Source organism: Lactuca sativa, chromosome 3 (assembly GCF_002870075.4).
Source record: "Lactuca sativa cultivar Salinas chromosome 3, Lsat_Salinas_v11, whole genome shotgun sequence".
NCBI classification, from domain to species: Eukaryota; Viridiplantae; Streptophyta; class Magnoliopsida; order Asterales; family Asteraceae; genus Lactuca; species Lactuca sativa.
This window is the reverse complement of record NC_056625.2, coordinates 73,526,766-73,597,820: the sequence shown is the minus strand read 5'-3', so window position 1 is coordinate 73,597,820 and position 71,055 is coordinate 73,526,766. Positions and strand designations below refer to the sequence as shown.

Genomic DNA, 71,055 nt, shown 5'->3' with positions numbered 1-71,055 from the left:
CACATGTGGCGAGGCTCATATAATCCTTCGAGTAATAGACTCGTCCCTACAACAGTTAGACTCAAACGAGAGCTGCGCAGTAGGGCCAAATCTAGTACTCTGAGATTATTCAACCCTGATCATATGTGATGTGACGTATTCACCTAATGGCTAACTCCCATTACTCGGAGTCCCACAAAGCACATAGCAAGTAGCATTCGGACACAGGAAACTACTCAAGCAATTCTACCCTCATAACGAGAAACTGCACTAGCATATAATGCTAAGCTCATACTACCAGGCATAACCTAAACAGGCTATCCTATTGTTGTCTACTCAATACTAGCATGCAGTTTTTATACACTGAAGCACATAAAGCAGGCACATAAGGCATCACTCCTGGATCCTTAGTCTTATTCTAGCATGTTGTTCTACTGAAACTGATAAACATAACATAAGCTTATATGGGTATTTTGGGGAATACTTACTTGAGCTCGGCCGGTCGCGCACATCACACACTTCGTTCCTTCTTAAAACTCTTACTTAGCTTTTTAGAAAATATTTTCTTCTTTAAAATCTTTTAATCCCTCGATTTGAGTTCAGACACCCCGAGGGTGTGTCCAAATCCCTCAAACCAGGGCTCTGATACCAACTTGTAACGTCCTAAAAATACGAGCCAAAAATTTCATTTTTAAAGCATATACTTAGCAAATATTAGAAATAAAACGTTCACCAATCATATCATTTCGTAAAAAGTTATCGCATGTCTTGAAAAACATTTTATAAAAACATAATAATGTCAGAGTACAAATTCCTAGGAGGATCTCGTAGTGCGGAATACAAGGCATGTGTGTGATGGGCCGCTACCGAGCCAGCTCCTTCCCCTTCAAAGAAGAGGTACCTGAAACCAAAACTGAAAACTGTAAGCACGAAGCTTAGTGAGTTCCCCCATCATACCACATACCAAACAATCACATATCATACACACTGCGGGGCAATTCTGGGGTGTCCGACCTACCCGGTACGACCATTCTGGGGTGCCAACCTACCCGTGTCAAGCCGTTCTGGGGTGCTGACTACCCATGTCAAGCCATTCTGGGTGCTGACTACCCACCGGTCCTAACGACCGATCCTTGGGGACTATTTCACCCCTATTGCTACTATCACATATATCATAACATAACATATTATCAGACATATCTGGGGTGTCCGATCTACCCTTCGGTCCTAACGACCGAACTTGGGGACTATTCCCCTCCTACTACCACTATCGCATATAGCACATCATGCCAGCATATAAACATATCAAGTAGTAGCCAACCTAGATGATATCACAAAGACAATCATCTAACATACAACTCCTACTGGTGGGTCGACATTGTGGTCGTAGACCCACCGCTACTGGAAGGTAACTCACCTCAAAGTAGCTGCTGATCGGTGTGGGAACTGACTGTCTTCTGTTGCTGCTGCTCCGGAAATCCTCCGGCTATAATTCCCACAAAACACTCAGTCAAATACTGCTAACCAACCTCAGGGTAAAATGACCATTTACCCCTAACCAAACCAAGAGTCAAAGTCAAAGTCAACTGCCAGTTTACCCGACTCGCCGAGTCCCTATCCCTTTGTCTGACCATAATCCCGTCTCTACTCGTCGAGTTAGGCATTGAATCGACGAGTTTTCATTCTAAACCAAAGTCCAATAGTCCTTCATCCTACTCGCCGAGTTGTATGAACAACTTGTCGAGTTCATCTTCATCCGAAGAACACTCTACGCTGAGACTCGCCGAGTTGTATGAACAACTCGCCGAGTCTGTTCTTGAGGCAAGAAGATTGCCTTGAACTCGTCGAGTCATGGTATTGACTCGTCGAGTTACTTCATGAGTGAGTCTGGCTTCCCACCCACCGAGTCACACCCCATGACTCATTACTCCAACCCGCAAACACGAAAATAGGGAAAACTCAGGGACTCACGACTCGACTCGCCGAGTCTGTCGCATGCAAATACTATATACTCGATTTTGCTTGAATCCAGCTCATGCTATTCATAGATCTGGGTTCCTAGGGCTTGATTAACACGTAAAGTTTCCAACTTTACGTGTAAATAAACACCAATGAAGGTTTTAGGGCTCAAAATGCACTAAAAGGGGTAGATCTAGGGCTTTCATGCAATATGGCTCCATAAAGGCAGTAGATCCGAGCTCCTGGAGCTCAATCATGCCTAGATCTAAAGGTTAATCGACTTATTACAGATCCTAAATCATACCCAAGCTTGGAAATGGCTCAAAGAGGACTTTAATGGAGCTATAAGGGACTACAAGCATGAAAACAGAGGGAAACTGAGTTATACCTCAAGGGAATCACTTGAAATAACACCAAGATGTCTGGCCTCCTTCTTCTCTTCTTGATCTACTCTTCTCTTCTCTCAAAATCTTCAAGAAACACACCAAAACACTTCAATATCACAAGGAACAAGGGTTGGACGATATAGGGAGCTCTAAGGGTGAAGGGGGCGAGGTTGGGGCGCATAAGATGGCTTAAATAGGGTGCAAACCCTTGAAATTTAGGGTTTCATCAGACAACGGGGACTCGCCGAGTTTCCAACTTAAACATGTTCCAAATCCCGTCTCTACTCGGCGAGTCGGGCCTACAACTCGCCGAGTCCAAGGCTGAAAATGCAAAACACTTAGATAAATTTTACATACCAGGAACCAGGTGCAATAACAGGTAAAGATATTGTGTATAATACAAGTGTATATACTATCCTTATGTAGTGATTGTGTGGATCCGGTGATATATGTGTCCCTTATACATCCCCGCAAGATGGTGGATCTATCGGATACACCAATCTTGGATCGATTTCGAAAATATGGAGATTTCGACGATGGTTTAGTGAGCATATCAACAAGCTGGTCATGAGAGTTGATATGACGAACACGACGAACCCAAATGAGACCTGAGACTTGTTCTCGTACAAAATGATAGTCCATAACAACGTGGTGAAGTGGATTAGCACACACATATGTAGCGCCAGTAAAGGTTAATCGACTTATTACAGATCCTAAATCATGCAATATGGCTCCATAAAGGCAGTAGATCCGAGCTCCTGGAGCTCAATCATGCCTAGATCTAAAGGTTAATCGACTTATTACAGATCCTAAATCATACCCAAGCTTGGAAATGGCTCAAAGAGGACTTTAATGGAGTTATAAGGGACTACAAGCATGAAAACAGAGGGAAACTGAGTTATACCTCAAGGGAATCACTTGAAATAACACCAAGATGTCTGGCCTCCTTCTTCTCTTCTTGATCTACTCTTCTCTTCTCTCAAAATCTTCAAGATACACACCAAAACACTTCAATCTCACAAGGAACAAGGGTTGGACAATATAGGGAGCTCTGAGGGTGAAGGGCACTAGGTTGGGGCGCATAAGATGGCTTAAATAGGGTGCAAACCCTTGAAATTTAGGGTTTCATCAGACAGCAGGGACTCGCCGAGTCCAGATTATGGACTCACTGAGTCGCCAACTTAAACGTGTTCCAAATCCCGTCTCTACTCGGCGAGTCGGGCCTACAACTCGCCGAGTCCAAGGCTGAAAATGCAAAACACTTAGATAAATTTTACCTACTAGGAACCAGGTGCTACAAATCTCCCCCACTTATTTTAGACTTCGTCCTTGAAGTCTGCTGCTCACACATTCTCACGACACATGACATGTTTTTGCAGTGGATCAACGTGGACCCCTTCTAGAAGCATGCGTCTCGCATATGCGTGCGTGACACAAAACATGAATTTTGTAAATTCCGTAACTTCTTCATACTACATCCTTTTTTAATGTTCTTTATATTCGTGTGTACCTATTGACGAGATCTACAAATTTCATTTAGTGTTGGCTAATTCTCACTTTATTTTTAAAGTTATATTTTTTAAGGACTTAGACTGTTAAAACTTATATAAAAATCATAACTTTTCCATACATCATCCGTTGTAGGCTGTCTTTCTATCAACGAGATTGTATCTATGAGATCTTCAACTCTCGTTTAGATTGTTTCGGCTAAAAATCAACTGATTTCTATTTTGATTTTTGTGTCACACACTGCTGCACTGAAACTTCTAAAAATCATAACTTCCTCATACGAAGTTAGATTTAGACGTTCTTTATATGCACACTCTCGCTTTTACGACTACTACAATTTTCGTTTAGATTACTTAGGCTAATAAGCAATTTATCTCTAATTCATATTTTGCTACGCACTTTTACATATAAGGATGAATGCAAAACTTTGAATAATCATAAATTCTTTATACGAAGTCAAATTCAAGTGTTATATATATATATATATATATATATATATATATATATATATATATATATATACACACACACACACACACACATAAATCATATTGATGTCTTCTATATGTTTTTGATGATTATTTCAGCTCAAAAGTAATATATTTCTACTTCGTATTTCATAATAATTGCTTAATATTATAATCTATGGAAGTAGTAAAAATGGGGTGTTACAAAGAGCTTGAGAACTTTGATTGAAGGATGTCCAAACTTGTGATGCCAGAGGAGAAGAGGCTCAGTGGAATGTTTAGTGGGGTTTATTTGTGAAAAATAATGAAAGGAGTTGATAGCGACATAATAGACGTCATTGACATTTATTCCCCGCATTAGATGCGTCGTTGTGCGAACATCCTTAACCACAAAATGATAGGAAAAAAATTCAACTGAAACATTGTTATATCGAGAAAGTTTTGCTACGGAGATGAGATTATTTCGTAATTGAAGAACATCACGAATATTATCTAGACTTAGGGATCGATAATGAGTTGAGAGGGAAGTGTGACCAGTGTGAGAGATAGGTAAATGTTTAGCATTTCCTAACATGATTTTATATGGACCTATAAACTCTGATAGGGTGTGGAATTAAGACCGGGCGAATGTTATATGGTGAGAGGCTCCACTATCAAACATCCATGGTGGGTTTGGCAAATATCAAGCAGCCATTGAGTAGTTGACCACTAAATTGGATTGTGAAGTGGATGAAATTGTGATGTTGTTTTGACGAAGGAATCAGACCAATTTTCTACAGTCTTTAGTCTCGTGTCCTAGAATATTACAAAACTGAAAAAATAAAGAGTTACGGGTATCACAGGAATTTGAATTGGAGTTAAACCCATTGAATTGGGTTTTGTTATTGCTTCGCCCAAAGGAAGTGGGCCGATTGTTGTTTCGTACGTCATGACCCAAGCATCCGGTGAAGCGAGACGACTATTTCTGTGTGAAATTGACAGTAATGATGGTGGGTGCTGAAGGAATTTCATTCAAGGACAGTTTATAGTCAACAAGCTTAATGAAGAGATTTGAAAATGTGAGCGTTGTGTCTCTGACTTTGAGAGCAGCAGTGATGTGTTTGTAATAATCCCCTAATTAGGTTAGGATGTAGACGATTAGGCCTTGTTCGTCAATTGGAGCTTGTGCAAAGGCTAATTCATCAACAAGACCTTTCATCTCATGGAGAAATCCGACCATCGATTTTGAGCCTTTAGGGTTCTTTCCAAGTTTTAACTTTAGAGAGATGACGCGAGATCAAGAAACCCTAGCATAAATTGCGGTTAAACATTTAGAAGTCTGATACGCAGTCTCTGCGGAGGAGACAATCAGTTGAATTGTGTCAGAGCAGCTTCCTAGGAGAGCACTAAGAAGAATTTGATCCTAGCGTGATACCATGTTTGATAGAGTGGATCGGGTTTTCCATTAATGGGTTTTGGTGGTGGTTCAACTAAATCCTTGATGTATTTGTCAAGGTCAAGACATATGAGTATGGATATGACCTGTTTTCTCCAGACATGGAATTTTGATGATGTGTGCTTGATGGGGAAATAGGCATGTGTGGTAATTTCGACTATAAACATGTTTGAGAGATGGTTGCAAAATTTTGGATTGTGAAGGCTTAGAGGAGTAAGAAGGATCTGATACCATATAAAGGTTAGAGAGATTGTTGATTTTGAGTACACATTATTACATTCTCTGTGAAGCTATTTATAGGCAAAGTACATCAAGGTAATAGAGATATTACATGAATTAACATAGTGATTATAGGAACTATAACAGGTAAAGATAGTGTGTACACTATAAGTCTATATATTTTCCTTATGTAGTGATTGTGCGGACCCGATGATATATGTGTCCCTTATACAAGCCTATAGTTACTTCAGTGCATACGTTGTTGTCAAATATTACTGATTTTCAACAACTTGTTGGTAAGTTGATTTACTTGACAAGAAAAAAGACCTAATGTATCTTTTTCTATACAAAAAATAAGCTAATCCATGCATAGTCCTAGGAGTTCTTATTTAAATTTGGCTCTTCGTATGCTGAGATATCTTAAAGGAAATCCAGAAAAAGGGATTTGTATTTCAAAAGTGGGTGATTTGCGTCTTAAAGCATTTGTTGATGTGACTCGTGTAAATATCTTAGCTCTTGAATATTGTGGTTTTCTTTGAATTAAATAGTTTCTTTGAAAAGTAAAAAACAAAGTATTGATTTAGGGTTTATGAGTTGTTGTGAGATACATTGGATCATCAAAAATTATTTGGTGATTTAAAGTTTAAAAATGTTAAACATGCTGAAATATTTTGTGATAATAGCTAGCGTTGCTATTAAATTGACATTAAATCTTCTTTATTTTGTGATAATAGCTAGCGTTGCTATTAAATTGACATTAAATCTTCTTTTTTATGAACGAACAAAACATTTAAAAATTGATCTTCATTTTGTTACATGTGAAGATACTTTGTGTCATCAAGTTACTTGGTGATATAAAGTTTAAAAATGTTAAACACCTATTGAAATGTTTTGAGACAATAACTCATGGTAGTAAATGGGTATTAAATCCTCTTTTTAATGAGCAAACAAAAATATTTGGAAATTGATCTTCATTTGTTCAAGAAAAAGTTGTAAAATGATCGGTTAAACTTCTTAAAATTGAAGTTTGGAGCAACGAGTTGTATATTTTTACTAAACCTTTGTTACAAAAGCAACGCAATTAATTGATCCGTTCCAAAGTTAGGATTACGGAACATGTTAAAATTGTTAAATATATCTTAATAGTTCCATATCCTAACTTTAAAAAGTATGAATTTAATTACATCGGTATTTAACTTGGCTTGTTTGCATGAAGGGGTAATCTGCGACTTTGGATATCTTTAGATCAAAGAGGTTACACTGGTCTAAAGTGGAAAGATGTAGGTCGTAGGAGGGTAGAAACTCACATGTTGGTGAAGTTGAAGGTTCAATGTGGAAATGTCCCAGGTATAAAAAACAATGTATTAAATAGTATGCTTATTGTTCAAAAGAGTTTTACAAGCTTAAATAACACATCTCAAACGCATATCATTTACTTGATTTATAGCAGAAACAATGTTTGGTATGGATCGGTATTTGGAGATCTAGTGATCATCATTTCAAGCGCTCAACGACTAATATTGTTTCGTGTTGCTAGTTGTATTAAAAAATATCATGACAATGTCAAAACTGTAATAATCTGGATTCTGTCAAACGTGAGTTATATGTGGAAAAAGTGAAAAATAAATTTGAATTATTTAGTATACAAAAGAATAAAAGTTAAAGCTATCACCAATCACTTTTGTAAATGGGAAAATAAATAGAACTGGAGAAGCTCATAATAGCAATTAGCAGCCAAGCAAAAGCCTGCTTTTATAAGCACGAAAATATACAAAATAAAAAATTAACGGTTTAAACGTAATGCTAATTAAAAAAACGCCGTTGCCGGGGATCGAACCCGGGTCACCCGCGTGACAGGCGGGAATACTTACCACTATACTACAACGACATCTTGTCTACGTTTTTCTAATTATGTTATACAAAGGCAAGTTAGTCTTAATATTAAGTTATGAACTGCAAAAGACACAGAACTGTTCAGAAATTCGTGTTTCAAACGATGTAACAATAAAATATGAAGATGGCGGTTAAGAATAAATGAGTTTTTGGTTTCTCAAGAGTGCGAATGTAGGAAATTTTATATATTTCACTTATCACTAACATCTTTTTAGTTTTTTATATTTATGAGGGAGGAGGGAGTCGTTCCATTGAACCCACCGAACCCACTGAACCCACTGCCACATTAGCTTTTCTCTTTGATTTTTCTTCATCTTTCCGAACCCACAACACACGGAAATCCTATCTTTTTCAACCCACTCAATTAAAAAAATATATAAAATAATCAAGGTAAAATCTTAATTAGCAATAGAGTTACCGCCGGTACCACTTCCTCTTCGACGGGTTGTTTAATTGGTTTCACGAACCCACTTCATCCTCTCTCTCTACTTTCCCTCTCTCATTTTCTCTTGTACCATATGTTTTAAGACTTGTACTTTAATTGTTTAGTATTTTTTTTATTATTGAGTTGGTTGAAAAAGATAGGATTTCCGTGTGTTGTGGGTTCAGAAAGATGAAGAAAAAATCAAATAGAAAAACTGATGTGACAGTGGGTTCAGTGGGTTCAGTGGGAACGACTCCCTCCTCCCTGATGGGATTTATAGAAATTTAGAAACTGTACCTTGTTTTTGTGATATTATCATTTATATATAGTGTACTGTTTTGCATCAATTGATAATACTAGCTTTCCAGTTAATATGATATGTTTTTAGGAAGTGGCGAATCTAGAACCCAAAACCACGTGGTTTCTTATGTAAGTGAAACCGAAAAAATAAGAGAGTAAATAATACTAGTGACAGGCTAGTGCCTGGAGGAGGGGCGGTGTTGGGCCGGTAGTGATGGTCGGACAGCGAACGACAGATGAGTGGAAGCGATCATCAGGATGACATCGTATGATGCTTCAAGGATGTTGATCAATATTGCCTCAACCTAAGCGACGTTTCATTATTCAAGCATTTTTTTTGCTATTTTATCCTTTTTTGTTTAATTTTAAATGGACTGGACTTCTGTCTAGTTATTACATTGTAAGTGGATCGAAGCATTGAGCTATTTTAAGTGGATTGAAATATAAAATATAGGGTTTATATACTTTGATTCATTTTTCTTTTTAGCAAAATTTATAAGGTAGGTCCTTGAAAATTTATTAGATAGTTCCCCATTTTTTATGCACAATTTATACTATTTTTAAAAAAAAAATAGGTAGGTCCTAAGACCACCTTCACAAAGCATAGATACGCCTCTATAATTTTAGGTAAATACTAATGGTTCTTTCTTGATTCCACAATTAAGTGGGTGTTTAGGTTACTAATTCAAACAACTTGTCTTTTTTTTTTTTTTTTTTAATGTTTTCATTGCAAGAATCAAGAGTGTTTTTTAGGTTGTGTTGAATAAAAACAAAATGTAGAAAAAATTGTTTTAATTAGTTTACATGGTATCAAAATGCAAAAACCAGTAAGTTGTTTTTAATGTTTAATAAATTCTGATTATACATATAAAATAAAATGACAAAATATGACAACAGTCAAAAGGTAAATTAATATGTATGTCGCCGGTTATGAAAAAGAAAACGGGATTAGATCGATATGGTTTCTTAGGGTTAAAACGATTGTAAAAATATAATCTAGTTTCTATGTGCAATAAACATGTTCAATTAAGTTAATAATAAACAACTTATCAAAAAAGCTTTATCAAGTCAATATACAATTTATTTTATTTTGATCAAAATATTTATTATATTATCAAACTGTAGTATGTTAATAAACGTCTTAACTCATATTGTGGAATCATATTATCTTCATGTATACTAGACGTATACCTACACGTTGCGTAGGAAATCAACTATATGCTTAAAATTTGTTATAATTTATAATTTTATATATATGTTGTTTTAGCCATTTTGCATATATAAGCTTAGTGAAACTGGAACCAACGGTTCCTAGAATGTTAAAACCGGTCCCAAAACAGGTTACATGTTTAATAATTCAAAACCGCTTTCGAAATCGTTGGTACTAGTTTCGGTTCTAGATATCGGGCCCATAATAGTCTTCAGAATCTTGGGTGTGTTTGGTTTTAGAACCGGAACCGAAATAACCAAGAACCAAAAATGAAAATTTCTGGTTCAACTTTCGGTACGGAACTGGTTATATTGAGTTTGAAAGCGGTTAGGACCGAAAAATCTGTCATCAATCAGAAATGGAAATAATCGTCAATCGAGTTTGGAACCGAAAATAACCAAAAAAAAAGAGTTTTTTGCTACAAAAAATTATGTAAAGGGGCTGTTTGATACTTTTTTTTAAACTCCAGAGATTATTTATGTAAAATTTGAATGCAGAGGAAGTAAATTGCAATGGGTTATTAGTCAATACTCTATACCCATTTCCTTAAAACAAATGACTTCAAATGTAGAAGAAGCAAATTGTAGTTATTAGTCAATACTCGATACATATTTTCCTTAAAACAAATGACTTCAAATGCAGAGGAAGTAAATTGTACTGTATTATTGGTTATCGATGATCATATCATCATCCTTAGGATAAATAGAAAATGATACATCTACGAAATGAAGAACCTATTTACTCAATGCTCCAACTAATTATATGATTATATAATCTTTTAGATTACAACAATGTAAATATAAATGCAGTCAAATACATGCATGCATATTTGTATTTGGAACATTAAAATGTCACCCAAAAAAGAAACCACTTGAAAAGAAATGGTTATAAGTAACAAATACATATTGCCAACAAAATCTTAGAGAATTTATCTCAAAATATAGGACACAAATAAAATCCAAACTATTGGCCAAGTTATGTTTTGTAAGTTTGTTAACTTACCAATGCCTATGTTAAAAATAAGAAATCGTTCATTGTACAATAATTTTATAAGTCTTTAGTAATAGAGCTTTGTAAGGTTGCTAACTTTTGAACTTCGAGTTCTGATTCTTGAAAATGGTATACATGATACCTGGTAAGACTGAAACCGACAACGAAATAGAGGGGTATTTAAAATTGATAACCGGACCATTTAAGCCTATTTTGTACCAACCCGTTCCGATTCGTTTTTCAGTCAAAATGCTCATCTCTTCACCATATTGTCATGCCATAAGGAGTTAAATATTAACAAAAATAATAATAACAAATTAACAATTGATGTGTAACATCCTGTTTTAAGAAGTTTTTTAATTTTGGATTTTCGGGCTATAAATGGATTGAGTAAAGGCCTTGGGCTTCAATGGAATGGGCTTTACACCTTGATGGATGATGATAATGTTGGTTAAGTGATTGAAGTCTTCGATTTGTGCTTGGAAGAAAAAGGGTAAAAAGGGAAAAGTTAATTGTTGGGCGTCTTGCATGGATTATGGTTTTTGGATCGACATGTTTGAAGCCAAAAGTAACTAGATAGAAGTGTGAGGCTCGTCAATACCTTTTCGTGGATATAAAGATCGTTGAGAACAAGTTGAAACGAAGAAGTTATGGTTGTTTTAAGTAGAGGTGGGTTTGGGTGAAGAGTCGTGGCCACAGCGTGGGGATCAGTCAGACCCAAGCCCGTGATTTTTAGGGTTTTCAACGTATTTAAGCTTAATGTTCCACATTTTGGGCATTTTATCAGCCGCTATCACCTTTAAAACCCCTTGGGAGAAACTCTAGCCTCCACCTTCAAGATTTGAGATTATCTCCTCTCATCCCTCCTCTTTTGGATGCTTTTTATGCTATTTTTGATGGAGCTTAAAGATCAAGAAGGTTATTTTGATTGTAAGGATTGATGCTTCAAGTTTAGATCCATCAAAGGAATTACATTTCTAGGTTATTGTAGGTATAAAGTTCCAATCTTGCTATCTATTTAATTTAGATCTTGTCATTTGGGGTTTTTTGGCACTTTTGGTCCATTTTGTGAGTGATCTTGGAGTTGAGTGGAATCCAACATCTTTTGATCATATTAGAATGCTTCTTGGACCTCATGGACTAGGAAAGTTATGGTCTTTTGCCTTCCCTTATAGCCATGCTAGTTATCTTGGCCCTTTAGGCCATTTTGGCGTATTAAAGTTTAGATCTTAAATATTTGCGGCATCACTATGGATAAAGTTGGAAACTTTATCCCTCTAGACATCTTATTGATTCAAATATGAAAGTGGGAGACTTGGACTTAATGGATTAAGGTGAGAAAGATGCCTTTTTGGATCTCTTTGAGACTTAAAGTCTAGATCTTGGTGGTTTAGCCCTTCCTAATGGATAAAGTTAGAAACTTTATCCATTAAGACCTTGGAAAGAATTAGATTTGAGCTTTGGAGCTCTTGAAATCGAGAGAAAATGGATTAAGCTCGTTTGAGTTGTTAAGACTAGTCCCCACAGCGTGGCCTTAGGCTGCCACAATGTGGCGATTGGGGAGTCAGTGACTATTTTGGCGTTTAGTGCCCAAGATATGGCCAAGGAAGGCCACAACTTGGAGGGTTGCTGATTGACTATTTTTGACTTTGACTATGACCGTTGACTTTTTGACCAGTTTGACTTTTTGTCAAACTTGGGTAGAATTAAATATTTGGCTAAGGATTGGTCTCGACATGATTTTAGGAAGCTTGGGTTGGCTGTATTGTTGCTGAGGTAGTTGTTGGGCTTCTGTTGAGTTGTTCAGGTGAGTTTTCCTCACTATATTTGTGGGTCGAAGGCACTAATGCCGACACACTGAATTATGTATCGTGGTATATTGGATTGATGTTATGCTGAGTACGTGTTAGACTGGTAGATTTGTATCATTACCTGAGTTCACTGAGTATTTGTTAGACTGGTAGATCTTTATGATTGCCTATACTTTTTGGTTATTGATTGTTATTGTATATGTCGACATGTTATGGTTTATTGGGTTGAGGTGGTTATGCTCTGTGCTGAAGGCCAAGATACGCAAGGCGGTCCGGATAGGCTATAGTGTAGCAACCCAAAAACTCGTATTGGTCAACACGGTTAGTTTCTGTTACTTGAATATTAATTTTCGTTAGTGATTTCGATGTTTGAGTTTATAAATTTAATAAATTAAAATAAAATGGGTGTTATTTTATACCTAAAAGTTTATTATGGGGGGTATCTAAGATGACTTTTAGGCATTAAAAGGTTTAATATTAATTGAAGGGCCAAGGTGTCATAAAAGGAAACTTTAATTGTCTTTTTATTAGGGTTAGAGTTGTTTGGAACTTTCTCATGATTCTTGAGCGACCGATTAGTAAAATAGTGTCACACCCCCGAACCAGACGGCGGAAACGTCCGGGGGCTGTCGTGACTTCATTGAATACCATAACATTGAATATATATGAAACATAACATCATTCGTCACCATGCATTAATATAGTACAACTGATAAAGTTTACACTGAGTACATTGTCTTAGCATTACATTCCCAAAAATTAAATTGTTCGGTTCATAGATAAACTGCAAGCCATCACTGAGTACATTTTTCCTTCGGTTTACTTGTTACCTGAGAATACAAGTATTTTGAAAAACGTCAACTTATGAAATGTTGGTGAGTTCATAAGCGGTATTTGAAAAACAACGTTTTGTATTGCTTTGAAAAACTACCAGAAAATCCGATATTTTCTTAAAAGAGTTTATGAAAAAGTTTGTGAAGATCCATAAGTATGCTTGTTTGTTTCTATAGTTGTAAAAAAAATTGTTCATTAAACTTGTGTGACATCCCCAAAATCTCGGCCAAAAAAGACCGATTTTCATTTATGCTTTTAAAATATTTTCAGAGTAAATCCTTTTGATTTGAAAGAGTTGCGGAATTTGTTCCCAAAAACAAAACATGATAAAACAATGTTTACCAAAGCATTTCATAAAAGAAATGTATTTTTCATTATATAATCAAAACTCGGGGTGTCATGTTCCGATACAGACCAATAAGCATAAACGATAACATTACAAGTCATTCAACAAATATATACATATACAGACTTGTAAACAAAACAACTGATGGTTCATCCATCTCATGCCCTCACGCCACTTCCTGTAATACAAATAAAACTGAGTGGGTCAGGCTTGGGAGCCTGGTGAGCATATAGGGTTTTCAACCCACAATAAATAATCATATTTAATTTTTCACCAACCAACAATAACCCAATTACCCATTTCCGTTATTCTCACTTTATGTCCCTAAAACAACTAACACAAGGGACCTAGTCTAAGAATATTTCATCGGGGCGACAACACATGCTTCGGGGGTACCTCAGCAATATAAGTCAAATAAGGCAACCATGAGGGGGATGGAGTACAGCAAATGAACACCCGAGTTCATTAACACCTACAGGTGGCGAACCTGCTAATGTTCCCACAAGACTGTCTAGAATAGCCAGTGGTCGTCATCTAAACTCCGCTAGATGACTCAATCAAACAACAACGAGGCCTCTCATCTGTTTATTACACACCAACTATCTACCCATGTTCTACCCAACATATTAGTAGATAAAATATACATTTTTATACATAGTTTTGAAAACCTGTATAGCATGCTTTAACCAACACATAATCCACATAACAGATGAGGCACACACACACATAGCACATATCTCATAGAGAATAAATCATATCTATGAGATAGAAGAGAGTGAATACACATTCACACATATAAACAACAATATACTATACACATAGCACGTATTTTATAGAAAATACTTAATATTTATGTGTTAGAAGAAGGTAACTACACACTCACACTTATAAACAACAATATACTTAGTACACTCGAACCAAACTTGTATTATTATCGTGTTTATGAAAGTTAGTATACACTCACTTGATCAGAAGATGATCGGACAACACTACGACTTGCAGAAGTAGTAATCCTCAGCAGATCTGAAAGATCTTCACAAAAATCGAACTTCTCGCGGGCAGAGCTTCGACTCGGAAACCGCACTTCTTGGGATCTTCGGGATCTCGGGACTTGCCTCGGGGCTCGGGAATATTACCGAGGCTTCGGGATGGCTTCGGGGGTTTACGCGCAGAGCTTCGGCACAAAAACGAGAGGGAATTAGCAAATGAACCCGGAACCCTCGCATCCTATTTATAGGAGGCTGGAAGCCTCAATTACGCGGGGCGTACTGCTCCAAGTTCGTAAGCGCATGCGTCATCCGAAGCCACTTGCTCCGATGTCGACACCTTCGGAGTACGCGGGGCGTACTCGAGTATGCGGCGCGTACCTCGGATCAGATCGATGACTCGCCTTCGGATAAGGCTTCCGAATTTTGATTTAAATTTAAATACAAAATGATTAATAAACTTCTGAAATTCATAACTTCTTCATACGAACTCCGTTTTCGACGTTCTTTATATCCACGGAAAGGTGAGACTACGCTCTACGACTTTCGTTTAGACTCCGTCGGCTAATTTTGACTTTATTTTTATTATTTATTTTTAATAGGCCGCGACAGACAAACTTCGTTATAAATTCATAACTTCTTCGTTTGACGTCCGTTCTCGCCTAAATTTTTATCGCTTCGACACCAACAATGAGATCTTCGATTATCATTTAGATTGCTTCGGCTAAAAACCCCTCGATCTCAAATCGAGTAAAACAGGTTGCATACTGCTAAGCCGAAACTTCGCTAAATCATAACTTCCTCATACGAAGTCAGATTTGGTCGTTCTATATATATTCGGAAACCTCGTTTCAACTACTACAACATAAATCAAAGTTATTAAGTTTATTTTACACTTAAATTTTGACGCTTATTTTTATTCTTAATTAATCAAACCACATAATTAAGCAATTAAGCACAAAACACAAAATACTCAAATAATACGATCTTATTACTTCAAAATGGGTTACAAAGGTTAACCTAGACTATTACATTGCTAAAAGTGACAAGCCCGGAAACACAGGCGTTACAATTCTCTCCACCTTAGCATGATTCTGTCCCCGGAATCACACATCAACAAACAAATGCGGATAGCGACTCAACATGTCACTCTCCGTCTCCCATGTGAGATTCGGCCGATTCGTGTGTTTCCATCGGACAAGCACTAACCCAACCATTTTGCGTCGCAACTTCTTAGTCTTTCGGTCAACAATTGCCTCTGGTTCTTCAATCAACCTTTTGTTCTCATCAATTCTCAATTCAGAAATTGGAATTATATCGGGAACTTCTCCCGTGAACTTCCTCAAATAACACACATGAAAAGTGTTGTGAATTTCATTCAGTTCTTCGGGTAATTCGAGCTTGTAAGCTTGGTTCCCTATCCTCTGAAGAACTTTAAACGGTCCAATAAGCCTTGGACTCAACTTTCCCCTTTTACCAAATCTTATAAGTCCCTTCCACGGCGAGACTTTAAGCAAAACCGAATCTCCAACCTCAAAAGTCATCGGTCTTCGCTTCTTGTCAGCATAGCTCTTTTGACGATCTTGAGCTGCTAACATTCTTTCCCTAATTATTTTCAACTTTTCAGCAGTTTGATGAACCAACTCGGGTCCCATAAACTGCTTTTCCCCAGCCTCAAGCCAACAAGACGGCGTACGACACTTCTGTCCATAAACAGCTTGATAAGGTGCCATCTTAATGCTCGAGTGAAAACTATTATTATAGGAAAATTCTACCAAAGGTAAATGTTCATCCCAATTACCTAGGAATTCCAAGGTACATGCTCTCAGCATATCTTCAAGTGTTTGTATTGTTCTTTCACTCTGACCATCAGTCTGCGGATGGTAAGCTGTGCTTAAACATAACTTGGTACCCATTTCATCTTGTAGACATTTCCAAAACCTTGAGGTGAAATGGCTATCACGATCCGATACAATCGTTAACGGAACACCGTGAAGCCTCACAATTTCCTTCACGTAAGAATTCGCAAGCTTTTCCATAGACATTTTCTCCTTGGCCGCTATGAAATGCGCACTCTTAGTGAATCGATCAACGACCACCCAAATCATGTCGTGACCATTCTTTGTTCTGGGCAGTTTAGTGACAAAATCCATAGTAATGTCTTCCCACTTACCCATAGGCACATGTAATGGTTCTAAACTCCCATAAGGTTTCTGATGTTGTGTCTTTACTCTCGCACAAGTCACACACTCAGCCACATACTTTGCAACATCAAGCTTCATCGTCGGCCACCAGTAGTAGGGTTTCAGGTCCCTATACATTTTAGTGCTGCCCGGATGAATTGAGTACATGGTTTTGTGAGCTTCTTCCATCAGAAGATCCCTAATTCCTCCTGACTTAGGTACCCAAATACGATCTTGGAATACCTTCAGTCCATGACCATTAGTACCAAACACCAACGTTTTACCCAAATGTTCCTCCCTTCGGTCATTTTTCTCAGAAGCTTCCTCTTGAGCTTTCTTTATACTTTCCACAATGGTCGAGACAACTTCAATTTTCAACGCTCTTGACCTCTTCCTTTCAAGATTGACTTTCCGACTGAGAGCATCAGCAACAACATTAGCTTTACCGGGGTGGTAAAGTATCTCACAGTCGTAGTCTTTAAGTAATTCTAGCCTGCGTCGTTGCCTCATATTTAATTCCTTCTGATTAAAGAGATATTGGAGACTCTTATGATCAGTGAAAAGTTTGCACTTCGTGCCATAGAGGTAATGCCTCCATATTTTCAGAGCGAAAACTACCGCTGCCAACTCTAAATCATGAGTCGGGTAATTCTTTTCATGCTCTTTCAGCTGTCGAGACGCATATGCTATCACCTTTTCTCTTTGGGTCAAAACACAACCCAATCCAACACCAGACGCATCGCTATAAACAGCGAAGTCTTCAACTCCATCAGGTAAAGAAAGTATCGGTGCCTCGCATAGCTTCTTCTTTAACTTCTCGAATGCTTCTCTATGCTTATCACTCCAAGCATAAGTAGCTCCTTTGTGGGTCAAAGCTGTCAATGGGCTAGTGATCGAAGAAAAGCCTTGGATAAACCTTCGGTAATATCCGGCTAATCCTAAAAAGCTTCGAATCTCCGTGGGACTTTTTGGTTGCTCCCACTTCATCACAGCTCCGATCTTCGCTGGATCAACCATTATCCCTTCTTGGTTGACCACGTGACCCAAGAATTGGACTTCACGAATCCAAAAATCACATTTGGAGAACTTTGCATAAAGCTTCTCCTTCTTCAAAACTTCTAACACTTCTCGCAAGTGCCTGCCATGCTCCTCCTGGCTTTTCTAGTAAATCAGAATGTCGTCTATGAACACTATCACGGATTTATCAAGGAAAGGATTACAAACCCTATTCATTAAATCCGTGAATGCTGCCGGAGCATTGGTTAGTCCAAACGACATAACCAAGAACTCGTAGTGTCCATATCTAGTTCTGAATGCAGTCTTCTCGATATCTTGTTCTCTTACTTTTAGCTGATGATATCCTGACCTTAGATCGATCTTCGAGAAATAGCTCGAACCTTGCAATTGATCAAATAGGTCATCAACCCTTGGCAACGGATATCTATTCTTTATTGTTGCCTTATTCAGCTCTCTGTAATCGATGCACATTCTCATACTTCCATCTTTGTTCTTCACAAATAACACCGGAGCTCCCCAGGGCGATGAACTAGGTCTAATGAAACCTTTGTCCAATAACTCCTGAAGTTGCATCATCAGCTCCTTCATCTCCGTCGGTGCTAATCGATAAGGTGCTTTTGCTATTGGCGTGGTTCCTGGTAACAGGTCTATTCTGAACTCCACTTGTCTATCAGGTGGTAATCCAGAAAGATCCTCGGGGAATACTTCCGGAAAATCACACACCACTGGAATGCTCTACATCACCTTCTTTTCTTTCTTAGCATCAATCACAAATGCTAAATATGATGTACATCCCTTGGTCAAACACTTTCTGGCTTTCATTAGGGAAATGATTCCAGAATTCACTCTGCGTTTGTCCCCATACACCATAAATGACTCTTTCCCAGGCGGGTTTACTTTAACTATCTTCTTCTTGCATAAAATTTCGGCATCATTGGCGCTAAGCCAATCCATTCCCAAGACGATGTCGAAACCATTAAGATCGATGGGCAATAATTCCTCGTGAAACTTATTCCCATTGAGGTCAATTAAGATGTCTTTCATACAATGACTAACAGGTACAAACTTGCCACTAGCTACTTCGACTAATAAAACATCATCTAGTCTATCAAGAGGCAAAGCTAGCTTTCTACCAAACTCATGCAAAATAAAGGAGTAGTTGGCTCCAGAATCAAACAATATATGAGCAGGTAATTCATTTACAAGAAAGGTACCTGAAGCGACATCAGCTTCATCTTTAGCAGCCTCAAGTGTCATCTGGAAGGCTCTCGCCTTCGGCTTTGGTGGAATGTTGGGCCTAGCTGCCTCCTTCTTCTTCGGACAGTCTTTCAAAATATGCCCCTCTTCATTGCAACCAAAACACATCCTTTTATTGTTCGGACATTCATTGGCAAAATGTCCGACCTTTCCACACTTGTAGCAGGTTACATCCTCGCTACATTTCCCAAAGTGCATTTTCTTACACTTATCACACCACTTCGCTTCACCTCCCTTTCCTCCAAACTTTTTCGAATCAGATTTCGAAAATTTGCCTTTCTTTCCGGAACCAGATGTTCCCTCAAACTTCCTTTTCTCACCAACATCAACCTTGTCGGTGGTTCTCCCCTTGATCATGTTCTCCACAGACTTGGCAGCCCAGATAGCTGCCTCTAGAGTAAGTGCCTGACGTACTGGCACCTCGTACTCCCATGGGAGTCCCTTCGCATACCGGTCCACCTTTGTCAGCTCATCTGGAATGATGTGTAAAGCAAACTCCATCTTATCGGTGAAGCTATTGGTGTATTCATCAACTGACATGCTGCCTTTCGTCAATGTCAAAAACTTATTCTCCAACTCCAACAGATTTTGAGCCGAGCAGAACTTGCACTTGAACTGCACCAAGAACTCTGCCCATGACAATTGCAGTGGCTCATTAGGGCTTAAAGTCTTCCCTAGAGTGTTCCACCAACGAACGGCTCCACCTCGGAATTGACGCACGGCATAGATAGTCTGCAATTTACCTTTGCAACCACAAGTCATGAAGGCTAGCTCCATTTCGGAGATCCAATCCATAACCCCAATCGGATCCTCCTTTCCATTGAAGGTCGATGGTTTGCAAGTCAAAAAGTCCTTGTACTTGCATCCCATTCCATCATTCCTTCCTTCACGGTTATCTTGCCTAACTATCGGTGGGTTGGCTGGACCAACAGACCCACTGAAGTTTCCAACTTCCGAGTGCCCTTCATTTAATTCAGGCTCCTCCACACGAATTGACAGTTCTTCACGATTCTGTTGAAGCAACCGTCTAGTTTCATCCATCTGACGATCCAACATCGTCTGAATCATCAATTGCACACCAGCCATGGTTATTGGCTCAGGTGCTGCTGCTACGACAGGTATTGGCTCAATCACTGGTGGTTGATTCCTGTTTTCGTCTGCATTTCCAACTCCACTTCTTGTTCTCACCATTTTGATCTACACATCGAATAAGGTGAAATTAGATCCTCAATCATGATAGATATTCAAATCATCCTTATCACTCCGAAACGTTTACATGCTAGTTCTAATATCGTAGACGTACGCTTAGAATCCTACACACATAAGGTTTCTAGATCCGGTCGGCAACAGACCATAGATCCGAACAAATAATATCATATATGGCAATCGTTCAGCGTCCTGAAGTCGAGACTCCCACCTTACCTGCCTCATGTGAAACTCCCGAAGGACGTCACGTGTCTCCTGTTCCGCACGCTCGACCCTAGTCCACAGCTGGCGTACCTGATCAGCAGTGCCCTGAGCAAGATCGCCGGTGTCCCGTAATCGTCTCACCATGACCGGTAGGGCTCGGTCGGCCGGTCCTCCGTCCCTCAGGTCGAAGAACTCACGTGACATGCCGAACGGAGGTCGCTGTCCTTGATGTCTGCTCCGTCTCCAAAGATCAATACCCCAAGGAGGGGTAGGACCAGTGGGACCCACACGGTAGGCAGGCACCCTGATCGGGTAAGGGGGGTTGATGACTTCGGACTCTGCGTCCGAATCACCCCCTTCACTGTCATCGGGTTCCTCTTCGAAGTTCTCTTCGTCCTCTTTGGGTTCGGCAGGCTCGTCTTCATCTCCAGCCTCCGGTTCCCCGTCAGATTCCTCTTCGGGGTCTTCCTCAGGCTCTTCCTCTAACCATCCGTTATTTCCCTGATTAGGGAAATAAGGGTCTCCAGGGTGATGAAAACCAGCCATGCTGTCTGCGCGAGTATGTAAATATGCTAACATTATTCCTAGGAGGCTACAACTATTGTACAGACTAAACAAGCGTTCTCTTTTTGGTGATAAAGGGTATAGTTTTAGGTTCCCTAGCTATTTCGATCTCATCAAAACGTGTGTTAGTTGTACTTTGGAGAGAATGTAGTTGATCTGGCTACATCCACTCCTTGGTACCACTAAGAACAGTCCTGAATTAACCGAGATACTAGCATTAATTTGTTTGGTTCGGCGTTATGTTCTTATTCCTAATGCAAGCAAGGGTGTTTTATTTACTCGTTTTTGTTCAGAGTTATGTTAGTCCTTCTTTTTGGTTTATAGTTGCATATCAATATGTGGCTAGATATGCTAGTTCACTATACACAAAGCTCTGATACCAACCTATCACACCCCCGAACCAGACGGCGGAAACGTCCGGGGGCTGTCGTGACTTCATTGAATACCATAACATTGAATATATATGAAACATAACATCATTCGTCACCATGCATTAATATAGTACAACTGATAAAGTTTACACTGAGTACATTGTCTTAGCATTACATTCCCAAAAATTAAATTGTTCGGTTCATAGATAAACTGCAAGCCATCACTGAGTACATTTTTCCTTCGGTTTACTTGTTACCTGAGAATACAAGTATTTTGAAAAACGTCAACTTATGAAATGTTGGTGAGTTCATAAGCGGTATTTGAAAAACAGCGTTTTGTATTGCTTTGAAAAACTACTAGAAAATCCGATATTTTCTGAAAAGAGTTTATGAAAAAGTTTGTGAAGATCCATAAGTATGCTTGTTTGTTTCTATAGTTGTAAAAAAAATTGTTCATTAAACTTGTATACATTTCAAAACCGTATGTATTGAAAAACCCTAGGAAAACCCGATGTTTTCCTAACACTTTGAATTCCATGAAGTTGTTGTACCATCGCGGCGTGTGAAGTCATTGATTCGAGGCGACGTCGGATTATTGCGCATGGTGAATTGCTATAAACACGCGTTACGCAAACGACCAGTTTACAACTATACTAACGATCCCGTAGGCGTCGTCCGTACTATTCACGTAATCCAACCGCCCTGACTTCTTGTAGTCCCACATCCGAAGAGAAAGAGGGCACGAAGACCTCGATAACTCCGTTAGTCGGTTGGGGATAAAAAGAGTGCGAAGGGCCCTTGACCCGACTCACATTAGAATAACCGACTTTACTAGCAGTACCAAAGGACCCTTGGGGACCAATAGTATAAAAGCCATTGAAAGTCCTTTTACGCTGTGTTGGATCATGTAAGACCCAACAACTCGTAAGGTTGAAGTCTTCGGGCCTAAAGATCAGGTCATTGGGCTAGCTAGGCCCAACAAACAAGATTTTAAACTTTGGGGCCCAAAGATGGTGCGTCGACGTCTGTGCACTCTCACGTGTGTATTGAATTCCCAAAGGTTACTTGTATGAATCGAGTTATCGTCGTGTTAGTAGTTTCGGGTTGTTATTGATTCGAGACCGAATCAATTCGTTTAACAACGATTTTTGGTATTGTTGTGTATTGTATTTCGTCGGTAGTCGCGGTGCCAATATTTGATCACGATGGGTGTATTGAATTAGCATTGAAAATTTTCTGTTTACAGCCCCTCTTTAATTTGTAAATTTACTTTTTCGACCCTTTAAATAAATAAATTTCCGGTTTAGTCCTTAAACCATTTTTCTTGACATTTTAACACTAAAACTTACTGAAATTGATATTTTTCAGCCTATTTTTAGTTGAAAACAGTTTTGTTCCCTGAAAATACAGTTTTCTCGGTTGTAACCCCTCTTTTTCGCAGTTTTTACAATTTTGGCCCAAATTGGAAATTTTTTGCAACTTTGGTCCTTTTTAATTTTGAAAAGCATTTTAAACCTTAGAAAAGGACTTGGAACACTAGTAGTCCACTGTTTTACAGAAAAACACAGTTTTAGCCCTTCAAAACAGAAAATTTCGCATATTGGGCCCTATTGGGCCAAAAATGCCATTTTTAGCCCATTAAGCTTGAAATTTATATTTTTAATCCTCCAAAAGAATGTATTTCCAGAAAACACTTTATTGAAACTGTTTTGACTCATCTCACCCATCAGAATTCGTAATATGTCATTTTGGGCCCTTTAACTTTATATTTTTAACATTTTGTGTCCAAAAATTGAGTTTTTAGCCCAAAGAAGATGTTATTAAGCCATTTAGCTATTTTTCTTGAAATACTTTGTATGTAGAAATATAATTGATGCTAGTATCATTTAACATAAAGTATATCTTGATTTTTAGGGGCTTATGACTAGATCCAACATCATAATCACACAAAAACACACATATAAGCATAGAAATCATACAAGGCATACAAATACATATAGATCTACACATTTGCTTGTATTCCCCCCCCCCCCACAAAACTTATAAAACAGAAAAATAGGGAGTATGAAGCTCACCTTAGGGTGTGGTTTCGGTTTTTGAAGAAAAGATGGAAGAAAACTTGGTGATTTTTGGCCCTAGCTCCCCTTGATGAAGATCTCGAGTTTATGGAGTTTTCTAGGAGTATGATTACCAAAGAAACTTGTTTAGAATAATTGATCTTATAGGAGAAGGGAGTTTTGTAACTTAGACATGGAAAAACTTACCAAAGGATGATGATTATCTTGTAAAATCCTCTTGAAACACAAGCAAAATTTCGAGATTTTGAATGGAGAGAAAGAGAGAAGTCTTGAGTGATTTAGAGAGATTTTTGTGAGATGTGTGTGTGTGTAAACTCTCGGCCAAAGGAAAGGAAAGAGAGAAAAGAGAAGTGAGTGAAGTGATATGTGCATGGAAACATGTGTTTGTGCATGGAGATCCATGAGAGAATAAAGAGGTGGCAATGAAAGTCAAACCTTCTTCCTTTCTTCTTGGATTTGGGCCTTGGGCCGAGAATTTTGAAGGAAAAGGAAAATTTAGGCTTTTATGCCCTCTAGCCCATGTAGAAGTTAGGTTGGATGAGTTTTAACCTAAAAGAAATATAATATGATTTTTTTTACACTTTGTTGGACTAGTTTAGGTTATTCATGGTTCAACACTCTTAATTTATTTCATTCTAGGCCCAATATGGCACATAATGTTGAAATAAATTAATGTGGGTCCAATTAGAGCCCAATTAAGGGTTCTAACCACATGATAGTCAAATTGGAAGCTTATTGGTCCATTGAGTCCAATAAGGAAGTCCTAGTCCAAAATGGACCTAACAAGAACTTCTAGGATTTCCAATTGCTTGTTGACTATTTGCAGTATTTGTATGATGTATTTGATTGAAGTTTTTGATGTCATAATAATAGGTATCACACATGCTCTTAAGTTTTTGATTCAACATTTTACTTAAGTATTGTGATTACAAGACACAAAATTTCTAGTTGTGACAAATAGGGTATAACTCCCAAGGAGAATGATCGATCCTTCTCCTACGTCCTTTCCTACCATCGTTCATAAAAAAAGTCGTTCTCCTTTGTTGCGTCGATAGGAGATAGAACAAAAAAGATTGATTCCTATTGTGTGAGTATGTGTGACGTTAGCAAAAAAGAAAAAGAAAAAATGAGAATGAGAATGAGAACTGGTCGTGAAACGGGGAGGCAACAACGTTGTTTCTTTTCAAGCAAGGGACGAGGCCAATGTTTTGGGTGAAAAATTGTGATGTTAAATGTCAGAATCTGATGTAGCCCACGTTTGCAGCTAATAGAACTCTAAGACTCGCATCGAACTTGGACCCATTGCGAGAATCGCATACAAGAATGAGAATCGCAATTGTAACCAAAAAAATTTCGCATCTACCAGTCGTTCGCATCCAGTAATACTCCTTGGTTCGCATTGTGTCTCATTCCAAGGTATGCATCGAATAACCATGAGTGACTGTGATGGATTGCGATCGATCACATCAAGTCGCATCCAATCGCAACGTGACCTCCTTTCGCTCTCATCAGCCTGTTCGTATCTAACATCTAGTAATGGCAGGTGCTTGAGTTGCAGGAACAGCATCGGGAGTGGTAGCAGCATGAACTGCCACTATTTGTTGTTTCTTGGAGGGCTCATGCGAAGACTTGCCTTTACGCTTGTTCCAGAATTTTTCTTCTCACCACTCGCCTTTGGCGGTTCGGGAACGACTGCTACAGTTTCATGATCAACCCCGTGATCTATCAGAGTCTGTTCCAGACATTTGGCGCTATCAAAAGTGATAGGTTTAGCATCCAAGATGTTTCCTTGAGTTAGGGTGTCAATCCCCATATGTACCTCTCGATTTTCTTGCTTTCCATGGTGACCATCTCGGGACACAAAAGAGCCAGGTCGCAGAACCTAGCTGTGTACGCAGCAATGTCGAAACCCTTTATCTTCAGGTTCCAGAGCTCGTGCTCCAGCTTTTGCATCTTTCCCCTTGGGTAATACTGTGCAAGCATTAACTCTTTCAAACTCTCCCAACCCATGGCATTGGCTAGCGGCAGAGTTAGGGATTTGACTTGGCTATTCCACCAAGTCAGTGCTCTATCGATGAAGGTGCAGGTGGAAAACTTCACCTTGTTTGCCTCGGAACACGCACATATCTCAAAAATTGATTCGATCTTCTCGAACCAACGAGCTAGGGCAATGACACCTCCATTTCGTCAAAGAATTTGGGTTTCGAGTTTATAAAGTCTTTGTAGGAACACTCCTTCTGGTGTCCTTGACCACCATCAAGATTAAGGGGATGGGAACCACTTCCCGATCCACTAGAGCCGCCAGAATTGATCTGCGACATTGCGGCAACCACAACGGCTGTAACTGTTGCTTGAAACATAGCTGGATCGAACTGAGGAGGTGGTGGCGGTGGATCTGTTGGAGGATCGTCGTTCTTTCTGTTGGGTCTCTTCTTGGGAGGCATCTTTCTCTAAAAGATACAAGGGGAAAATGACGATAAGCCTTATATTGATCATGAATCGGATATTTTCGAGCAAGATATATCTTAATCCCACATCGATAACAAAGATCTACAATAAAAGTTTACTAACATAAACAAGGAATTGCAGGTCTTTCATTTGTGAGGATTAGTACTACTTGTAACAATTATGTGCAGTGTTATAGAACCATAAAATACTCCTATAGTATTTTAACTATGTGCTTCATTAGTATAGGATTTGGTGAGTTTTAGACTTGTCGCAATACCACAGTCACTCCCAAACACATGTTGGTCATATCTCGGACAAATATAGTAGATCGGGTTATATTGGCCCCATATATGACTACATAACTATTCAGGTTTAATTGTAGTTTCCAAACTCGCCCTAAATACTTTTATGTAATTCTTACTATGTTACAGCTTCTTGTACGTATGTATACTTGTATACTTCTTGTAAAATACTTATATTTTAAAGTATACTTTTCGTTTTAGAGCGCTTCGGCGCCTTTAGTGTTTATAGTTGTATACCATGTAAGGTTCGATATACTTAGTTCACTATAAAAAATAGCTCTGATACCAATCTGTCACCCCCCCAAACCGAAACGGCGAAAACGTTCGGGGATGGAGGACGTCATGTATAGTATCACAACAATTGCATCATAGTAATCAAAGTAAACACAACCATTACATTGAATAAGTAAAATATTTACATCTCTTTGATACATATTTGTATACACCAAAAGTATAGAAAAATATAAAAAGACGTGACTCTATACGCTCCGTCTTCTCAAAAGTTGTGGAAGTATATCTACTGCTTTTCTGAGAATACAAGCGGTTTTGAAAAGAGTATCAACATTAAGCTGGTGAGTTTATAAGCATGTTTTTGTAGTGAAAACCTGTTGATGAATCTGTGAAATGTTTGTATGTTTCCAAGAAAATCCAATATTTCTAACATGTGAGTTCGTTACGGTGTTCCATAATGTATTAGTTCATATATCTGGTTACCAATATATGTATTGTATAATATTGTTTTGAATGAAAACCCTTTTTTATGAAGACCCTGGCTATCACCAGTATGTATAGAATATTCTGTTTGAAAACCCTGGATAGCACCAATATGTATAGTAGTTTCATTAATTAAAATAAAATCATGCGTTGAAATCCCTGGAATCCTCTAGTTGTAGTATGTAGTAGTTCTATTAATGAAAATAAAACTAATGAAGAATGAAATTCCGTAAACAAAAGGTTAGTTTATACTGTTGTGAGTTCGTATAACCATGTTTGATATGACCTAGTGACCTCTATGATGTTCTTCAGACGTCGTGCATTATGAAATTTGTCACCCCAGTCGTGTCTGCCTAACTGTAGCTAGCAGTTCAGGTGTGGGATAGTCAATCCCGAATAGATTTATTCACAAATGTCATGCTCTTCCTCCAAGAGACTCTGGCTATACTATGATATGATTCAGCCCGCACCCCGAAGGGTACAATTAAAGTGATGTCTCACAACACTGTATTAACTAGTTTACGTGCATTGTTATGTTCTCTCGTACTTGAATCTGAATGTATGTCTTGTAGAGTAGAAATAATTATACTTAAATAATTATTTAGTAATGTACCCTTGTTATCCGAAAGATAGTAATGTATACCATAAACTAGTTCTACCATAGTTTATATGTTTGTTAATGTATAAACTCTAAAATTGTGAAATTGTGTATTGAAGTCCCAAACTATACCTATTATAGTTTGCATGTATGTTAAGTACTCGGTTCATGTATAGTTCTGAAAACTATGCAATTATAATTGTGAGTTGAAAACTTCACTTATGCTCAGCATGTTACAAAAGTGATAAGATATTTAAATATTTCATAAAATGTGGTGATCTTTTGGTTGTGTTAATTGCATCAGTTTTAATCTTGTTTGAAATTTTGTGTATAAAGTTCACAAAAACTATTTGTGATTGGCTTGTATCCCCCCTGAAAACGTTAAAATAATAAAAGCGTAGGGGTATGAACTCACTGTTGATTGCGTGAATGCCGGACAACGAGGTTGGAATGAGGACCCTCGAGTTGTTGTACGCTAAGTTAACGGAATCCTAATAATAATTAAGCACATATTTGCGTATTATTAGTGAAACCATTAATTATAGTGTTGGAAAACACTTGCTTTCGGTTTAGGAATGTTACCGAGACTAATGAAGTGAATGGAGGGTTTTTGATTTCCAAAGTGTTCACTGCTGGAAAGTGTTCACGGCCGTAAACAGTTCTTGGTGAGGATTTGAAGGGTTCATGGTCCTTGAATGGTTTGCAGCCGTGAACATGATTTCGGCCCTTGAAGATTTGAAGGGTTCACGGCCGTACACCCTTCAACAGGGGTTTGCTGATTCGATGAAAAACACGTTTTAGAGGTTCCACAACAGCACCCAAAGGTGATTTTTGATGATTTTCAGAAGAAAATGAGGATATCTTGAGTTTGCGGTTGGGAGATTAGAGAGAAGATAGATGAGTTTTCGGCCAGAAAAGTGTAAATGAGGGTAGAACACACATATATATAGGCTGGGTTCATGGTCGGTGGTGGGGTCCACCATCCATGAACGGTTTACGACCGTGATCGGGTTCACGGCCGTGAACACCAGTCTGACCGGATTTTGCTGATTTTTGAAGAAAAACTTGGGTTTTCACGTGATTTTTGGTTCTGACTCTTATATAAAATTTAATTATATAAATTAATGATTTTCCAAGATATAAGAATTTGACGGAACAAAATAAAATTCAAAATTTATTTGACGGAATCGGGCTAACGTTAACCGAAAAAGTTTCGGGTTGTCACAGTATCTGCGAAGGACTAAGGATTAGGTCCTAGTACTTGGTGGCAGTGATAGATTGAAAGTAAATGGGTATAGTGATGCCAATTTTCAGAAAGATAGAGACAACTTCCATTCTCAATCTGGTTGGGTGCTTACTTTAGATGGAGGAGCAATTACTTGGAAAAGTTGCAAGCAAGAGACAGTAGATGAATCTACCTGTGAATCAGAGTACGTAGCAGAAAAGTGAAACATCAAAGGAAGCCATTTGGTTGAAGAACTTCATCGGAGATCTTGGAGTTGTTCCAACCATTAAGGAGTCGATGGAACTTTTCTGTGACAATGAAGGAGCGTTTGCTTGACAAAGGAACCAAGAGATCATGGAAGATCAAGACATTTTGACAAAAAATACCATTTCATCAGACATATAGTGGAAGAAGGTCACCTCACTATGAAGAGAATTTCATCTGAAGAGAATCCTGCCGATCCACTTACGAAGGGTCTGAGTAGGGCCAAACACATTCAGCATGCCAGGAGTATAGGTCTGAGAGATGATATTAGTTTTAGTAGTTAGATAGTTAGTTTGAAACTTGTAAAAAAATAAATGTAATTGACTTTTGGTGATTAAATAATAGAGAATTATTTATGAGTTTCTTTACTACCTTTTGTCAATTGTTTATTCTTATGTTTCATTTTTGCATGTTTTACTTCCCAAATAATTCAATTATTCAAATTCCACAGTCGATCATACTTTTGGAAGTAGGTAGTGAATTAAGATTGTCATGAATGGAATCGTAGATTGTCTAAAGATTTTTATACATAGCAATGATATTGCTGCTATGTTCATGAGTACTTAGAAATGGATATTTAAGTATTTGTTTAACACACACCCAGAGACAATAATATGTAAATGCATCAGGAAATTGATGTTATAAAACATATTGTCATGCATGATCTGATGAGTAAATGGTGAAAGCATATAAGTCAAAGTTTATTTGTTCATTTTTCCCTAACGGGAAAAGCGATATCTTTGGGCCCCTCGGTGATTTTGTGTTGACTTATTTGTTCATTTTTCCCTAACGGGAAAAACGATATCTTCCGACCATGACTAAATTGATGTGTTCAATTAGAAGTTATATGTCATTACAAATCAAAAATCAGGAAACGAAATCTTGGACAATGAGATTGATTATATTCCATGTCTTATGTTCGAATGATATCTTGCAGAACGGAGGATTATATGATAACTTATCTTAGGACACGTAACTGACATGGCCAAAATTTGACATCGACTTTTGGAAGCTACAATTTGCTGATCGATTCAAAAGTTATATTAGCAATTATAGTTATAGGTTTATCCAAGTGGGAGACTGTTGGATTAGGTGTTTAAGCCCATAACTAAAATTGATATATACTTGAATTGATAGTATCACAGTCCTTTTGGGTTGCGCACAAACCTGACAATTGGATAGGATGATTTTTTTATAGAGAGAGATTAATTTATTATGTGAATAATAAATTAAATATATAGTTTATTAATACGTTATAAAAATAATATATTAATTAGAAATCATATTATTTAATTAATAATTAATCATAAATTAATTGGAATTAATTTTGGGATTAATTGGACTAATTAAAAGTACAGTGACTGTTTGGTTATTTAATGATAGTTGAGAAAGGAAAGCTCTAGAACCTCATGGAATGAGGTGGATGAAAATCTCTACGTCAAGCCTAATATTTTTTCGTCCAAGACCCTTGGGTAAAGGGATTGGGCTGCTTGGTCACCAATCAAATGGATCTCAGACATATCCCTTAAACCCTAGCTTTGACACCAAATTTCCTCAACAATATAAGGAACCCTTAGGTCCCATATTTCAGTCGCTACTTTTCTTCCCAATCTTGGACGGAATCTTTCCTCCCTTCTCCTCTCTATTATATTATCCTCTTGCTTGCTTTGGGTCTGATTCCATTAGAGGCACGACACTTGTGGTGCTTGCTTTGAAGAGATCAACAAAGATGAATTCTAGTTTTTGCTATAACAACTAAAAGGTATGTAATCCTAAAACCTTCTTATATTAATTTCGAAAATATCCTAGGGTTTCCAGGTTTTCTTTTTGATGTTCTTAGTTATAGGTTCAATAGAGAAAACATAGATCTTATTTGGGTTGCATGCAAACTTAAGGGTTTTAATTTTGTTCATTTACTTAAATCCCATCAAATGAACCATACATTGGCAGACCGCAACCTATAGGTGTAAATGACCTATACGTTCAAACAGTGTACTCTATCCACCTATGGTTACCTTATTGACATATTGATATTGCCATATTTATATACATATTTGTGTGTTATTTCAACACATTTAAGCTATAATTTGGTTAAAAATAAAGATATTAGGTGCTTAAAAGTTTAATTTCTATTTTATAGCCCAATAAAGACATTTTCGAGGAAAATAGTTGAAACTGAGCAAAGTTGGAAACTTGGAGGTTAGATTTTGCATGGAAGAGGAGAGAAAGGAGAAGAACGTGTTTTCTGAGGACTCCATGGTGTGGTTAACTCTGGTCCACGCTATGGCAATAATGAAGCTTCTTGATTAATTTGAAGACTTGCTGATTATGCAAATTAAGTGATTCCCCAGGCATGGCGACCATATTTCCACGATGTGGAAGACATAATTAGGCTAGTATAAATACTAGTTTTTAGGTCATAATTAATGGCCATGCATTGAGAGCTGCTGGGATTCTCGACAAAAAGCAACCAAGGAACCCTTGGAGACCATATTTTGTTTGGAGAAAGAGATTTAAGGAGATTGGAGTAAGGATCTACAATATGCGCGGGAAGTATCTTTGAAGAGGAGTCAAGAAAGATTCGTATGTGCGTGGTAAAACGCATAGCCACTATTAGAGCGCCCAATAGAGTCTTTTTGGACATGTGCTTATTTGGACACATTTGTATGTGTTAAATTGCTTTTTGGTTATTATGTATAGAAGTGAGTTGGGTACTGCAAGACAGTTCTTGGGAAGAGTATGTATATGTCTGAAAGGTAGTATATGCATGTACTACCGGATGCACAGGATCCGTACTTAAATCAGGAAGAAACACGAGGTTACCAAGGCACTACTAGTTTAGTTTGTTTTGTATGTATCATCATTACCTGAGTTCTAGTGATGATTAGGAAGATGATTTTGTTAAGACCCTATTAGTCATAAAGAATCAATTTTGATTAAATTGCGAAGTGATTTGATTGATTTAATGAACCATTTCTGGCGTAGAGATCGACTTTAGTCAAAGATTGGAGAAGGAGATGATCGAAGTGATCAACAAAAGAATTGCAATTATCGTTAGGATTAAGCAACCAATACCTAAAAATGTGACCTGCTAAGATGTGACTATACCATATTAGAATATGAAGGAAGGTATCTTCCATGTTATATGTTGGACTCGTGAAGACAAGAGTCAAGTTCGTTGCATTGTGAATGGAAGGTCGTTAGAACGTGATCATTCAGTCTGATATTATAGCCAAAGGAAAATACCTTATCTTTGGATTCAGCCTATGACCCAACTTGAGAAGGAGTAGGATCCTTCGATGAAAAATTACGTTAGTAAGTCAAAGTTTAGGAGTGAAGGTCCAACAAAGAATAAAGACCGGGTGCAAGTTTGAGTACCACCAATAGCTAAGAAGTCCAAGAGTTTGACACTCATTTGAAAAGAACTACGGTTATTGTAGAAAGGATGGCATAGAACCGATGTGACATGAGTTATAGTTGACCAAGTAATAAATGTATATTTTTTGGGCGTCAAGCCGATGGGGATAATTTTTAATTGGCCATAAAATTAGGAATGTAAAAAGTTACTACTAACCCCTAACTTATCAAAACTCCTAATAACTTATAGTTGTCCAACATTTCTAGAAGGTTTTTTTGTCATTTTGCCAAACACTAAAAATGACTTATCAACTTATGGCATTTTGACACCAGATAAGCTAATCCAAACACTTTTTTAAAAACTTAATTTTGGTACCGTTGATAATCTATAAGTTAAAAAGTGCTTATCATTTTAAATAAGCTTAGCCAAACACCCTCTCAGATAAATGATATTGAAGAATTCTAACAAGTTCAACGGTTAAGTGTGTACAAAAAAACTGCCAAAATTTAAAGAAAACAAATAGATAATTACATAATCATTTTTTCTATTTTAATTTGTCATGTAAATAGCACATGTACGACAAATAAGCTATAACTTAAGATATACGGTCATAATAATAATATTTAAATACTTTTAACAAGTTAATCCGTCAACCGCATATAAAATCAGTTTATTAAATATGAAAAAAAAAGAATAAATATTACTCCTCTCGTCTCATATTTATTGTCCACTTTTAACTTTTGAGGTTTTTTATCCTTGAGTAAATTACACGATTCGTGACTCGTCCAAGTGTCAAATTTTACGTTTAATTTCTATTTTCAAAAATTAACTCGGACCGTCCCTACAATGTTTTTTTTTTCACTCGAACCATCCCTGATGAACATAAAATGACTATTTGACCCTTACAATATTAAAAAATTAAAAAATAAAGAAAAACAAAAAAGGGTCCACCACTACAAACACTTATGCTTTACATTAACCCCAACCATACCCTTTAATCCTCTATCATCATTTTATCTTCTTCGGTTCAGCTTCTACTGCCGGACCACCACACAACAACACTAGACCACCACCTCTTTTTCTCTCAAAAACATCGTCGACAACCCCTTCTTTCCTCGTTCTTCTTCCCAGTTAGTCCTTAAGCCACCAGCGTCGACTACCAGGTCTTGTAGAAACACCAGGCGGAGCAGGGAAACACAAACAAACATTTTTGTGTTTACTAATGCGATACAGAGAAAGAGAGAGCAAGAGAGATAAAGATGGAGCCACCATCGCCACTTGTTTGCAGATCTACACTGTAGGTTGTGGTTGTCGGAGGTGGCTTCGTCTTCTTCACCCAAACTCATCTTTGCTAATGTACAACCTAACGTATCCGGTGGTAAGCCAACATATCTGACGGAAATGGAGGACTGTTTCACGTGGTTTCAACATATCCGATTACTTGCAAATCTGAGGCGGTGTTCAGTGATGATATAAGTGATAATATAGGTGAAGGAGACCGGAGGCGGTATCGCCGACGTTCAGGGGTGAAGTAGGCCGAAGAGGAAGGTCGGCGGGGGAGTTGGTTAGCTAGGGTTTTAGGTTCCTATCGGTAGTGGGTGATAAAGATGGAGATGACACCGAATGATGTCTTTATTGGGTACGGAGCAGCATCGATGTGGTTATGGTGGAGCACCGACGGTGATGTAGCGGTGGTGAAGCACCGACGACAATCTCACCGGAGATGCTGATGAGGAAGATTAAAGTAAGAATATGTAGGTGGGTGGTGGTTTATGAAAGAAAAAAAGGAAGAAGAAGAATATATGAAGATGGGGCCCAATTATTTAATGATTTCTTTAAAATTATAATTAATAATAATAACAATCAAAAATAAATCAAAAATAAAGGAATAAGGACAAAATAGACATTTTATGTCTGGTAAGTGATTTAAGTGATGAAACATGTAATTTTTAACGATATAAGGGACGGTCCGAGTTAGTTTTTGAAAATATGGACTAAACGTGCAATTTGACACTTGAACAAGGGATGAATCGTGTAATTTACTCTTTATTCTTCGACTTTGACCTTAAATATTTGGGTAAATTACACGAATGGTCCTTGTGCTTTGGGTAATTTGCACGCTTGGTCCCTAATAACTTTTTTTTTTTAACTTGGACCATCCCTAAAGTGTTTTTTTTTTATTTTTTTATTTTTAGTTTCGAGTTTGGTACCTAACCCACATTAAATGACTATTTTGCCCACTTTCTAATAATTTTTTATTTTTTATTCTTATTATTATTAATTTTACATTTTAATACAAAAATTGAAATTTTCCCACTACCCCACCCTTACATACCTTGCTCCTCCCACCCCATTTCATCTTCTCTGGTGAGACCATCGCTCCCCTTTGCCAGAATTTTTGTTTTCTTGAACCCAATGTCGTTAATGGCATAACAAAAGCCCTCTTCCATCTACACTAGCAGGGAACATACATTTCTCTTTTCCTTGCACAAAATAAAACTCAAAAGAAACATACGAGAGGTGTTTTCCCTTTTATTTTATCAGAATTTAAAGAAACAAACCCTTATTCAATCACTTCCATCTTTCTTTTCCCGGCACAAAAATACTTCAAAAGAAACAGATCTGGTGTTCATTCCAATCGGTTTGATCAGATTTCAAAGAAACATGCCATCATCAGATCTGGTGATAAGAAACGAGCCATTTATTTTCTTCCCAACCGTAACAACATTGCCACAACGAGCCCCAATAGTAGCACACAATTTCATCCTCTTAACATCATCGCCGTCCATCATCAAATCTGGTTTGTAGAGAAATAGAAAAATTTTGTTTATTTTGATCAGTTTTTGGTGGTGATTAAATGGTCTGAGTAGGTATAACAGGTAAAAGGAGATGACAAGGTGGAGGGTGGAACTTAAGGCAGGAAGAAATTTCATGGGCATGGTTTGAAGATGGAGGAGTCGATGGTGTTTTAAAGGAGTGTGATAGCCCAGTGACGACCGACGACAGAGTGGCGGTGTTATGGGTTCTTCAGCGAGAAGACGAGACAAACGAGGATGTGGCAGTGTAGGCAAGGAAGTGGAGGTTGTGATTCTGTCTCGTGCGGTCTTTTGACTAAGTACATTGAGTAGTGACGACCGACGAGATGCGGCAACAGTATGGATTTTTCTGGCGAGAGTATGAGACAAAGAGGAGGCCATGTGGCTTTTTCATGCAAGAAAGTGAATGTCTTCTCTTTTGGTATTAGGCAAAAATGAGGAGTTAGGTGCTGTCTGTTTTTTGGAAAAAACTTCTTCAAACTTCTTATTGCTGCGCGGCGTAGCACCCACACAACACTTTTAATCTCGCAGTTGTTTGTTTTTTAGAAGTCTTCTGAGTCAAAAACCTCTGCGCGTGCTCTATTTGGCGCAACACTTGTACGGCCTCTTCCAACCTCTTCTTCTTCATTTTTTATTGCTGAAATTTTGATTATATGTTATTAAAATTTTATTTCACATTTTTTTTTATTTTTTTCGTTTATTTTTGTTGAGTTTATTTTTCGTTTTTTGATATTCAATAATGATAATTTCTTGATGAATTATCATTATTTTTTACTAAAATATCTTTATTTTTTTTTTTGTTGAAATATCATTATTTTTTATTGAAATATCATTAATTTTTACCGAAATGTTATACATTATTAAATTTTACGTATTAAAAAGCTATTTTCGGTTTATAAAATTAGTTTATTTTAATTTGTAATATTTGCAGCAGTATGCAAATGTTAAAAAAACAAACACGTTTCTTATTACAGTCTGCAGCCGTTTGGTCCACCTCTTCTACTGCAGAGGGTTGCAGAGGTGGTCCGCAGACTTCATTAATTTGTTTCAGAAAATCAAACAACGCCTTAGTAATAAAAGGGATATATTTTATTAACCTTTTTTTAATAAATTAATAAACAATAAATTGTAAAATAAATCAGTAAGGGCAATTGTGTCTTTTCATATCATTTAGGGACCAAATTCGAAACAAAAAAAACCTTTGGGATGGTCCGAATTAAAAAAAAAATTGTTTGGAACTGCAAATTATCCCAAACCACAAGGGCCATTCATGTAATTTATCCAAAATATTTTTGTTTTTAATATATAATAATTATATTTTAAATGTCTTTTTGTTATTATAAGTTTTATCAAGTAATTTATAACACAAATAAAATATTTAAAATGAATGCTAAATAATAAAATCAAAATTAAACGATAAAAATAAAACGTACCAAAAAAAAAAAAAGATGAAAGGTAGTATTTCCTTAAATTTATTTAAAAAAAATTGGGAAAAAAATTAGCTTTATTATTTGCTGATAATAAATACGTGGCTAAGGACAAGGACCGAAGGAGTATTAATAACGTGACGGTTGAAAACGTGAAGACATTTCGATCCACTTCATCAATTTCTAACTGTAGCACCACCGACGACCGATTTCAATCTCCCCAAAACCAACAGGATTTCGAACAACAATCAATCTGATTGTCATATCGATCGACTAATTGGATGAGCGGGAGTGAAGGAAGCTCAGGCCACTCCGGTGGTGCTCCGGCGAAGAAGAAGGACAAAGCTAAAGTGAGCCGGACCTCGCTTATACTTTGGCACGCTCACCAGAACGATGCCGCTGCAGTGAAGAAGCTTTTGGACGAAGATCGCTCTTTGGTTAATGCTAGGGATTACGATAATCGAACTCCGCTTCACGTTGCTTCACTTCATGGATGGGTCGATGTTGCTAAATGTTTGATCGAGTATGGCGCTGATGTTAATGCTCAAGATCGATGGAAGAACACGGTAACACAAAATTACCTCTATGCTAACTGTTTTGCTAGTTTAATTTTGTCGAATTGGTGATTACTGCGGTTCGGTTGAAATTGGTGAACTTTGGAATCAATATGTTAGGGTTCAGTTCATTGAATTATTGCTTTAAATTTAGTGAGAGTTCCTTGTTGATTTGGACTGGCATGATCCTGATGCTGCCCTTGTTGTTGGTTCTTTGTAATTTCTTACTGTTATTTGTAATCAGAATCTTCAGCACACGCCCTTGCTGTTCTGCAGACAAAATTCATGAAAAATTTAACATAAATAGCTGCAGAAACTTACATGATTAATGAGAAGAGAATGCCGAGTAGGCTTCTTCGGTGATGATCAGGATTTTAGTTCTTATAAGCACAAAGCATAGGAGTTTATGTGAAGGACACTGATCATATCAACACATTTACTATTATATCAACACTGATTGTGCTCTTCATCTTTTCAAATCAAATATTACAGTTAAAGGCAGTGGAACAACAAATTGCTTCCCTTTTCCAATCTGCTTCTAGTTTCTAATCAGTTGATGCTTATTTTATTTTTGGCTTCTGTTGTGAATCTGCATCTACCATTTAACTTTCAACTTACCATAATACTCTTCTCTCAAGTTAATACTCCTCATGACAGCCTCTAGCAGATGCAGAAGGAGCTAAAAAACATAACATGATTGAGTTACTGAAGTTACACGATGGCAAGTCATTGGTAAGTTGAATACCTAATTTCTACTGTAAGCATGTTACATATATCACATTAGTTTAATTCCTATTCTCCATTATACAACCTTGATTCTTTACTTGTTATGTTTCAAGAATCTTATTTTTGATCTTATACTTTTATTGGCTTCAAAATTAAGCATTTTTTTTTTTTTTTTTTTAATTTCAGGGCCAAAATGGAAGCCACTCTGAACCAAAACCTGTGCTACCCCCTCTTTCAAATAAGTGTGACTGGGAAATTGACCCTGTGGAGCTTGATTTCACAAGCTCACACATTGTAGGCAAGGTCTGTTTTTATTTATTTATTCCAGAAAAATTATTAATTATGTTTTTCTTCTGTAAATAATAAATTTGACTGATAATAATAGGGTTCCTTTGGTGAGATTATAAAAGCATCTTGGCGTGGAACACCTGTAGCTGTGAAACGTATACTTCCAAGTCTCTCAGATGACAGATTCGTGATGTGAGTCATAACATTAAATCCATCTCATTTATTTTTCAGTTGTCATTGACTGAAATACCCTTCATAAGTCTATCAAAATAAGTAATTGTCATCTGATGAATTTTCTTTCATTTATTAACACAGTCAGGACTTTAGACACGAGGTCAACTTACTGGTCAAACTTCGCCACCCTAACATAGTACAATTCCTTGGAGCTGTTACTGAAAAGAAACCCTTAATGCTAGTCACCGAGTTTTTACGAGGGGTAACTTTTTTCACTTTTTTAACTCAAAACAAAAAAAAGAAAATCATATTTTTAAAATATAAACATCGATGTTTAAATGCAGGGTGATCTTCATCAGTGTCTGAAGGAAAAGGGTGCTCTTAATCCAACAACAGCTATAAACTTTGCTCTAGACATTGCAAGGTACTTTTTTTTTTTTTTTTAAATATTTTATAATACATATTTTGTTACATATATATTAAAATTTTGTTTTTTGTACAGAGGCATGGCTTATATGCATACTGAGCCAAATGTGATAATTCATAGAGACTTAAAACCAAGGAATGTTCTTTTAGTCAACTCCAATGCTGACCATCTTAAAGTTGGAGACTTTGGACTAAGCAAACTTATTAGAGTTCAAAATTCTCATGATGTCTACAAAATGACTGGAGAAACAGGAAGCTGTATGTTTATGTATTTTATAATTTGTTAATAATAAAATTTACTCACATAATATTTATACTTCTTTTTATCTTTTTATGAAATAAAAAAATCAAAAAGATCGTTACATGGCTCCTGAAGTCTTCAAGCACCGTAGATATGATAAGAAAGTTGATGTCTACTCTTTCGCAATGATTCTCTACCAGGTAATTCTTTTTTGTTTTTATAAAAAAAAAATAGATTTTGAATTTATATTTATATTTAAATAAATGTTATGAATTATGATACAGATGATTGAAGGGGATCCACCGTTGTCAAATTATGAACCTTATGAAGCAGCAAAATGTGCAGCAGAAGGGCTGCGGCCTGTTTTTAGGGCAAAAAGTTACAGTCCTGACCTCAGAGAGTATGTTTTTTTTTTTTTTTTTTTTTACTTATTTAGGTAACAAGTCTTTTATTTTATTTTGATAATTTATTTTTTTATTTTGGGAAATAATAGATTGACAGAGAACTGCTGGGATGCGGATATGAACAAGAGACCTTCGTTCTTGGAGATTTTGAAAAGGCTTGAAAAAATTAAGGAAAAAATGGGGACAGATCACCATTGGCACATTTTTACATCTTGAAATATATATATATGTCATCAAGAACAACAAACATTGCAAATCTCTCTTCTTGTTGTGACTTGTGAGTGAGTATATTATATCATGTTGAAAAATGATTGTATTTGTGGAGTTGATAAACATGTACACAATGAGCACGTCGTAGGTCTTTCCTTTTGTTTTCCCTTCACTTCGATGACACTTTTGTTGTAAATGCTAAATTATCAACTTTTTTTTTTTCTTTTTTCTTTTTCTGAAAGATTTGTTTGATGATTGTGTGGAAGTAGCTAATCAATCACACGATTTACAAAGCGGAATAATTTGGAAAATGTATGAAATTTGGGAGAGATTTGAATCTTGATGCCAATATGGCGTTTGCCACAATCATCGTCCCATGGAGAGGTTTTCCTTAGATTTGACAAACATGCCGTTTCAAGACAGTTAAGGGGTTGAGAGAATTTGACATTAACCCGATCTGTTTAATTATTGTGTCGACTGTTGTGTCAACCTGCTTATTTGTTTAATTATTGTGTCGACTGTTGTGTCAACCTGCTTATTTGTTTAATTATTGTGTCGACTGTTGTGTCAACCTGCTTATTTTTGTGTCTGGTTTTGGTGTTAGATCTTGAAATGTATGTTGTGTCATGTGAGGTTAAAACACTAAACATGTCCAAAGAGTAAGAATTGGATAGACGAAAAAGAAAATATAAAAATTGGAAAAGGTAGTAGTTGGGAGATGGAAAGACTAAATTTTTAGTAAGTTTGGAGTGCTAAATGGAAAGATTATAAGTTGGGAAGATGAAGGGGCGGGATCATGAGGAGCGGTCAATGGCATTGTGTAGTTATGATAGAGCAGAAATCGGAGAACAGAAAAACTGAAAATGAAATCTTGACTTGATTCGGACAGCTAAGTCATTTCCACGTTATAAAATGACTTAATCTAAAAAATTTCTTTTTTCATATGATTTTGGTTTTGGTTTAGGGTTTTCTAGTTTATCTAAAGATTTCAAAAAACTTGCATATAAATATACGAGTTATTTTTCGAGTTTAAATTCTCAATTCTAATATTACCCGTTTAATTATCGTGTTGTGCAAACTCGTTTAATTAAACGAGTTGAAATATCTTACCTAAACTCGTTTATTTATGTCGAGTTCATGTTGGGTTAGCGTGTTGTGTAAGTTTTTGCCATCTCTATTTAGCATTTGTATAAGGTGGATCCGTAACCCATTAGCGCTAAGGGCAAATATCATATTACCCATTGAACTTTTCGTGTTTATTTTAAAAGGTCAACAAACTTTTTTTTGTACATTTAGGGCATAAACTATCGTTCGACCTGTTCACTTGACCCACTATAATAGGTTTTAATTTCAATTGTAACGTCATCACCTCCAACCTCCTCCCACTATAACAGGTTTTCCCTCTCCAAAAGAGCTAGTTTGTGAGAAGCCTAAAAGAAATAGTCCATCCCAAATATAATATTGCAAACCATTTGATGAAATGGGTCCGTTTCTCTTTTTGTTTTTGTTTGGAATTGAATGTATTGGAGAGCGAACACAAAAAAGAGATCAACGACTGTAGGTCAATGCTCCTAGAGAAGACTTGTTTTTTTTTGTTTGGTTCTTTGTTGGAGCTCACCACATGTAGCATGATATCGGAGCGGAGGCAGGAGGTGAATATTGAAGGCATCGATCCGGTGGGTTGTTGCTTGAAGGAAGATGATGGGTGTCGGCACTGACAAGTGATCCGGTTCTAATGATGGTGGTCGGATGACAATGAAGATCAGAGCAGTGAGAGAGACCGATATTAAAACATGGTCGAGTTGCAGGTGGTTCCGATGGAAGAGAAAACAGAGATCGAGAACGGATTTGATGAAAAACCCGATTTAGTGAGATTCTGTACAAATTTCTATCCCTGAGGGCTTGAAATCGAATGAAAACCCAGTTTTGTCAAGATTTTGTTTAATGCCCAACTGATATCATGTATTCAATTGAATAGGTTGTCAAGAACATAATTAGTTTTCCCTTTAATCATTCTTCTTTTCTCCTCATGTTCATAGATAATTACTGTTAAAATTAAGTTGTTATTGTTAATGGGTTTGTGGTAAAGGTTTAACAGTCAATGGGGGAAATAAGAAATGCACAAAGGTGTTAGAAAAAAAAAAAGAGATATAATAATTGCATAGAATGTGTTCGACAAAATGCTTGAAAGAATAAGTTGGCCTACATCAAACATTTTAAGTGTCAAGCATACATCACCACATTCTACCTGGATACCCGGTATCATGTCAAATAAGGACCTTTTAAAACAGTAAATTTGTACTTCATTCCCTTAATGTATAAAAAATATTAATTGAGTGACATTTTAAAACAAACACAATAAGTTTGATGGGCTAATATGCCATTTGCCCTTAGCCCTAACTTATGAAGATTAATGCATGTTTGAGGTTCCATTTCATGTTGCTCTCTTTTTGTATATCTCTCAACAATAACATCAACCCTACAAATACTTTTGGAATGGGGTAGGATGGAGTAAATGTTGACAGTTGTGCTTCTATATGGGGTAAAACGATTACTTCTCAAGATGACTTTCAACATGAACAACTTATATCCTGCAAAAGAAGAAAACAAGAAAAATACATTAGAGTGAGTCGTAAGACTTAAAACTGAATAAATCAAATTAAAAGCAGTTAAATCCGATAACCCGCAAAAAGAAGTAAGTAGAATAAAATATGGATAACCAGATACAACTCCAAGGTTGGTAATAAGATGTTTGTTTATTGATACATAAAGATAAAGATTTTGGGATATAACACCAACATTTTATATTGTCAAATATCAAGTAATTAGTGGACGTAGCCACGACTTTTGCGGTATATGAAATACAAGCCCACTTTATAAGCCCAATAGACCCAAAAAAACGTGATACCAACAAAATAAAAAAGCGCCGTTGCCGGGGATCGAACCCGGGTCACCCGCGTGACAGGCGGGAATACTTACCACTATACTACAACGACACATGTCAAGCTTTTGCAACTAACCTTTAAATACTAAGAGAACACGGTTGTTTAGAAAAGAGTAAGATAGTATTTCACTAATCTTTAATACATTTTTATGTATATTTGTTGGGATTACTAAAATTTAGAAGAATATATCTTGTTTTATCAATCGAATTACATTATCTAGATAAGATCTATATTAAAGTTACTTTTAAATTTTCAGGTTTTATCCTTACAAAATACTTAATTACTTATTGTTTTTAATAGTATAAAAATATAATAATTTCTTGAAAAAATTTCAAATCAAATATGTTTTTTTCCCTCTACTAGTAAACATATTTTGAGATATTGACATCAACAATTCAATTTAATATAACAGAATTTAGATATTTTATATGATATATTGTTCCAGTGATAAAACTGTAAAATAATATAATAAATTAATTGAGTGAAATATTTTCTTTTATTCTTAGTAAAACCCACCATTTGATATTGTCTTCAAAAAAGTTTTGTAAATTAGGAGGCCTTGAACAGTTGAACTATAAGTGCAATATCAGTTTTTGGAAAACTTATGCAAATGTTCTTAGACTATGATGTATAAGCGCAACAACAATTTTTTAATTATGTTATCTATTTTTTTTAGAACAGCAAGAAATGTTGCGATTATCTATTAGTTTTTATAATTACTTTTATTAGTGTAATATCAACAAAAATAACCATTAAAAACAAGGTTAACAAAAATACCAAGGGTTTTTGGTTTTTGTAAAAATGACTCCTTTATTCAAAATATCACATTTCAAAGTACCATTTTGGATTCGGAACTTGAACTTTTCGGACCTTAGACTCAAATAACATGTTTTTTCTCTCATGAATCTAATGTTGTAAATCCAATCATCAACTACTAATATTGTATTTTCTGAAAACATATCTAACAATCTAACAGTAAAGTTTATGAATATATCATCATCCACCTACCACTTTATTATCACACCAACACCTACCTAACTTTTTATAAATTCATTAGATGTCACACCTATCATAACAAACTCATACTGAATTTATTATCACACCACCATGCTGAAAAATATACCAGGAAGATATCAGATATTACATATAACAAGACTTCCTTGCTACGTGTATGGGTCATGTGCTTTCAGTAGTACGGGCTCATACTACCTTCCACACTTACCCATATTTGTCTCAAGTATTATCACAACGCCCTAAAACTATACGTAAGCATGGCATGCACTCAATCCTCACTCCTAGAGGAAGGCTAAATATCTCATAACTGGCAGACTCATCCCAAACAACCCATCCATGAAACTTCCACCAACCTTGCAACACTCGTGTATGCTAACCATACATAACGCTGGACCCTATAAACTTTCGAATACCTGATCCTACCCTAAGCCCTTCATCAAACAAGAACATGAAATAAGGCCAAACAAAACATTCTTAGGCTATAAGATCTTAATTATGTACGGTCGTGATGCATACACTAAGCAACTACAATAATGACGTCAATTTCATATACGGAAAAACCCTAGGCTATCATGCATCATATAATCAGGCAATTCTATCATGAAATTCTTGAAGATCCCTAGCCTAGTAATAGCATGTTGTTCTAACATATAACATAGATCAAATAATCAGTAAGGTATTTTGGGGTCTATCCGCGAGCTCCGACTGATCGTACACTTGCATCCTCCTTTATTATTTTGAAAACATTTTAAGAAAATCATTTTAAAATCTTATCCTCATTTTGAGGCTGGAGACACGCGAGTGTTTCCTCCAATTCACTCAAACCAAAGCTCTGATACAAACATGTAACATCCATAAAAATCATGCCAAATTTAAACTTTTTAAAACATTTCAAAACCAATGATTATTACAAAACTTGTTTTCAAAATAATATAATGTCAGAGTATCCTAGAATCAAATCATAAAATCATGAAATATGAAGAGTTGTACGATCACGCCTTCGCCTTCCTGCGATCATCAGAAGTAGCTGAAACAATAATCGATAAATGTGAGCTCAAAGGCTTAGTGAGTTACCCCCAAAATACCAACGCCATACAGATATAATCATATCATATAAACAAATACAGCATGCATAATGAGCCATCAGTCTGACTGGACCGCCTCACATGACATCAGTCTATCTGGACCGCTCTCCGAGCCTTCGGCACGTTTGGACCGCCTCTCAGGGCCTTTAGCCTATCCGTACCGCTCGTCGGGCCTTCAGCCTGACTATATGCCCTCCCGAGTCTATAGTCTATCCAGTCTGCCCTGGGTATTGTAACAACTCAAATTTTCAAACAAATTTTTCTTTTTATAAATAGAGTAATTTCATTCAAAACAATGCATAAATAGTTTAAGTATTCTGTCAAATACAAATAGTCAAAATCCCAAGATCATAAAAGTATTCTCCAGTGTGTATCAATCACGTCGGCGCCTTCCCACGGTCCGCACTAGTACCTGAAACACATACATAGCAACTGTAAGCATAAATGCTTAGTGAGTTCCCCAATATACAACTTACGCACATACGCCTTTCCAGGCCCTGACCTTCCGGTCCATGTGTCTCAGGGGACTTCCGTCCCTGCTGGGTAAACCTTCCGGTCCTACCCACGCCGACCTTCCGGTCCATCACACAACATATTGCCTTCCGGCCCATAACATATTGCCTTCCGGCCCATAACATAAACGCCTTCCGGCCCATAACATATATAGCACATATAACAATAACTTACCACATATATCATACATATCACATATCATATCCGACCTTCCGGTCACACAGTCAAACCCTTCCGGGTACAGTATAGTGAGAAGACTCACCTCGTAAATGCTGAAAGCTAGCAACTCCTGAAATCTCTCGTGCACAATCCGACGAGCTACAACCTTCCTATAACATCACATATCTCTCATTAACACTTATATCTTCTAAGTGTGACTATCCCTAAGAAGTCAGACTTAGGTCAACTCTGGTCAACGGTCAACGGTCAACGGTCAACTCGACCGGACTCGGCGAGTGTCATGGCGACTCGGCGAGTCTAGACGTTCTCCAACTCTCTGAGAGTCCCTACCTACTCATCGAGTATCCTCCTTGACCCGACGAGTTACTCCTGGAAGAATCGCGGGGCCACCCCGACTCCACTCGCCGAGTCTGAAGAACAGCTCGACGAGTTCCAGACAATCTCCAAGCTACTCGCCGAGTCTGTTCATCGGACTCGGCGAGTCCACGCCATGCAGTCGATCAAACTGCTTCCTGAGATAAGTCTCGTCCCGAAATACACAAGCATGGGACCTTCTGGACCTCTAAAGGTCCTAATACAGGATTATAGACGTTGGGTAACAAGGTACTAGTTCATTTAATCACCAAATGGGTTCCATAAACCCTAAATCCATGCACACATCAATATAACAGAAGGAATCCGAATTATTACCTGAAATATGCACTCTCTGTGTCCCCAAACCGCAGAACTCGAATCTCTTGCTGTTCCTTTAGCCCAAAGCTCTTCCCCTCTTTGTACAACAATTCTTCAAAGCCCTAATATCCTTCAATCTTGCTCTAGATGCCCACAGCCGATTAGGGTTCTTCTCAGTCGACTAAAGACGGACAATGACAGCCTATAAGTGCATTATATACGACCTAAACCTGAACGGTTAGGGTTTTCGCTAAACAGCGTAGACTCGCCGAGTCCATATCGGACTCGTCGAGTCCAGTCGCGAACCCGCGACCAAGTCTGCGACCCTACTCGGCGAGTCTAGGCTCCAACTCGCCGAGTCCCCTCTTAAATCACCCCAAAACATAATTTTAACAATACCTGAGATTCCGGGCTGTTACAGGTATCTTGGCCTACAGCACAAAGCAGGACCTGCCTCAACCCAATCCCCCAATCCAACTAACATGTACACATAAATATCATACGCTAGCTAGCATGTACAGATAATCATAAGGATCTAACAGATCACTAACATGGCAACCATCCTATAACCAGGATACAGATCTAACTGATCACTAACATAGCAACCATCCTATAAATCAAGATACCGACCTACCAGGTCACTAAGCATATCACCATCCTAACTACCAAGATGTAAATCGATAAGCATATCATGCAATAAACCTGAATACAAATCCGATAAGGGCCGGCGTTAGTGCCTTAGACCCTGTTGATATAGTGATGAGAACTCACCTCACGAGTAGCTCAAAGTGATAAAGTCAAACTCCACCAAATGCAACTCCAAGTCCAACAGCTACATCTAGCGATGATCCACTTTCATAAATTCCCAAATTACCAAAATACCCCTAGAAGTCAAACTGGTCAAGCCTTGGTCATAGTTAAAGTCAACGGTCAAAGTCAACAGTCCATGTTGACCCAACTCGTCGAGTTCCTTGAGAACTCAGAAAGTCATAAAACCATAACCGACTCACCGAGTTTCCAACCAACTCGTCAAGTCCAAGAGTGTCCAGAAGTCGGGAAAACCCTATCTAACTCGTCGAGTCCTCTTACTGCCTCGCCAAGTTCATGCAGAATCAAATACGAGAAACCATCATCCGACTTACCGAGTCGGCTGAGCGACTGTTGGGCGTGTCAAACCCAACAAATAAAGGGGTACGATATACTCCAAAAGAATCCCACTATATTGCACTAAAAGGTAGTACAAGGCAAGTAGGGTTAATCAAAGAGCTTGCTTTGGTTAATTAATGTGGTGAATGGGAAGTGTTAGAGCTTATTAGCACTTTCAAGTACCAACTTAGATAGAACTGAACGAATATTGTGTCATCTGTGAGTCACATTGCTAAGTTGTCATACATGAAGTTGGAGTCCTTACAAAATCTGAATTTAATTCACTCATTTAGCTGATTGCGTGTGTTTAATTTGTTTGTTTAGTCATTGCACTCTAAAACCCCCCCTTTTTACTGTTGGTGACCATAGTACCTTGTGCAAAGAGGTATAGACTAATTATCCCGTGTCTCTGCAATTTGTTAGGCGTGTCAAACCCAACAAATAAAGGGGTACGATAGACTCCAAAAGAATCCCACTATATTGCACTAAAAGGTAGTACAAGGCAAGCAAGGTCGATCCACAGAGACACGGGATAATTAGTATATACCTCTTTGCACAAGGTACTATGGTCACTAACAGTAAAAAGGGGGGGGGGGGGTAGAGTGCAATGGCAAAACAAACAAATTAAAAACACACGCAATCAGCGAAATGAGTGAATTAAATTCAGATTTTGTAAGGGCTCCAACTTCATGTATGACAACTTAGCAATGTGACTCAAAGATGACACAATATTCGTTCAATTCTATCTAAGTTGGTACTTGAAAGTGCTAATTAGCTCTAACACTTCCCATTCACCACATTAATTCACCAAAACAAGCTCTTTGATTAACCCTAATCTTATTAACCTAATCTAAACAAGCTCTTAGAATTAGATTATAAGATTGTATGAAGCTTTATGTGAATGTTCCCAACAACACCCAATACTCCTCATAAGCTCGGGAGTGTAAAAGTGTATGAATAATATTTACACTAAATTCATTCAATAGAGATCAATTTAATGCTTGTTACTTGTTCAATTTCACAAAACAATTACGGATTTGGTAAAAGAGATAACTTGAATGACCTAACCCTAATTCAAATGGCCAATACGAATCATAATTAGAATCAAACATTCGATTGAAGCAAAATCAAATTCATTAGATAGAAATTAAGAACAAACATCATGTCATATGATTGAAGTCACTACCAACAAGTCAAAACATGAAATTGGAGAAACTAGGGTTCTAGCCACACATGGCTAGAACAAGATCACAAGAATAAAAGATGGAAATAATGTGCAATTACAACTTACAAATAAGAGAAATAATGTTTCCAAATGATAAATGATCAAATCCTTGCAAAAACCTTCGAAATCCCCTCTCAAAATGTGCTCTGATATCTTGTGTTTTTCCCAAAATGACCCAATTTTCCGTAATATGAAAAATAGAAAAACTGCCAAAAGTTAGTTTTCTTGGGCCGAACACAACCCGTGTTCAGCATAAGGCAAAAAGGGCACGACCCGTGTTCAGCTTGGTCAACAACTTTCATTTTTGGTCAACACGGCCCGTGTTGATTTTGCAGTGTAAATCCAACACGGCCCGTTTACCCTTCTGACTCCGACTCCCAACTTGATTTTTTTCAACTTTTTCGTTCTTCGCCCGATCACCCCGAAATCTTTACCAATGCTTCCCGGCACCTCCCAAAGCGCATTCCAAGCTCCGGTTTACCTGAAAAAGACATGAAAGTGTGCAAATAAGGTTGTTCTAGAGACTAACATGAATATGATGAAATGCAAGAAAAAGGAAAGAACAATTATGCTAAATAGATGCATGAAATGGGACTAAAAGGCGTGCAAAAAGGTGCACAAATTGCACCTAACAGCGACTCGTGAAGTTTACGCAGTCCATCACTTATACAAATGTTTTTAAGCCACCCCAAAGCTCCATATTGCAGATCCAACTTCCCAGGGCATGTTTTCCACGTAAAGTTACAAACTTTACGTACATGCATGGTCCTAAATGCCAAAACTAGACTGAAGGAAAGGTTAAGTCAAAGGGAAAGGCCCAAGCTTGCCAAATCTCATGACTTTATAGCTATAGGGACCAACAGGAGTCCAGATCTGAAGTTACAACTTCAAATCTTGCCCCAATACTCGAAATAACTCCCAAATGTGCTAAAGATGGCCCTAAACCCAAATATGAAGAGATTTAGCAAAAGGTAAGCCAAGGTAACGACTTGTTACCTTTAAAATGATGCTAAGATGAAGTAGAGTCAGATCCACAAGCTCCTTTTTGCTCCAAGCTTCTTATACTTTACACCTTCTTCACACAAAGCACCAAAATCACTCTTTAAACCTCGCAAACACTCAAGAGCAAGGTAATATCGATTATGGTTTCTCTCAGCCGTCAAAGGGGTGGTAAAGGACTGGAGGAAGGGACTTAAGGCCCTTTAAATAGGGTGCAAACCCTAAAAATTAGGGTTTCATCTCCCAGCTCCTACTCGTCGAGTCCGGGTCCTCCGACTTGTCGAGTAGATCCGTAATCTACGTGGGCTAACCCGCCTCTACACGACGAGTTGGGGGCAACCAACTCGTCAAGTAGGTCCATAAATATGTCATATAATGCTTAAAACTTGTACCTGGGAGTCGGGGTGTTACAAAGGCCTTTACTCGATCCAATTCTTGTCCACAATCCCGAAATAAGAAACTTTTCGAAACAAGATGTTACAATAAACACATAATATAAAATATGTACATATGCATCATGTGAGGAACCCACATTAATTTTGTTTTACAGATGACCAAATAAAATCAAAGCCAACAATTTGTTAGTCACTAATAAGCTTAACCCGTTTGTTTTAAATACATTAATACTATTGGCCATTATAAGTAAAACCGTTTTTTGGTGACGTCTCCGACAACCAAGGCACCTCCAACGATATCTTTGGTCATCTTCTCCAACCAATATGATTTTCCCGATAAGTTTATCAGGATCAGAAGATCAAGTTTTTGAAGCTTGAGATTTGTGTTTCAACGTCAAATTGATTTAGAAAAGGTTTTTAATTGATTCAATAGTTTTTTTTTTTTTACATTAATTTTCAAAAACTAGATGGAACATATTTTGGAGATGAATAAAAATTCTGTAAATTAACTTGAAATGATTTATAAAAACCAAATTGGTTTTGTCTGGTACATGCAAGTTGTTACCTGAAGGCTTCTAGTCCAACAATATTTGGTGATGTTTCCCTCTTTGAGGTTGAGGGTCCAAACACTTCCGTGTACATAGATAAAATCAGGAGTTAGATTAAAAGTAGATTAGATTTGCTTCTTAAAAAAATAAAATAAATAAAATAAAATAAAAAATGCAAGGTGTTGCCCTCTTTGATTTCCTTTTTAGGATGATTTTAATTGTATTCTCATGCCAAGTTGAAGGTAGACCTGGAAATGGAGCGGGTTTGGAGCGAATCGACATTGATCCAAACTCTTTTAACAAATTTCAAAATCCGATCCAAACCCGCTCCGTAACCTGCAGGGTTTTGAATAATCAAACTCGTACCCTTATCCACCGAATCAACAAATATCCAAACCCGCCCCGTAACTCGTAGGTTTTTTGAATAATCAAACACATTTACTTAAATCATAAAATCACATTTATTAAAATAAAACTAAGTTTTGATTTAGAAAACACATTATGTACTCGAGGACTTTCTATTGGAATTAAAATCATTATTTTAGTTACTTCCGATTGGTTTTGATCGTCAATTGCATTAATAGAGAATAGTAATTACAAACTTTCTTCCGGTTGATAAATGACCTTATTGATTTATAAATGAAATTAGTAATTACATGATGAAATATAAATGAAATGAAATGATGACTCTTGGGAGAAGACCGGAAGTCTTGAAGCTGAGCCCTCGAGTCCTATGTAAAAACAATTTAATCTTTGGCCTTTTCTCTTTGGACTTCTGATTGGAATTTAATGTAAACTTTAGACAATATAAAATATAAATTTATATTTCTAAAATTTATATGGGACGGGTTATAAACGGAGTGGATCGGTGATGATCCATACCCGACCCTTTTAATAAAATAGTTAGCGGGTATATGTCGTTAACGGGTAAACAGATCAAAAACTATACTCCAAACTCATATAATTGTTAAGGGTTTGGATCGGATCAGGGTCAAAACTCGCTCCATTGACAGACCTAGTTGAAGGTTTCATCAAGAACAAATATGATGAAAATAGGAAGGAACCATCCTATCGAAAAACATGTTTTTCGGGTCCAGAAACAATGCAAGTTCAAGAAATATAAAAACATGTTCAACCAAAAAATCGAAATATAGATATTCTTTGTCAGCGAACCGGAAAATTGATTTTGGCCAAAAAAAAATGACGAGAGATCTTAGAGTCACCAAAAACCAACTAAACTTTCAATAACCGAACACAACTAAAAAATAACCAAACACAATTATATATTTTTGACAGAATTAAGAGAGTTTAATGGTAATTCGGATGAAAAACTTTGATGACTAAATGTATGTACCCGACAAAATACGCCATAATGCCATCTAAGTTTTATATATTTTTTCTTTAAACTTTCATCATCCATGTTGTGAACAAAACCCATACATGATACCCGAACCCAACATTCTCAAAATATTTTATTTAAAAAAAAAAATCAAATAATCTTCCTCTTTTCAAAAAACGTCTTCAAGTGCCATAGCTGCAATCCTGCAACAGACAAACACATAAACAACGAAACCAAACTGAACGAACCCAACTTAGTGTTCGTCTTCCTGTTTAGCTCTTCCATTTCTCGTTCTCTGTAACAATCACACCATACAATACCCACATTACAATTTATAAACACACAATTCATTCGTATAACCATTTTCATCAACCAATTAACCTTTTCCGAAGATACAACATCTCCTCATGAATCCCAGCAACCATCTCCTCAATTTTCTTTAGTTCTAATTGCATCGCCTGCAAATTGAAGCGCATACAAAAAGATCTATCATTTATCGAAGCTAAGTATGTATATAATTGCAACTGTTTCTATGAGTATGGACGAAAAATTAGATACTTACATCTACTGAACCTTTCTTCGCGACATTAGACCAACCTTTAGCAGCCACACCGGATCTCCAATTGAATTCCACAGAGATGTTAACGGCCGGTTGGTGATCAATGGCGGAGAAGCAAACTAAATGATCGCCATCTTCAACAACGCGAAGCGCGAATTCTCCTGATTCTACCGCTTCCGCATAGTGTTGGCGGTTTCCGTTCTCGGAAAACAACTGGATTTAGAAGATTCAAATAAACCCCAACTCAATTTGCAAAATGAAGATTTCGTATCAAGTTAACCACAGTCGATAACATGATAGAGATCAAAAGATGTATTCATCTCATGCAGATAATAACGATTAAACAAAATTTCAGTTACGAATTCATGGAATTAAAAATGGAAAGCTGTTTCGGATTTACCCTGACAGTGATCTTGTGATGTTCAGGCAATGGAATTCCTTCATTTGGATTAACAATGGAGTAATGACCGACTGTCATGGAATTGATTTTGATGTCTTCTCCTATGCATTTTGTGTGACCCGATTCGAGCTCGAAACGGATTGAATGAGCAATGATGGATAGAAATGCTAAAGCTAGGATGAAGATGGCGAGCCCAAGCTCCATTGTTGAGCGAGCTCTATTTGGATTTTGGGGAAGACGAATTAGAATGTAGGGATTATGAAAATTTTGAAATGAGAAAAACGTCAATGGCATTTCCTTCTCATTAATGCTCTTGTTTATTGAATTTAATTATTTACCATATTTTGTATCTATATGAAAAAATATTTAATAAACAAGTCCACCTAATTTTCATTTAATTTTTATTTTGGTCAATAGATTTCAGATTTTGTTAATCATACCACAGACTTTTTCGATGTGTAGAAAAACACCCGAAATCTTAAAGCCGATAATTGTATTGATTTTAAGGTTAATTGAATCAAATATTAATAAAAAATGCCAAAATGGAGAAAAAAGGTTTGCATTTTTTATTTCTGTTTAAAATTCATAACTTTAGTGCAAATCCAATAATGGAAAGACTTGCTTTGGACAAAATAAATTGGATGCACTGTTAGTGATAATCACTAACAAAGTTGGCATATGAGGTCGAAGGGTGTGGGTATGTAAATGTTACGATTTGTCAACTCAGTCGTGACAAACACTACGAAGGGTGTGGTTCCTCACTCTCTCTCTCTCTCTCTCTCTCTCTCTCTCTCTCTCTTATGTGGCAAAGATAATAGTAAAATAAGGTGAAGAGTCTTTGTCACAATAGAACCATGGCATGACACCCTTCAACCTAAAATTTCATGTCAGGGTAATATACATGTTTATATCTTATTTGATTCATTGTGTTTAATCAATATTTAGTTATTGTTTAAACATAGCTTATGGCTACACCCTAATACCAAAATTATAAGTGGTTACTATGCAGGGCCGGCTCAAGTGTTTACCAAACTAAGCAAAGACTTAGGGCCCCAAATTCTAAAGGGCCTCAAATTTTAAATCTTATTCGTTAATTCTAGTAAAAACTCGATCATTCGATTATTACAAATGTCTGAGGGAAGCGGTGATTCGATTTCCAAAGAAAGGTAGAAAAAACACGTAGAAAAAACGCAACCTTCTGTTAATTGATCGGTTCAAGTGTTCTTCTAAGTCCTGTTCTTCTTCCTTCTCGGATCGGCGACTTCTTCTCCTGTCCTTTACTCCTCCGGTCTCTAATATTAAATATAGTCTGAAAGTGAAACAAAGAAACACAACAGCCTTCTCTATTCTTTCTTCCGTTCTCTAATTCAGAGATTGTGATTCTCCACTGTTCAGAGGCATCAAAAGGACAAGACTGATGGTTTACTAAAAGTATTCCAATTCCATTATCTGATAATCTGATTAATGATTATCTTACACTTCTAGTTCTAGTTTTGAGTTTTCTTATTTTCCAATTTCCATTATCTATTCTAACGTGCTGTATAATTAACAGTTCATGTCTTTTTAACCTACAATTATAATGATTTTTATGAGTTTGGATTATAGAATTAGTCTATCTATATGCTTTTATGGTATACTATTTAACGAGGTAATCAAAAGCTTCTAAAAGTCTATAAGTCATATTGATTATAAGCTAGAATCATAACTCAATCACATCCAAATTTAACTGGATGCCTTTTGAACTCGTGTACCAAATAGAAGATAGATAATAGTTAGTATCAATAGGGGCAAGGACACATCATCTTGACCATTATAATAGAATGTCAAGCAACTGTCGGTTAAAAAAATAAGGGCTCGTTTGATTTCCTTTCTAACTGGATCCAAAGTAAGGACCCGGTCCTCAGTCCAAAATAGCTTGTTTGTTTTTCCCTTCTCCATCCTTGGACTCGGTCCAAATGAAGGACTCGGTCCCTAATTTTGTGATGATTCGGTCCTTCATTGAAACTCTCATGACTGGGTCTATCTCCTTTATGCTCTTTGCCGTTTCCCTTGACATATCGTTCTTCCCTTACATATCGCTCAAGAACCCTTCTCTCACGTGGTTTCAACTCTCTCCCAAATCGGTTCCCCTCATCAATTTCAACTAACAGGCGTCTCTTTTTCGTTCAAGGTAGCATTTTATCTGCCATATTATTCGATATTTTGATTGTCTGATTATGTTTCATATATGTGAGTAAAGGAATATGGGATCAAGAAATCCTAGCATTAAGAGATCATTATCAAGCAAAACATTAAAGCTGATCTAGATTGGTTGATTAAGGAACCTGTTTAGCTGCTGATTTATCTACTTGGGGTTTAAAGGATGGAACAATTTTGATGATCTATAATAACGAAGACAAATTGTTGGCATGCTCTCCACAGATAAGAACAATTGACTACACTGATGATTTAGTAGATCTTAATAATGTTTTATTAGCCTGTCTTATGTGATTGATTATTGTGTATTGCTTATAAATATAAAATTTTGATTGCTTTTAAATGATTATGGTTTTCATTTTCAGAGGTTTTAACTTGCAACATACTATTGTTCATTATCTACAGTTTTGTTTCAATTGTATGATTACATGAGTATTTTGAAGTATTGAAATTTGATAGTAAAATTTTAACTAAGAAAAGCTAATACAAGTGTTGGCGAGTCAATGCATAGCTTTATTTCTCAGATAAATGATAAGGTGTATTTTGATGTTTTTATCATTACATTCCACTTTTATTTGATAAGGTGTATTTTGATGTTTTTATCATTACATTCCACTTTTATTTTTAATTTTGTATTTATGGTTACAACTCTCAAGTAAATGAAACTATATCGCTATTAATACTGGTTATGGAGTTTGATGTTAATTCCAATATGTATTGTGTTTTAGATGCTACAAGGGTAAAATAGTTATTTTGCACAATCAGTTAGATGCAAAAATCAAACAACAAATTTCAGTCAAAGGTAACTCAGTCAGAACTTCCAACTCAGTCAGCTTCTAACTCAGTCAGCTCTAACCCAATTAGCCACTATCAAACGACCCCTAACTCTGTTTATAAACTTTTTAGTTTATTATTGCCGGTCCTAAATCCGGATAAATGATGAAAGTTTATAACATTAAGTATAGTAAATGCCAAAGGGCCCTAAATTTTTTGTTTGCTTAGAGCCCTCAAAATGGTTGAGTCGCCCCTGCTACTATGCTCCCATGTGAATACCATTAGAAAGGAGCTATTAGTGAAGTTGTGTAATTTATAGGAGGATTGAGTTTAGATTGATATATTTGTTTCATGTTATTGGTGAAATTTTGTAATTTATCGGAGGATTGAGTTTAAATTGATATCATGTAAGGGTTTTAGAATATCACCATACAAGTGAATAAACAATTTTTCATAGACAATATAAAGATTATAATGTATAATAAAATAGGAATCAATAAATTTTTATTATGTATTTAATGCTAAAATGTATAGATAAGGCTATGGAAAGTGGTACAACACCTCCACAATTGTTGAGGTGTGTTCGGCACCAGGGTCGGCTCTATGCTTTACAAAAGTAAGCAAGGGCTTAGGGCCCCCAATTCTAAAGGGCCTCCAATTTTAAAACTTATTATGTTAATTATATCTATATATATACATATTTCCTGGGTTGCAAAGACAAGTTGGAGCTTGGCCTAGTGGTAAAAGTGGTGGTTTAGCAAACCAAGGGTCTTAGGTTCGAATCTATTTGCTTTCCTAAAGGGCCCCAATTTTTTTGTTTTCTTAGAGCCTCTAAAATGGTTGAGCCGCCCTTGTTCGGCACAAACACCACCCTTTGGCCTCAACATGGGTGTTTGGCAACCTCTCGTGGCAATGCCTACATATGAGAGTAAAAGTTCAAAAACAATATTTGTTCATATTTTTCTCTTTTCAATAACTAAAAAAATGAATTTGAAAATGCCATGGTGACCTATCTTCTTTAAATGGTAAGAAGTTAGTGTTATGTAACAAAAATGAAATGGCGCCTACATGGTAATAAAAACAGTATGACAAGTATGACACCACTTCCTCTAACATATAAATTTAGTTGTATTAAACTCCAATGTTGGTATCGAGGGTAGATCATATTTTTGTGACAATTTTTGATAAAGATCCTAAGACCTATTAACGATGACACTTCACTTTGCATTGAAATAATCAGTTATGTAATGACCCATGTAATAGATTTTCAAACTTGAAAAGGAATAGGTTTATATATAAGCCAATGAAGCTTATAGAACCGAGTCACATTGTATTTGGACTGGTTTTCATAAATTTATATATGTTTAATTCAACTTTACACCCATGACATGACATGATGACAAGAGTAGAATAATCAAATAATCTTCTTTTTCTCGAAAAATGACTTAAGATGCCATACTTGTATTCCCGCCACAGACAAGCAAATAAACAACGAAACCAAACCCAAATAACCCATTATCGAGTTTGTATGCCTCATTAACTCTTGCATATCTTCTTCTCTGTCAAAATCGTACAACACATGTATGTATCATGAGTTTCACTTCAAATTCTATAATGTAATATTATAATAACATATTTTGATAATATTTCGTTACAAAAATATCACTACACTATCAATTATATTTTATAAATTGATGTTTAAAGCATATAATTATGCATCCAATCACGTTGAAGATAAATCTTATTCAAAATGATACAATTTTGCAGAAGACCATTCAAAACCTGTATATGAGAGTAAAAGTCCAAACATTTTATTAACCAACCTGTCTCGAAAGTCAAACATCTCCTCCATAATCACAGAAATTGTGTCCTCCATTTTCTTCAGCTCTAATTCCATCGTCTGTTCATTAAACAAAACCGATCATTATATCCAATCAATCTATATAAGAATACATGTTGCAAATTCTGTATGAATGAGTCAATCTCATAGAATAAAAATGTATTTTTATAAAGAAAAAGATACTTACATCTACAGTCTCTTTCTTGGCGACATTAGACCAACCTGTAGCAGCAATCCCAGACCTCCAATTTAACTCCACAGTCGTGTTTAGAATTGGCTCGTGAGCGTCGGTCAAAAAGCAAAGCAGATGCTTCCCATTTTCTTCAACCTGAAGCGTGAATTGTCCTGATTCTATTAATTCCCCATGATGAAGTCGCTTTTCCTTTGGTGTAAACAGCTGCATTTGCAAACAGCACTTATAATTGTGAATCGTCAACACATCTTTAAATCAATCATGAGAAAAAGCAAAACCTAATTCACCAAGCTTTCAAACGAATGGTTAGGGATTAGGATACGACACGGGTTTTGATTTTTGAACCCGAATTGAAATCAGAGTTCAACAGGAAGCGAATCCGATGCAATAGGAATAAATAATCAAATCAAAGCTACAGAATCGTGATAGGAGAAGTTGAATCATGGATCAGAAAGATCAAAACATCAAACGAGGTTGCAGAAGGACGAAATTGAAACTCGGAGGTTGTTTGAAATTTACCGCGACACTGATCTTGTGATGTTCAGGCAAGGGATGTCCTTCGTTTGGATTAACAACGGAGTACTCAGCGACTGTCATAGAATTGATTTTGAGTTCATCGTGTATGCATTTTGCCACACCTGATTCGATCTGGAAACGGACTGATTGAGCGATGGTGGATAGAAGTGGTAGGGTTAGGATGAAGACAGCGAGTCTAAGCTCCATGGTTAATTAAGCAAGCTGTTTGGACTTTGGATTTGGGAGAGATGAATCACAACTCAGAAGTTGGGTTTTAGGGTCTCATACATGGATTATCGATGGAGAAATTGGAGAAGAAAGAAGTTTTGAAAAATATAAACAGGCGCCAATGGCATTTCCTTTTCATTTATGTTTGTTAAAACAGCACATTTATAGAAATAAACTTGAAACTTGACAGAAATTTATTGAAAACGATTAAAAAAACGATTATAGACAAATCAATTAAACAAGTTTTTGTCTCAAATGTATTTTTTTTTTTTTTTTTTTTTTGTAAATTGTTAAATAAATTTTTATTTGAGAATGTCTGTGAAGATATATATTTTTAAATTAAAAAGACTATATAAAATATATACCTAAGGTTAATAATATGGCATGTCATTGTTATTGTGTGTCCATGTTTTTTCGGAATTCAAGATATAAAATAGCAAGTCATTGTTATTGTATGCATGTATGCAGAGGCAGTTTGTTATTGAAAGAATTATTATGAAATTGCTATTATAAAGAACAATTAAATGAATATATTGTATCAATTACTAAGAGTAAAATCAATATAATATTTATAATAGGTATATAATGAATATCTTTTACATAAATACGGAGTATATGATTAGATGATTAGAAGTTAGAACCTTCAACTTAAATATATAAGCTCTAACTGATAAATTGAAACTTTGATCGAGTTTAACTCTTTTTTTTATACAAATGCGATTATTATAAACCCGTATAACTAACAGAAATTTCGATGAAATAAAAGTTATACATTCCTCCGAATTTATAAATAATATTCCAATCTAAACAACTCATTTTGGCTCCCAAAAAATTATGTCTCCTTGTTCTCCAACTAAACCAAGATCTCTAAGCCTCCTTTCTTGATAATATTCATATTCATCCAACTCCTTTTCCCTCTCTTCGAAAATCCCATCTATATGTCCCAACACCTTCTTCTCTCCCTCTCGTATCGCGATCGCAATCTCAACCCTCCGATTAATATCCCCTCCCTTCAACTTTTCATCCTGCAAACCAAAATTCCAATAAGTGACCGTGACAGTAACAGCGACAGTCTGACATGACAGAAAGTGTTACCGACAATGACAATGACAGTGACAGTGTGACATGACAGACAGTATCATTGATAGTGACAATGACAGTGACAGTGTACCTCTTCAATGGTGGTTCGATAGCTAGAAAGAGCAGAGCGGCAAGCGGTGCGTACAACTTGGCATATGACCTCCTCGTTGTCACGGCTAACAGGTAATTCAAGGTGGTCCCACACAGAGTTTCTAAAAATAGATTCAAGTAGGAAGGAATCGGTGCCACCAAGTGCTACAAGCCTTAAATAAGGTAGCATTTTTGGTGGAAGTGGTCTTCCTAAAGTGATGTCAAAATATTGAACTGCTTTTGTGCCATTAGTTTCAGCTATATCTAACTTATCATCAAAATAAGGGTCTGAATCCGAGATCTGTAGTGTTAAAGTGTATGTATTTCTGTCTACTGTCGATTCTATAAATCCATAGTCTAGTGCCAATTCCGCATTGCTTTTGTTCAAATCATATTGGATCAACACCTGCATAAATGCAACAAAAAGGATACAATTTGTTAAAAAAAATATGGGAAAACTTGATATAAACTTGAATTTTGAATGTAATAGGTTTGACTCACCTGTTGACCAGCTTTGACTGGTATAGGACTTCTCAAAGAGAATATTTGATCCCTGGAGAATAGGCCAGCCCCTTTGATCTCATATGCATAATCTTCTTTGGTTATACTAGGGCTATGATTGATCTGACATTCATTTATATATACTTCAGGAAAGAAAGCGTTGAAGGGCATTTTCGGAAATTAACCATATTGTGAAAAAGAACAGTTTTAGAGCTTACCAAGTCTGCTATTGGAATCAAGACAAGATTTTGACCACGAAGTCGTGAGAATGCTCTTGATCTGAGTATCCCAAAAGCCCAGATGAAATCATCTAGTGTAATTGGAGAAGGGAAAAGTTTTGTGTTTGGAAGAATCACTTGCTCTTGGACTTGAAGAAACTCATTCTTCACATACTCTTTGACACTCAATGTTGTGCTCAATAGTTGGGTTCCTGAGAAAACTCATTCTAATCAAGATTTATCTTTGGTTAAGTAGTAAGAAGTGATTATAAAGTATATGGAGAGCTGAATAAAGCTATAACATAATTTAACCAACCTTCAATCTCACTGAGCTCCTCTTCTGACCTGTTCTGGAAAAGCATCAGAAAATCAGCAACTTATCAGTTATCATCAACAAAGTACTTCCGAATGCAAAGTGGAAGAAAATCCCCAAAATTCAGAAAACAACTAGAGAAAGAAAAAGGTAGACTCACCAGAAGATTGTGGAATCAGTAGACTCAGGAAGAATATTAATGTAATTTCTCCAAGGAGAATAGTCATCATCTTCTCTCAGCTTCTCCTTAATCAGAAACAGAGCGACCGAAATCCATGGCTTTAATCCATCACACACCCTTCCGATTTCAGAAGCTGAAACTGTATCTGGATTAATCCAAAACTTCTTCGGGACCTCCAGAACGACTTCATTTCGACCTATGTCTCTCTGAGCAACCAATCCTAGACCTTCCGCGACGATTCCGGGCTTCGCTGGAGAGTTGGAGGATACTACCTTTTCGTCACTTAGCCATTTCCAAAATGTCTGGACCGCCGGAGGAAGTGGTGGAGGCGGTGCTGCGTTGCATTTGACGGTGAACCGTTTGTTGTAATGGAGAAGTAGTGATTTGGATCTGAAACTGAGAGGGTTTGGAGTAGAGAAGGTAGGGAGGAAAGTAGCCATGGCTGGCTCTCCTGTTCTCGTTATTGGTGGTTAAAAAGTGATGCACTTATCCTTCCCGAGAACTTGTTTATGTTTATGTTTATCAGTTTATGTTGGTTTAAGTCTTTAAGATCATCGTTAATAAAATATTGTTTATCAATTTATCAATCGGAAGTTTTTGCAAATCAATAATATAGTGTATAGAATATTTTCTATTATTAGAGATAGATTTTTAGGTCAATATTATCTTAACTGTTTTTGATTTTTATGAGTGGTTTATTTTAAGAATTTTGTATTTGTTATAATGGATATTATATTTCTATTTATTCAATAATATTTTATTTTACATTTTAGATACAAATTATTGTTAAATTTTAATTATTTATTGACAAATTAATGTATTTTATTTTAATTTTCAATTTTTAAATATTAAATTTGTAATAATTATTATTGTTTTATTTTTTATAATTATATCGTTTTTATTTTCAAAAATAAGGAAAAATATATTTTAAAGATTTTTAATCTTAAATAACAAATCTAATTAGATTTATCTAACATCCCAAAATTTTCAACAAACTTAAACCTTTCAAAACTACATATTTACTAATAAAAGTGTTTACAAAATCATTGTTTTTAAAACATTATTTAAAATTAGAGTCTCCCAAGATCCAATCAATTGTAAACCAAGGATGTGTATGGTCACACATTCGCCTTGTCACAGTCCTCCAAAGTACCTGAAACCATAAACCAAATCTGTAAGCATGAAACTTAGTGAGTTCCCCCAAAATACCACCACACAAACAAATCACATGCACAAACACTCATACCTGACCCAATCAGTCTCGGCCTGGAATATCAGGCATGTCTACGATGGGCACAATCATCCTCGGGATGGAATACCCTCGTATCATAAGCATGTTTGATCCAATCAACCATCGGGTTAAAATACCAAAACATGTCGGGTTTAGTCAACCATCGGGTTGGAATACCCTTGACCTGTTGACTGATGTACAAAGCAATCCAGTCTCACCATATAGCATAACAAGCATGTTAGGTTCAATTAACTATCGGTTTGGAATACCCTCAGGCCCAATCAACCTCCAGGTCCAGTCATCCATCGAGATGGAATACCCCATGTTGGAATGTCAATATATATAACGGGTCCAGCCATCATCGGGATGGAATACCCTCGGCCCAATCAACCATCGGGTTAGAATGCCCCCGGTCTGTTGGCTTACGTACATAGCAATAAAGCCTCAACCACCCACAATTTTACAATATCATAGATGTCATATGTATATATATATATATATATATATATATATATATATATATATATATATATATATATATATATATATATATATATCCTTCAATTTTACAATATCATAGATGTCATATGCCAAAAAATTTTGTTATTTTCTTTTAAAGCAATGTTATTTTAATTGTCAAATCATCATTTATCACATGACATCATCATTTTAGAGAGACGATTTGCAATTTCATAGATATGGTCTATAAAATTGATGTTATTTTGGTGATTGAGCTATTTTTTGAATTTCTTGAAAAATAGTTCATTTTATCTTTTCTTTTCTCTTTATTAGTTATCCTTTATAGGTTTATTTATTTATTTTGCCGTGGTGATGCGAGGAAAAAAAATGATGAGAAAGTTCACAGATCACCGTTTTTATTTCATGTTTTGTAAATTAACTGATCTTATCTCTAATAATCATCTAGGCCCAGTACATAATACTATTTTTCAAACTTTAGACTAATGATGCCAATATAGATCAGATGATAGAAAAAATATAATTTTGTTACCACTACAAAATTATATTTGTGTGGAATATCCAATTTACTTTTTTCAAATGGTACTTTTCTTGAGCTACTATTAGTATATATTGTTAGTTTTGAATTTCGACCACACGTTTAAATCCAATATGATATCATTCATATTCATAAACCTCTACAAAATTTCACAGGTAAAAAAGATTATTAATTTTGTTGAAAGACGAAATTTCAGTCATCCTTGTCATCTTCCTCATCTTCTTCTTCATAGTAACTAAAAGGAAGTGGGACAGATTTAAACGCTCTATACTTTCCCACATTGTTCAAATGCTCATTCTCCAATCTGCCCACACATAAATCACATCATCACTCATCATATCTATAAATCTATATATCTATATCTATACATACAAACTTAGCGAATGGAATAATATTTTGTACATACCTGAAAAACATCCACACCCCTCGCCTGAATATTTCTAAACAGGAAAAAAGACTTGATATAGCAGTTCCTTTGAGGTAATGTAGGTTAAATTTCAATATCAATTGAAGCCACGTAAGCCTCAACATAACATCCAACACCTGTAACACAATAATTATAAGAAAAACGGAGACAAACAACAACTAATGATAAGGATTAAGGAAAAATTAGGACTTTTGTTTTTATACCATTACTACAAAGTAGACACTTGTATGCCTTACTGAAAGCTTATCTCTAAGGAACAAGTTGTTTGACTTCCTTTGTAAAAGTCCCCAATCCACAACTATATCCCAATACGTGTTGAACATAATTGAAGCGATTGAAGTCATAAGAGCCAAAACCTTCCATGTCTTCTTCATCTTCAATTCAAACACAGTTCTAAATACCACTGCAATAATCGTCAACAAATATCTCGAACCATTTATCAAATGCACCCAATCTTTTTCTTCAACCAATCTCCGAACACACTACAATCACGACACACAAAAATTAATATCCTAAAATCGTTTATATATATCATTTTATTATTAATCACCTGGAGGAATCGAATCCAATATGGTATAATCGCTACAATAATGTAGAACACGTTGTAGAGATCCATCGTATGACATTTTTGCTCCTTTTGATACCATCTCATACCATAGTAGCATATGTAAAATTCTAAACACCTCATCGCTTGAATCTGACTAGTCAACTGATCTGCTAAAAAAAAGTCTGCAAGTGAAACCTGAAATCATACAAAAAAATAAATAAAATTAATCTGTGTGTAAGTTGGAAGATTGTTTACTTTTAATATATACCTTGTAGAGAGGAGCGCAAATGCAATGGAAAAGAGATTTGATGAGAAAGAAACGACTGGATTTGTACAAGATATTGAAAGGGCAAAAGAATATGAGAAGAAGTAGAATGAGTAAGATTAATGGAATTAATTCTACGTATTTTTCATATATGGAGTGAACAGAATCGAGTTTCATGTGAACATGAAGAAGAAAGGTGGAGAGTGTGACAACTGTAACACCAGTGCTGACTAGAAACACATCTTGGTAGCTTAATTCGGTTCCTTGCTTGAATCCGAATATAAACGGGTAGTTGATTCTGCAACGCTTCCAGAAATATATATTTGCAGCGTATAAAAGCATGTGTAGGATTATATACGCATATAAACTGCAACCAAAATCAACAATTCGTTAATTCTTTGTAGATAATAATAATAAGAATTAGTTGATTACAATTTTCATGATTAAATTTAAATCACCTGTAAAGAGGGAAAACATTTTCCATGTACATGGTGTGCTCCTGTTTAGACATTACTTTCCTTGCTTGTATAAGTAATATGGCAGCAATCAGAAGTGCAATCGAGCAACCAGAAAAGAATCCTAAAAATTAAATAAAAACGTAAGCATGATGATATATTTTTTAGAATTTTAATTATTGGTTATTATATTTATGTACCTGAAAAAAATGTTACCCTGTGCTTTTCTTTCTTTCTTTTTGGTCTTAATAGTTTCATACCTTCTCTACGATTGGAGTTTGCAAAGTACTTTATGAAGGTGCCCTCTACACGATCCAGAAGAAGAGTAACCTAAAACATTTTTCTAAAAAAAATTACATTTTAGATTCCAAAAAGTCAAAGATTTTGTCAACACTAACCTCATCACAGCTCCCGATGTAAGAGTCATCCACAATTTTCATGTATGACCTTGCTGCCCTTCTTATTGCAATCTGCATATATACACAATAAGATGATTAGAAAATAGAAAAAAGTCAAAAAGAAAAGACCATAGTTTCCTGACCTTTTCATATTTCTTCATGATCTTTGAGAATGCTAGGATATTTACATAGCTGTTTTTCATTCATGAACAAAGAGAGAAAAGTCATGGCTCAATTTTCAATATATGGTTTTAAAGTTCATGATTATTTTATAATTTATATTCACGACCTGTAATGCTTGAGAAGATGAAGCTTGCGATAGAATTCAATAAACACAACTTTCATTCTGCCTTCTGCTTCTTTGAGCTCCTCTTTCTTAAACCTTAAATCTTTGTCTTTTGAGTCATTAAGAACACTTCTGATGGTTGACATTGGGCTTTCAAGGGTATTGTTGATCTTTACACGATCAAGAACATCCAAAAGATCTGATTTATGTTTATCAGATTTGGAATCAATATGTCTGTTTTCTGCAAAATAGAATCCCATCTTCAACTTCATGGAAAGATCATACTGAATAACATGCAATTATAAATTTATAATAATTATTATATGATTCAAAGTGAACTTTCTCACCACTAGGATTAGTGACACAAGAACTTCTCATTTGATTCCAATCATTCATCTCACTCTGTTGTTCCTCATCTACCAATTATGGACTCATCATACATAACAAAAGTTAGAACACAATAATTAACCTTTTGTGGACATTTATACATCTTACTTTTTTAAAGATTTAGGATATGGGATATGGGATATGGGATATACCTAGTGAAACTCTGCTTGGAGAATTTATATTTGAGGATTCTATGGAACCACTATCTGTAGAAATGATTCTCTGTATATGACATTTATTTATATCTGGTTGTTCCACTTTGATCCTTAATGCAATCAAAGCATTCATTTGCTTGTTTATTGAAGTTGCTTCTTCAATCACTTCCTCCACTTTATCCCTATAAAAGGTATTAACCTTGTTAAGCTCTTCATCAAGCTTCTCAAAGAATGTAACCTCACTTTGTCTTGGTGACATGAGAAAATTGGTGTTGTATACTTCTCTAGTATCATCTTGCCTCACAGTTTCAACAGCTATAACTTGGTCTTCAACATCATCTGTGCTTTCATCATCAGAGCTTGATCTTACATTTAGACCACTAAAAGGTCTGTATAGTGATAACCTCTGCTGTGAAATTCTAGAAGGTGTTTGAGGTTCTTCTTGTAGTTTACTTTGTTTGATTTCATGTAATATTCTTTTGAGTCCATTATAGTCCATGTAGGCTTCAATCCATTCTGGCACCTTTTGTTGCTTGAACTCCTTTCCAAACTTCATTTTTGAGTATCACTTTCCTTCTTAGAAAAAAGAAAACCTTCAAGTTATTCAACAAGTCAAAACTTGAAAGCATCAAATTTATGGAATTCCATCAAACAATCGAACAGGTAAAGGGTGCTTATTACAATTTACACACTGAACAGTCTTAAATAACAAAGCATTGATCTAGAACTTACAGAGAAAATGTGTGTTCTCTTGAACTGATTGATTTAGGTTACTATGTAACAGAAATCTAGGAAAGTATAATCCTAATTCTACCTATACAGTAACAATTGATATACCATGTGATGCATCAAAATTCAGGGGATATTCTATCTTAAATAAGATAAACCTTAATCACTATTAAATACTGATTAAAGTATAGATAGTAGCCCCTCGATTTCCAAAACATTAAAACAGTTCTATTTTGTGTTTTGATTCCAAAATAGGACCAAAACGAAATTCAAATACACAAGTGCTCAATGGATGAAAAAACTCATCTGTACAAATTTTTTACGCCAAAGTACACGAATACATGAGTTTCTGGAGGGAGGGAGCATCATTCAAGTTCTACATAAACCCTATCAACTCCAAAATAGAATTTTCTCGTATAATCATTACACAACCAAATTATGTAGTGAAAACACACATTAAAACAAATTTCAGCTGTATGAACACAAAATAAAGGCAAGTTAAACAAAAGTGTGCGTAGATTGCTAGAAAGGGATATAGATACATGATGAACTCACCAAAATCATAAACACATATAGAGAATTTGCAGCGAGAACTGAGAAGGGGAGAAAACCTTATCAGAGAGTGAAAGGAGGCGTCTCTGTGGTGTGAGCTGAATGTGAGAGAGGTGTCGTTATAGAGTTGAATGGCGATGGCGGTTTACTTGATTTCTTCAATTTTACCCCACGCCATGACTATTGACTGGCCTCTGAAAATCAGGTGTGCATGCTTAAATGGTGTTGACACGTATATTGAAGAGAAACAAAGGAAATAAATATATATACTCTGTTACTAATGACGTGAGCATTTTCTCATTCACCTATGAGAAAAGTGATTTATTTATTTATTTATCTTTAAGTTGCCCGGGTTTTTTCCATAAAAAAACCTTATTTACTTTCTGTCCAGACCAAAAACTTTTTTTTTTTCTTTCAAAGAGAATCCAAATTTTTACCAATAACTTGTTATTTTAGTTCAAAATTTTGTTCGTGAATTATTCGGCAAGAAAATCGTTTATGTTCATTTATGTGAACTCTTTACTAATAAAGTTTTTTTTCCAAGTTAATTGGTTTTTTTTCATAAAAAACCTGAGTTTTTTTACTTTGTTCCAAAACCCTTTTTTTCAAAAGAATCCAAATTTTACGAATAACTTATTATTTCAGTTTCTAACAGATAGAACCATAAAAACGAATCAAACATTCAACAATTTGATCGTGAATTATTCGATCGAAAGTCCATGTATATATACTTTGTTATTAATGATGTAAGCATCTTCTCATTGAGAAATGATATTTTCTAATAAAAAAATGGTATGTCTAAGTTAACGGGTTTTTTCCATTAAAAAAAAAAACTTAGATTTTTTTTCAAAAGAATCCAAATTTTACCTATAACTTTGTTATTTCAATCCCTAGCAGGTAGGGCTATAAACGAACTAAACATTCAACAATTTGTTCGTGAATTATTCGGTGAGAAATTTGTTTATCTAATTTATTTAATAAACAAACGAACATAAACAAAATATCTCGTATTCGTTTATTTAAATTCGTGAACACTCGTTTATGTTCATTTACGTTCATTCGATTAAGTTCATTCATTTACTTTATAAAAAATAAATTTTATATATATACAAATGTTTGTATATCTTTGTTCATTTAAGTTTATTTGCGTTTATTTAAGTTCACATCTATTTATTATTTTTTGTTCATTTAAGTTTGTTTTCATTGGCTTGTTTATGTTTTTTAATGTTCATTTATGTCTATTTAAGTTTATTATCTCCCTTCTCTCTATTTTAATAAAAGAATAGGTTTAATCTCATATTGACAAGTGTCATGCAATTAGAATCCTCATTAATGTTATATATCATTTATCATGTCACTTATCAACCTATTAATTATTCATTTCAAACTTCAAATTTTAAATTTCTCACTTTAACTTTATTAAATTAATAACTGATTCATTTTAAATTTCAAATTATAAAATTTCTTTCTTTAATTATATTAAATTAATAACATTAGATTAAAAAATTAAATAAAATTAATATAAATTATAAAATGATATAACTCCACGTATTTATTTAAATCAACGATTATAATTTTATATAACTAAAAAAATATCTCTTAAGTAATAATTTATTTAAAATAATTAATTAATAATTTTGCTTTTTAATACGAAAATTTAATTAATTTTATAACCGTGGTTATCACGGGTTATAAACTAGTTGTTTATATTCATTTATATTAATTTATGTTCGTTTATCAGTTAAACGAATGAACATAAACGAACATGAACACACAAATTTTTTTAACGAACGAACACGAACATAAAATTTTGTCCGTTTAATTGTTCGTGTTAGTTGTTTACCATTTGAAGTAAATTGAGTTTTTTTCCATAAAAGACATTACATATAGTATTTTTTTTCGTTTTACACCTTTTTTTCAAAAATAAACAAAACTTTAACATATTCATCATTATTTCACTAATAGGGCTTCGATAACCTAAAAGAATAATCGATTATAGAGCCAGGTTCAAATGTTTTTAGCAAGTATTGTGTGCCTAAATGCATCAATGAGAATTCAAGAAATAATAAACAATTAAATAAATCATTTAAGGGTATTCTGGACATTTTGTACTTTTTAATTAAGGAATCATTCAATTAAAATCCTGCAATTAAGGAAATAAAATCAATATTTTTTTTACCTAGTCTCTCTTGCATCGTGTATTATATTCAAGGAATCAATATTTTTCTGGTCCGGTAATCCACATACCCTTGCCCTCGGTTAGGGTTCTTTCCCCTTCCATCTTCAATTCTCAGTCGTCCTTCAAACTCTCTGATTCTGATTTCAAGTTCAGGTATCTGATATTGGATTCTGATTTCCAAAAACCAAACAACAATCAACACAACAGAAATGGTATATACACACACTCGATCGTCAATCGTTAATTGATATTTTCAAAGCTCGAAGATAAGTTCTTGATCGTTTTATTTCTCTTTCTGTTTTGATTTCTCAGGAATTGGTAAGTTGTGAAGAGAAATTCTGCATTGATTACAAAACCTCCAAAACATTGTTGTGGAGAAGCGGTCGTGCTGGTCGAAAGGTCCGATTAATTGAATCAGTCTTTGATTTCAATTGTTCTTTATTCTTCAAATCACAATCTAATCAAGTTGCATAAACAATTTTGTTTTTGTTTCTGTTTTTGTTACACATTGGTTGTGTATTTGTACTCTGATGAGGAAGCAGTTGAGCATAAGGGTGGTGGCGGTCGGAAAAGAGGTGGTGGTGTTGCATCCATGGCCAACAGGTGATCTTCTTCTTCATCTTATTTTGATTTGAATCCATATAAATTTGGATGTTTGGGTTTTCCTGAAAAAATTTATGATAATGGATGGGATATAACTCATGGTTGTTTGGATTTGTTTCTTGAATTCAAGAAACTGAATTGATAAGACTATCATAATTTTTTTGAAGAAACTGAAGAAGCACACCACGTGTTTGATAAAATGCATAGTTGAAATCTAGGTATTTGTAACAGGAAAACAAAAGATTATTTACCTCAATCCTGAAAATAGATTTTACATCCAATTGTTTTTTGATTTTGAAAATAGATTTTACAAATACAAATGCATCTTACATGTATTTTTTTTTTTGTGTCTCTATCTGTGTATGCTTTTGTAAATGCCCAAAATGAGACTAGATGAGCGTGAAGGTACATCTGATATAAACTACATCTTTGTAGTTATTAATTCAAGACACATATTTGTGTTAACATGATCTTTTCCTGCATTTATATTTCAAATGTTTTGTTCGTTGGGTATATTCTTGATAATACAAATTCTTTAATAATATTCAAAACCATTCTGCAAGAATAATTTATTCTGTAAGAATATTATTGTTGTATTCTGATAAAATTGTAGTTAATTAGTTATATGTTTAATGTGCAGTTGTTACAAGTGTATCACTACAAAATATTCAGCAATGAATTTGTGATAGAATGACTTGAACACCTTATGGGAAATGCTCCTTGTATAAAATCATTCTCATGCAATACAATTCTGACAGAATGTCAATCTCACAAAATGTCAATCTCATACAATGCTAGCATATTTTGAAGTGGCTTAGAGGTCAAACATATACAAGACATATAGAAACGAAACAATAAAGTGAATGAGGATTC

At 35.9% G+C, this 71,055-nt stretch overlaps 5 protein-coding genes, 2 long non-coding RNA genes and 2 other non-coding genes across 15 annotated transcripts; 3 read left to right on the top strand and 6 right to left on the bottom strand.

Moving 5' to 3' along the window:
* Positions 1-7,770: 7,770 nt before the first annotated feature.
* Positions 7,771-7,842, bottom strand: TRNAD-GUC (transfer RNA aspartic acid (anticodon GUC)). Its single transcript has one exon. It is a non-coding gene; the product is annotated as a tRNA-Asp (tRNA).
* A 26,896-nt stretch (positions 7,843-34,738) lies between these two features.
* On the top strand, positions 34,739-36,007 carry LOC128133026 (uncharacterized). The gene is made up of 2 exons (XR_008231223.1): positions 34,739-35,337; positions 35,408-36,007. It is a non-coding gene; the product is annotated as an uncharacterized LOC128133026 (long non-coding RNA).
* Positions 36,008-36,928: 921 nt separating this feature from the next.
* LOC111879066 (integrin-linked protein kinase 1) lies at positions 36,929-40,026 on the top strand. The gene is made up of 10 exons (XM_023875544.3): positions 36,929-37,346; positions 37,992-38,066; positions 38,247-38,363; positions 38,446-38,540; positions 38,664-38,784; positions 38,867-38,946; positions 39,025-39,206; positions 39,304-39,389; positions 39,474-39,589; positions 39,683-40,026. The coding sequence occupies exons 1-10, from the start codon at positions 37,062-37,064 to the stop codon at positions 39,807-39,809; spliced, it is 1,284 nt and encodes a 427-aa protein (XP_023731312.1). The 5' UTR covers positions 36,929-37,061; the 3' UTR covers positions 39,810-40,026.
* Positions 40,027-42,727: 2,701 nt separating this feature from the next.
* TRNAD-GUC (transfer RNA aspartic acid (anticodon GUC)) lies at positions 42,728-42,799 on the bottom strand. Its single transcript has one exon. It is a non-coding gene; the product is annotated as a tRNA-Asp (tRNA).
* A 9,089-nt stretch (positions 42,800-51,888) lies between these two features.
* Positions 51,889-53,094, bottom strand: LOC111879120 (transmembrane emp24 domain-containing protein p24delta9-like). Its single transcript, XM_023875596.3, has 4 exons — positions 52,824-53,094; positions 52,427-52,636; positions 52,246-52,322; positions 51,889-52,159 (listed from the first exon to the last, which is right to left on the bottom strand). The coding sequence occupies exons 1-4, from the start codon at positions 53,025-53,027 to the stop codon at positions 52,015-52,017; spliced, it is 636 nt and encodes a 211-aa protein (XP_023731364.1). The 5' UTR covers positions 53,028-53,094; the 3' UTR covers positions 51,889-52,014.
* A 1,592-nt stretch (positions 53,095-54,686) lies between these two features.
* On the top strand, positions 54,687-55,400 carry LOC111879080 (uncharacterized). The gene is made up of 2 exons (XR_002846005.2): positions 54,687-54,993; positions 55,063-55,400. It is a non-coding gene; the product is annotated as an uncharacterized LOC111879080 (long non-coding RNA).
* A 1,697-nt stretch (positions 55,401-57,097) lies between these two features.
* On the bottom strand, positions 57,098-58,714 carry LOC111879040 (transmembrane emp24 domain-containing protein p24delta9). Its single transcript, XM_023875510.3, has 4 exons — positions 58,346-58,714; positions 57,821-58,030; positions 57,617-57,693; positions 57,098-57,352 (listed from the first exon to the last, which is right to left on the bottom strand). The coding sequence occupies exons 1-4, from the start codon at positions 58,547-58,549 to the stop codon at positions 57,208-57,210; spliced, it is 636 nt and encodes a 211-aa protein (XP_023731278.1). The 5' UTR covers positions 58,550-58,714; the 3' UTR covers positions 57,098-57,207.
* Positions 58,715-59,197: 483 nt separating this feature from the next.
* Positions 59,198-61,459, bottom strand: LOC111879053 (fructose-bisphosphate aldolase-lysine N-methyltransferase, chloroplastic). The gene is made up of 6 exons (XM_023875529.3): positions 60,933-61,459; positions 60,776-60,804; positions 60,460-60,671; positions 60,242-60,364; positions 59,742-60,146; positions 59,198-59,595 (listed from the first exon to the last, which is right to left on the bottom strand). The coding sequence occupies exons 1-6, from the start codon at positions 61,391-61,393 to the stop codon at positions 59,383-59,385; spliced, it is 1,443 nt and encodes a 480-aa protein (XP_023731297.1). The 5' UTR covers positions 61,394-61,459; the 3' UTR covers positions 59,198-59,382.
* Positions 61,460-63,208: 1,749 nt separating this feature from the next.
* LOC111879042 (phosphate transporter PHO1 homolog 10) lies at positions 63,209-67,611 on the bottom strand. 7 transcript variants are annotated; one of them, XM_023875515.3, is made up of 13 exons: positions 67,460-67,611; positions 66,117-66,695; positions 65,925-65,993; positions 65,581-65,818; positions 65,435-65,483; positions 65,292-65,363; positions 65,094-65,223; positions 64,897-65,017; positions 64,442-64,805; positions 64,177-64,368; positions 63,830-64,108; positions 63,606-63,742; positions 63,209-63,503 (listed from the first exon to the last, which is right to left on the bottom strand). In XM_023875515.3, exons 2-13 carry the CDS (start codon positions 66,673-66,675, stop codon positions 63,392-63,394), a joined length of 2,322 nt encoding a protein of 773 aa, XP_023731283.1. In that variant the 5' UTR covers positions 66,676-66,695; positions 67,460-67,611; the 3' UTR covers positions 63,209-63,391. The 7 variants fall into 7 exon arrangements, with proteins under 7 accessions (XP_023731283.1, XP_023731284.1, XP_023731281.1 ...); XM_023875516.3 differs by having other exon boundaries at positions 66,117-66,692; positions 67,460-67,605; XM_023875513.3 differs by having other exon boundaries at positions 66,117-66,712; positions 67,404-67,582.
* Between the last annotated feature and the right edge of the window lie 3,444 nt (positions 67,612-71,055).

What these genes read in the sequence shown, in the direction of transcription:
- LOC111879066 (XM_023875544.3), top strand. Translation starts at nt 37,062, where the DNA reads ATGAGCGGGAGTGAAGGAAGCTCAGGCCACTCCGGTGGTGCTCCGGCG. An exon ending in TACACGATGGCAAGTCATTG is followed by an intron (nt 38,067 to 38,246) that starts GTAAGTTGAATA and finishes TTTTAATTTCAG; the next exon opens with GGCCAAAATGGAAGCCACTC. An exon ending in TCACCGAGTTTTTACGAGGG is followed by an intron (nt 38,785 to 38,866) that starts GTAACTTTTTTC and finishes GTTTAAATGCAG; the next exon opens with GGTGATCTTCATCAGTGTCT.
- LOC111879120 (XM_023875596.3), bottom strand. Translation starts at nt 53,027, where the DNA reads ATGGAGCTTGGGCTCGCCATCTTCATCCTAGCTTTAGCATTTCTATCC. An exon ending in ATCACAAGATCACTGTCAGG is followed by an intron (nt 52,637 to 52,823) that starts GTAAATCCGAAA and finishes TTCTAAATCCAG; the next exon opens with TTGTTTTCCGAGAACGGAAA. An exon ending in ATGTTGTATCTTCGGAAAAG is followed by an intron (nt 52,160 to 52,245) that starts GTTAATTGGTTG and finishes TGATTGTTACAG; the next exon opens with AGAACGAGAAATGGAAGAGC.
- LOC111879040 (XM_023875510.3), bottom strand. Translation starts at nt 58,549, where the DNA reads ATGGAGCTTAGACTCGCTGTCTTCATCCTAACCCTACCACTTCTATCC. An exon ending in ATCACAAGATCAGTGTCGCG is followed by an intron (nt 58,031 to 58,345) that starts GTAAATTTCAAA and finishes TTGCAAATGCAG; the next exon opens with CTGTTTACACCAAAGGAAAA. An exon ending in ATGTTTGACTTTCGAGACAG is followed by an intron (nt 57,353 to 57,616) that starts GTTGGTTAATAA and finishes CGATTTTGACAG; the next exon opens with AGAAGAAGATATGCAAGAGT.
- LOC111879053 (XM_023875529.3), bottom strand. Translation starts at nt 61,393, where the DNA reads ATGGCTACTTTCCTCCCTACCTTCTCTACTCCAAACCCTCTCAGTTTC. An exon ending in TGATTCCAATAGCAGACTTG is followed by an intron (nt 60,365 to 60,459) that starts GTAAGCTCTAAA and finishes AATGAATGTCAG; the next exon opens with ATCAATCATAGCCCTAGTAT. An exon ending in CAGTCAAAGCTGGTCAACAG is followed by an intron (nt 60,147 to 60,241) that starts GTGAGTCAAACC and finishes GCATTTATGCAG; the next exon opens with GTGTTGATCCAATATGATTT.
- LOC111879042 (XM_023875515.3), bottom strand. Translation starts at nt 66,675, where the DNA reads ATGAAGTTTGGAAAGGAGTTCAAGCAACAAAAGGTGCCAGAATGGATT. An exon ending in TTTGCGCTCCTCTCTACAAG is followed by an intron (nt 64,369 to 64,441) that starts GTATATATTAAA and finishes GTATGATTTCAG; the next exon opens with GTTTCACTTGCAGACTTTTT. An exon ending in ATTGGATTCGATTCCTCCAG is followed by an intron (nt 64,109 to 64,176) that starts GTGATTAATAAT and finishes TCGTGATTGTAG; the next exon opens with TGTGTTCGGAGATTGGTTGA.